This window comes from Nicotiana sylvestris, chromosome 9 (assembly GCF_000393655.2).
Source record: "Nicotiana sylvestris chromosome 9, ASM39365v2, whole genome shotgun sequence".
Taxonomy (NCBI): Eukaryota; Viridiplantae; Streptophyta; class Magnoliopsida; order Solanales; family Solanaceae; genus Nicotiana; species Nicotiana sylvestris.
The window spans coordinates 163,812,297-163,884,385 of NC_091065.1; the positions used below are offsets into that span (position 1 = coordinate 163,812,297).

Consider the following 72,089-nt stretch of genomic DNA (forward strand, 5'->3'; position numbering starts at 1 on the left):
AAAGTAAAAACACATAACTTAAATTAAAACGTACATTGCCATATGAGGAATAAAAACTATAGTTTTGTCTTCCTTCCCTTGCAAGTGCATGTTACGTCTAGCAACAGTCTGTATGGGGTCAGAGGGTCCTATGCACTTTTATGCAGAACAGTAACCACTTAACTACCATTAGCTGCACGTCCCGGGCCTGGCTAATATTTTTATGCAACAACTATTGCATCTGCGGGTTGAATGCGCCACTATGAATGCGGAGACGCAATATAATCCCATTCAGTACTAACTTAACTAGAAATCAAAGACATGGCTAGGAACATTCATACTCTTCATCTTTATAACAAACTTTCTTTATTTCCTCCTTCTATAACCTTTTTCGTAACAATTCTATTAGTGTTATCCATATTCTCTATGGTGGCCTTTTTATGTGGAGTTGGAGGTCACAAGAGGGAAAAGGAGAAGAAAAAGAGTGTGCAATTGGGTGGTAAAAAGCCAGCGGGAAGGTTAGAGAGCAACATAAGTAGTACTAAAGCTCTTTTGATGGCCAAAATGATATCTTGGAAAAAAGAGCAAGACGATGAAGATGATAATCAACCAAAGGAAAATTGGGAAGATGAGAATGTACTGTGGAAAAGAACAATTATTAAAGGAGAAAAATGCCGGCCATTGGATTTTTCAGGCAAGATTTCATATGATGCTAAAGGAAATATGGTGCTGGATTAATTCATGGCTTCTGCTTTGTTTTTCTCTTTCATATTCTTTTTTTTTTGGGTGTGGGAGAAAGTGATATAAGAGTGTTGATTGTTCTCTATTTCTCTTACTTTTTTCTTTATTTTCGATTTTTTAGGATTTTGACTTTAATGGTTGTAATTGGTAAGTATGGTTGATCTCGTGACTTTGTAATATTGTTAACATCCGGGGATAACAAGCTTTGGTACTTGCCAGTTGCCACCTAAAGGATCGCTTGATGTCTGTATCTATGAAATCGAGAATTTAGAGGGACATTTCGTTAACAAATATAATATTATCAATAACATAATATTTTGTTTTTGGATCAAATTTCCAATAAGTATCAAAAACTGTTAAGTGCCCATATGGATTGCTAAAGAACTTGGTTCTTTACCGTGTTCCTTAAGCATAAAATAAATAAGTAATAAAATAAATACAACGATTTTTACGTGGAAAATTACCTGGCTCAAAAGGTGCAAAAATCACGACCTACCATATAGGATATTTAGCTCCAACTCCACTAGAACATTGAGCCAAAATGTATCAATTACAAGGCTGTAATTAAATACTCTCAAGCACTCCAACTACTCCTATTTGATTCACGAGTTACTCTAACTTGTAAAGCGAAACACCCACTCCAACTCACTAATTGTTTTTGACACTTGATTACAACTCAATTTCCTAAAACACATTCATTAAACTTACTCAGGCATGTGTAAAAGGATAGTTTAGAAGTCCAAAGTCGATCATATTTAAATACTTCAACTTGAGATCTTCTAGGAGTCCTATGCATAGTCAGCTTCCTCTTTGATAAGACTCCTACTGTTCCAAGGATTCCACAGGCTTTGGGACTTTTGTCTCTGACTGAATTATTTGTATCTTCTTGAGCAACGACCCTTATCACTTATAGCAGCCTTCTTCCACCAAACCCGGATATGGGTAACTTTGAGATAAAGTTACTGTCTTGTACAGGCATACAAGTATCAATATGAGGGACTGATCCTTTCTCCTGAGCAACTGGTTCTTCAGAACAATTAAGCAGTTACATTGAGGACCCGATTCTTTGAACACTTAGTCATACTTTTTTAATCATCAAAACTTCAATACTCAACAAAAACCAAACACGATTTTACTATATGTGAATATAATCTATGCACTATTTTATGTGGACAGAACGAAAGATAATAATACATAGAGGCGAATCCAGGGTTAGACTCTATGGGTTCAATATTTAAATTTTTTAGTATTGAACCCATTATATTTTAAAATTATGGGTTCACAACTACTATTTGTTGCTATATTAATAAATTTTTACACATAGATTATGCTCCGCATCAAAAGTACGGGGTTCAAATGAACCCGGTACCATAAGGCTAGATACAACCCTGATAATACGTGTATCATTAATACATTTATAAGATTATCTAAAGACAAAATAGCTCTTAAATTAGGCTATTCATATATATAATAATCATGTATTATTATTCACCATTAATCCATATAATATTATTATTCACTGCATAACAATCTCTGCATTATAAAAATCCATACATTATAATCCGTGACGAGATCGTGAACCAAACAATCCTAAAACCTAGAGTTGAGCTCGTTATTGTAAGTGAATATTAGGTTACTAAAAGTAAATAACTAAGCCATACAGGAGAATTTATCTATCATATTATATGTTGCTCTGATGGGGATAGACCAACAGAACAGAGTTGGCCACTTTTTGCATATTCAAGCTAACAACTCCTGGTAGTTGGACCAATGTAATCTACAAGTTGAAGGATGAGCTCCTCTTTAGTTGATTGTGATTTTTGAGTCTGGAGCCCATTTAGTCATTTTCTAAAAATATTTGGCTGCTATATAGACTTATAAAGCTTCTGCAGATAGAAGCGGACTCAAGATTTGAAAGTTGAGGGAATGTAACACATGCGCGAACTGCTCAACTAGTGCCCGTCGGGCTTTTGATCTTAATGGTTCCAAGCAAAATATATGTCTGTTTCTAATATATATACACTTATATATTTAAAAAATTTGCTGAAGGTAACAGGATCTGGTTAACCCTTCTTCTCCAAACATAGGTCAGTCTCTATCTACAGGTTAAGATGAAACAGAGCTTATAGTTTGAAGAACCTAAAATTAAGATCTTTTACAATCAAAACATTGACAGATTGGGCCTCATAAATCTTTCTGGCCCAGAGTTATAGTATTGGTTAGACCCTGTCAAATTTATTATTTATTTTTCTAATCGATAGACATATATTATACGTATATATATATACATATATATATACATATACATATACATATATATATATATATATATATATGTTAATATATATATATATATATATATATATATATATATATATATATATTATATATCTGCTGGCTATTTTTAGTTTAAGTGTTGGATGAGCGGCTATTTAAATTAGTTTTTCATTTGCTTTTTGATAAAAGATATAAAGCAATTTTTTCTGAATCAATTACCAGAAAAAGTATGCAAGACAATGCACATGCATTTCATATTTATGTATGTATACTATATCTTTTAGGTTTCTCCTAAGGTAGATCGCTGATGAAATCATTTTGAATTTGCATTTCCAAAGAGTAAAGCAATGACATCATGTCACGACTCAGCCTAGGACCGCGGCGGATAATCGATACTAAGTGTTGATCATCACTAAACTTGCTGATAATCTATTAATCATGAATATAACTGATAACTGAACAAACATAAGCATAGCTGATAAGAACTGTACAATCTGGAAGGCCGACAAGGCTAACACAAGCGGACATATAAAAATATACTAACTGCACAGGTGCATATTTACAGGCCTCTAGGAGTGCTGAACTGAAAAAATACTGGACGGAACCGGGCTCCGTCATACCCAAACTAATTGACTGTACACATATCAAAAGATAAGTAACTCCGGGATCAAGCAGAGTGACTCCAACAGCTGGTGGATGGCCTACTGATGTGGCTCAAACGCTAATCTATATGTACCTACATGACATGAAATGTTGTGCCCTGGAAGGGACGTGAGTACGATATGTACAAAGTATGTATGGTGGAAAACATATGTAAAGCATACTAAAGTATGCCCGTAAGATGAAAATCTAAATATAAGTTGAAAGCTAAACATGAGTCTGAACTAGCAACTTGATATGGAACTAAATCGAAGTTTAAGCTGAAACTGAACACCTATCTGAACTGATACCTGTCTGGTGTTATGGGCTATATCCCCCAATCAAGTAACTGTAAAATTGAACTAGCCTCATGTATAGTCATGCAATGCAAACTATAGTTATATATGCGTATATTAACATGCCTGAATGGCGTTATGGGCTATATCCCTCCAGCAGGTAAATATATAATCAATAGGTCCGAATGGTATTATGAGCTATCTCCTCCCAGCATATAATCAATAGGCCTCGCTGGTGTTATGGGCTATCTCCCCCCAACATATAATCAGTAGGCATCACTGGTGTTATGGGCTATATCCCCCAACATAATCAATGTAAGAATGTATGAGGCATAAGACATGTGGCAACATCATATGAACTCAAGAGATCAAGAAGGAAACCATAAACAGAATCATAAACGTAATTTGACACTCGTCTTCCATAAGTTGGACGAAGGATCCTATCCCTTTTAGGGAGAAACTGAGTATGTACATGAGATACTATGATTAATTAACTCTTTTGGACCCCTCAATAATCAATTTAGAACCAAGGAACTCAAGATTTGTCCAACTTTTTGAATTTTCAAAAATTTCAGCAGAGTTTCCCTTAAAACTGGATGATCATCAAAAATAATAGCAAACACCATAATATATACGGGAATGTACACCCGGACAAGATTATAACATCAAACTAAAGGGATTCATTTATCCACAATTGTGTCAAACGATCGACAAAATGGATATTTGAATGTAGTGTCGACTTATAGTGGCTAACTTGTGACATGAAAATCTAAATATACTTTAAGAATAATCTAAGCATCACATGAAAATTAAGTTTATATAATTTTAAATGAAGCTATTAAGATTATATGGAGGTTAGGTATACATTAAAACATCAAAGGAACGGAACAAATGGAAGTCCGGATGGTATATGCCAAATTGGCGATTTTTCCTTTCGTTTTTGTTGTGTTTTGAAGTTCCAACCTAAAATATTAAATCACTTATGGAATTGAATAATAAATAATGATATAATATATGCTTATATTTCCCTTGAACAACCCATAAAAATATCAAGAAGAAAGGCTAGAACATAGCTAAACCAAATCATGCCAAAAACGAAATGAAAACCCTACAAACCTCTTGTTTTCTTGCTTCCAAAACCTTGTTGCCTTTTATCCACACCCTTACTTATTCTTGAATAGCTAAAATACAGAGGTTACAAGCGTCCTTAGCCACAAATCTCTTTCCCAAAACTCGAGTTATAGGAGAAAGGAGGACGACAAAGTCTTACCTATGTCATAAGGATGACGTTGATGTGTTTGTTTCTTAATTTTGAGTTGCGGATGATGGAATTGCTTCAAAACCCTAAGGATGTGTTTAGGAGGACTAGAGAGAGTTTTTATGTCTGATTTTTTTTTGAAATGAGGTTTAGATACGAAATTTAAAACTTTATATATCAAGATAATCCTCAACCGACTTTGTGGGTCCCAAAGGGAGCTGTTAGCGCAGTCTCGCGAAAATAAGAATATCTATCCACTTCGATGTCGTATGGATAAAAGGTTTAATTATTTGAAAACTAGACTCATAGATCTTCAATATTGTGAGTGGATCACCTGTAATTCCAATTACATTGAGAGAAAAGTTCAGTATTATTAGACCTAAATTTTAAGTAAAATTATGAGCGTAACTTGCGACAACTTTTGTTTCCTAACTCGTTTGACTTCAAAACTTAACACACGACTATAATACAACTAAAATACCTCAAAATATTACCTTCTTATCATGTTAATCACCCTAGTATCACCCTAAAAGTATGGGTTATAACATTCCCAACTTGTCATTTTGACGAAACTTATTTTCTTCGATTTGTTTAACTTCTAAGCCTTCCAACCCTCACGGTGCTTGCTGTTCATGATCTTAAATATTATTAACCTCCAAGGTAACATGAGTAACTTACTTTATATACTTTCAAAGATGATCTAATTTTCGAGCATACATCCACTGACTTACGACATACTTTTATGTATGAAAACATGGGGTGTAACACATCATTTACATTACCGTGTGTAAAGAATAATAAAAGTCCAAAGAATCCAATGGCACCATTTACAATCATATTTGGGAACATTTGCTCACAAGACTGTTCATGAATTGAAGAGATAGAAATCTAAGCTAAATTATAATATACAAATGTGCAGCTTCCAGACATCTTCACAAGTCACGTCCATCTTGCATGAAGCAGTAACTGTTGGCCCAAGTAAAAGTTTGTTTTGAAGATTGACAAAGGAAGCTTAGTCATGAACCAGGTACATCTCTCGTGTGCATAGACACGGGCAAATTTGAGAATATGGGATGCATGTGGAGGAGATAAGCTTAACTTGGTATAATTGATTTCTCCTGATTGAAAAGGTTGCATGATTGATAAGGAGGAGGACTCCTTACTCAAAGAGAACATTATCCAAGATGAGGGAGGAGTTAAAGGTTGAGATCAATTAGAACTCTTCCCCCAAGAAAGAGTAGCATTAGAACTCTAGTTATTTTCTACTCTACTAACTCTATAAATCGCAGGATGTTCTTATTTTACAGGTATGTACAAAAGCATAAGTTAAACGTGAATTGAGAGCAAAATATCAAGGAATTTTGCAATCAGTTTGTGTGTGATTCAAGTGTGCAAACCTGAAGCTACATGAACCAGATAGAAAAACCAATTCCAAGTGTCTGTCTTTTATCCTAATTCAATTGTAGTAGGTATTTTCATATTGTACCTTTCAGCTTTATCTAGAGGCAATTGTAATAGGTACTTAGAGTATTCAAGTTAGAGTTAACTTGAAGTTGTCGCAACAGTTAAAGGTTGTTTGCGACAACGAGATTAGAATTAATCCTAGGTTTACAAAAGTGTTTTGTAAATGCAGTTTTTGGCTCAGTGATTTAGTGGAGAGTTTGGGAAAATCCTATTGAGAAGTAGGTCATGGTTTTTCATCTTTTGAGCCGATATTTTTCACGTAAAATACTTGTGTTCTTTTCTTTCCGTATTTACTATTTCAGCAATTGTAGGTTAAGAAACACTTAGAAGAACCAGATCCTTCCATATTCAGATTAAGTGAAAAATTGGGCACCACACAAATCACCCCCCCTTCTTGTATGGTATTGAAGTTAAAATATCAATTAGTATCAGAGCAGGTTATCCTTGAAGAGGCTAACACCTTAGGAGAAGATCAAGATGAGTGCACCACCTGGAAATTGGGAAGTATAATCCTCTACAAGGCCACCACTCTTCAATGGCCAGTACTACTTCTGGTGGAAAAATAGAATGAGAGACCACATCATAGGAGAGGACTATGAGCTATGGGACATTGTCACTGATGGTCCCCTAGCTACCATGAAGAAAAATACTGAAGGAGTAGATGTGTCAAAAACAAGAGTTGACTGCACTACTAAGGACTTGAGAAAATGGGAGAAGAATGATAATGCCAAGAAATGGCTTGTGTGTGGACTTGGTACAGATGAGTACAGCAGAATTCAAAGTTGTCTCACTGCTAAGGAAATTTGGGACACTTTGCAAGTGGCTCATGAAGGAGCACCTCAAGTGAAGAGGTCCAGAGGAACACTACTATATTCTCAATATGAGAATTTCACCATGAAGTAAGGGAAAACCATCCAAGAGATGTATACAAGGTTCACCATACTACAAATGAACTTAAGTCTCTTGGAAGGATTATTCCTGAAGAAAACAGAGTTGAAAAGATTTTGACGAGGGTTCTGCCAGTCCCTTAGGAAAGCAAAATCACTGCCATTCAAGAATCAAAGAACATTACCACTCTTAAGTTGGATGAGCTAATTGAAATTCTCACTGGTTATGAACTTATAAGGCAAACAATGAAGATAGATGTACCCAAAAAAGGAAAAGAGTCTGGCACTCAGAATCACTGAAGGTTCTGAACTAAAAGATGATGAAATAGCTATGATCACAAAGGACTTCAAGAAGTACCTAATGAGAGGAAAGGGTCTTTCAAGAAGTGGAAGCTACAACAAACCAAGGGTTCCTGAAAAGCAAACCAATGAGGGGTGCTACAAGTGTAGGAACACTGATCACCACATCAAAAACTGCCCTCAATGAGAAATTGAATGGAAGAAGGAAAGAGCTGAACGAAGAAACAAGAGGATGGAACAGGTTCACCCCAAGAAGAACAAATGATCAACAAATGCTATGGTTGCTGCTTGGGAAGAAAGCTCAGATAATGAAGATGGAGATGAACAAGAACTTATGGCCATTGGAAAATCTGATGAGGAATCTGAGGTAAGTGTAATTCATCTCAAAGACAAGATAAAATTTTTGTCTAAAGAAAGGCTATCTGAGTTACTTCTAGATTTCATTGATGAATCTGAGGATGTGAACAATGAAAAGGAGCAACTGTCTAATGATTATGTGATTTTGAAAGATAATCTGGAACTTAGGGCTAGTGAAAGTAAAAGTAAAAATGCTGTGTTGAAGAACCAAGTTCATGAACTTGGCACCACTGTCCTAGAACTTAGATCTGAAAATATAAAATTGAAATTAGGAACAGGTAAAAAGAAAGCTGATCACACACAACTCACTTTAGAAAAAAATGTAGGAAAAATAAAAGATGAGTCGTATAAAAGAGATGAGCAGATAAGAGTCCTAAAGGAGGATCTAAGCAAGGTCAAGCACAAGCTAGACCGAACCTGTAAATGGAACAGGTCCTCCGATGCACTTTCATGGCTACATGAACACCATAGTAGCAACAAGAGAGGACTTGGCTATGAGACCGCTGCACCTAAGTGGGATCCTAAAAGTAAGTACCTCACACTTCCTGAGAACAAAATTTGCACACAGTTTGGTAAAACTGGTCACTATAAAAGTGAATGCACCGTAAAAGAAAAGGCTAGTCAAAAGAATAAAAATTTTGTTCAAGGGAAAAATAGGCTGCTAGGTTGGACTAACCCCTGATGTCCTTTTGCAGGTCCAAGTGAAGGGGGACAACCAAATATGGTACATGGATAGTGGCTGCTTAAAGCACATGACAAGAAGCAAGAACCAGTTCCTTTCACTTGAGGACCTCAAATGAGGTAATGTCTCCTTTGGAAATGGGAAGAAAGGTGATATCATTGGGGTTGGAAAGGAAGGTAAGACTGATTCTCACTCTATTGAGAATGTCTACTTGATAGATGGACTAAAATACAGTCTAATCAGTGTATCATAATTGTGTGATAGAGGTAACTTGGTAGCATTCACCTCTACCAAATATTTTGTGATTTATCTTACCACTGACAAGATTGTTTTGCAGGGAAAAAGAGTAAACAATATATATATTGTAGATCTGTCCGTACTTTCAGAAAATAAACTTACTTGCTTAAGTGTGTTGGACAATGATCCCCTCCTTTGGTACAAGAAACTTGGACATGTAAGTCTGAGTTAACTCAACAAATTAGTCTCTAAGGACCTGGTGATAAGGCTGCCTAACATCAAGTTCAAGGAAGACAAAGTTTGTGACGGTTGTGAAGGGGGAAGCCGGTAAGATCCTCTTTTAAATTCAAGAAAGTGGTAAGCGCCACCAGGAGAATGGAACTGGTCCATATAGATCTCTGTGGTCCAATGAGAACATTAAACAGATGTGGTAAAAGATATGTGATAGTGCTTGTTGATGATTACTCTAGGTTTACTTGGAAAAATTTTTAACTTCTAAAGATGAAGCATTTGACATGTTCACTTCTTTTGTTAGAAAAACTTAGAAACAACTAGGTAATCAACTTGCATCAATTAGGTCTGATTATGGCACTGAATTTGAAAATGCTAAATTTTCTGAATTTTGTGATGAGCATGGCATAGATCATAAATTTTATGCTCCTAGGTCTCTGTAGCAAAATAGAGTAGTTGAAAGAAAGAATAGGTCACTTGAAGATATGACTAGGACTATGCTTCTTTCTAGTAAATTGCCTCATAGCTTCTGGGCAGGCGCTGTAAATATTGCATGTTATATCATTAATAGGTGCATGACTAGACCTCTTGTAGAGAAGACTCCCTATGAGTTACTTAAAGGGAGAAAACCAAACATATCTCATTTTAGGGCATTTGGAAGCAAGTGCTTTGTGTACAACAATGGTAAAGACTCCCTAGGTAAGTTTGATCCCAGAAATGACGAGAGAGTATTCTTGGGATATTCTTCACATAGCAAAGCTTATAAGGTATAAAAGAACTATGTGTATAGAAGAAAGTGTTCATGTGATTTTTGATGGAAACTAACATTCTTTCTGAGAGGCATAAACATGATGATGAAGCAGTTGGGCTAGTAAGAAATTCAAATGAAACCACAGCCCATACTGAAGCTGCACTAGAGGAAAGAACAGGTGATGGAACAAGTTCTTCCACCCATGGCAACATGATAGGGGGAATAGAACAAAGAGGAAATGACTCTCAAACCTCAAGGGAACCTGTCCATGAACCTGTTCCACAACAACAAAGCATTGAAGGAACATCAAAAGGAAAGCAGTTGGTTGTGAAATCTTACAATTATCAAAGTTCTCATCCCATTGAAAAGATAATCACTGATCTAGAATCACTGACCCAACCTCTGGATCAAAACTAGATTTTCATTAAAGAATCTTTGTGCTTTTAATGCTTTTTTATATCTTATTGAACCTAAAAATATGTCTAAGGCTTTGCAGGATGTAGACTGGGTAAATGCAATGCAGATGAACTCAACCAATTTGAAAGGAGTCAAGTTTGACATCTGGTACCAAGACCCAAAGACAGATCAGTAACTGGTACAAAATGGGTCTTCAGAAACAAACTTGAGGAAGATGGAACAGTTACAAGGAACAAGACAAGATTGGTGGTTCAAGGATATAGCCAAGAGGAGGGCATAAACTATGATAAAAACATTGCTCCAGTTGCAAGGTTGGAAGCAATAAGACTCCTTATAGCCTTTGTTACTTTCATGAAATTCACCCTTCACTAGATGGACGTCAAAAGTGCTTTACTCAATGGCTATTTAAAGGAAGAAGTGTTTGTCAAGCAACCTCCATGGTTTGAAAGCAAGGAGTACCCTGATCATGTGTACAAACTTGACAACGCACTCTATGGGCTCAAGCAGGCTCCTAGAGCATGGTATAAAAGATTATCAAAATTCCTGCTTGAGTATGGATACAAGAGAGATAAAATTGATAACACTTTATTGTTGAAGAAAAAAGGTAAATACCTCTTAGTAGTGCAGATATACGTTGATGATAAAATCATTGGACCAACTACTGATAAGCTAAGTAAAGAATTTGCTAAATTAATGGGGAGTGAATTTGAAATGAGTATGATGAGTGAGCTTAATTTCTTTTTAGGCGTACAAATTAAACAAAACTCAAATGAAACTATGATCCATCAGCAGAAATATGTGAAAGAGTTGCTTAAAAGATTTAAAATGGAAGAATCAAAAGAAATCGACACTCTTATAGCAACAACCACAAAATTGGATATAGATGAACCTGGTTCATCTGTTGATCAGAAGTTGTTTAAGGGAATGGTTGGTTCTCTTTTGTATCTCATTGCTAGCAGACCTGACATTATTTTCAGTGTAGGCCTTTATGCTTGATTTCAGGCAAATCCAAAGGAGTCCCACTTGATTGTTGTCAAGAAAATCTTGAGATACTCAAAAGGCACCACTGACCTTTGTCTTTGGTATCCAAAAGGTAGTAATTTTAACCTAGTAGGATATGCTGACACTGATTATGCAGGTTTTCTTATGGATAGGAAGAGCACTTCAGGTATGACACACTTTCTTGGTTCATATCTTGTGTCTTGAGCTACCAAAAAGCAAAATTCAGTGGCCTTATCTATTGAGGAAGCTGAGTATGTTGTTGCTGCTTCATGTTATGCTCAATTGTTGTGGATCAAACAACAATTAATGGACTTTGGTATTGATGTTGGTTGTATACCTATATTTTGTGATAACACTAGTACCATTAGGATGACAAAGAACCTGGTTCATCATAAGAGAATTAAGTAGATAGATGTTAGGCACCATTTTTTTAGGGACAACTTTGAAAAGGGTTTGATCACTGTGGAGTTTTCTGCTACTAACAAGCAAAAAGCTGACATCTTCACAAAAGCTTTAAGTAGAGATTACTTTGAGAGGAACATGTTGGAATTAGGGATGATTAAGATCACCTAAAAGGACCAGTTCAAAGTTAAATGAAAAAATAATTATTTGGTTAGAAAGTCTGTAAATTGTGTATATAATTAGATTAAATCTTTCTCAGTCTCATACTTTCAATAGTATACTCTTGTGCTATGTGCTAAAATGACTCATTAATCTCTAATGATATTTTTTCTATTTTGAAAAATTTAGACTTACACAAAAGAATTTTTGGTGAAGAACCTGGTTCATCATCAAGTTACTCGGTATATTTTCTACACTCTGCATAATTTGAAATAATAATATTTGGGTCATGAGCAGAGTCCTACCTAATTCCAAACTCCTTTTGGACTTATCTGCTACAAGTGAACCAGTTCCGTTCAAAAGATTCCCAATTGAATTGAAGTACCTAGATTTTAGGGATACACTCCAACGTCTCTTCAAAACTGAATTTCAGTTTGATTAGACTTCTAAGAGTCTAAAAAGTTGTTGTTACCCATAGTGTATTCCTTACTTCATTTCTCTCAAGCCATAAAAAAACTCTCAATCTTCTTTCATCTTCTAAACACAATCTAATTCTCTTTTCTTCCATACCGAAGCACAGAAATGGCTAACACTCCTGAAAACCCTTCATCACCACCATAGGAAACCACTTCCACACCTTTTACCACTCCTTCAACCACACCACTCTCTAAGAAAAGTAGAGTAAAGATGATGGCTTGTAAGATTGTCGCTGGAGGAGAGCAGATCAAGAAAATAAACAAATAATTGAAAATAGGTAGGGAAGAAGAATCCCAAAAATTTGATTAGTCTTTCAAGTCTACTACTGAGGGGGAAGAAACCGTTTCTTCTGAAACTGAACAGGTATCGTCTGGCCCTAAAGTCACTGCTGAAACTATTTCTAAGGTTGCTACAAATTTGGAGAATAGGTTTGTGCTGGTAGGATCTATATCACGTGATGAATCTATAGAGTCACGAAAGGTTGGTGGTAAACATGAAAAAGGAAAAGAAAAAAGAGAGTGAAGGTGCTCGGAGTACTGTGAGGGTAAAGGATAAAAGAGTGGTTGATTCTTCACCCACTCCTATTAGTCTAACCAAAGAAACATGTGCAATGGTTGTTTAGGAAGAAGGATCTGGTGGAGTAGAGGAGAGTGTAAAGAAAACAAGGGTAAATAGGTCTGGCGAAGCTGCTGAAGGGTTGGTTCAACTTGGAAAAAATATAGATGAACTTGTTCCAACTGAACAAGAACCCTAGAAGACCTACTAAAAATGGTAATTGAGAGTTATAACCTAAAGAAGAAGGGGAATTCAAAGGCTAAAACCCCTGGCACTTCTAGGACAAACAAGAAAAGGAAGGCTGCCCCATCTATTACTGTTGAAATTCCTCCCACAAGAGGTAGAGCCACAAAAAGCCAGAAAAGGAAGAATGAGGCAGATCTGGGGAAAGCCTTGGAAGAAAGTAGAAGAAAAACAATTGCTAAGGGAAAGAAGAAGATGAGTGAGAGTGTTGAGGCTGTTGATATTGATGAGATGGACCTGGTCCTTCGAGATGAAGATGGTATGAGATCAAGAAGGTACCAGTGAATAGCAATGTGCGAAATTTAGTGGAAGAAACTGGGGCTAAGGATGCTGAGATTGACAGGCTGAAGAAGAGGTTGGCAGAGGTGGAGACTGAGAGAGATGCTCTCAGAACTGAGCTGGCAAGAGAAAATAAAAAGAATGATGACATTCTTCAGGATATGCTGAAACTCCTCCAAACCAAAAACCAAGCATCTGGTCCTTTCTAGCCTTAAGCCTCCTAGCTTAGTATATATCAACCAATGACCCAGTTTGGGATTTTTTGTTGTTTTTTGCTCATGTTTCCAATGTTTTTATTTTTTCTTATGCTTTGTGGTAGAATCTTATCAATAATCAATGAAATTCACTAACTTTTTCTCTAACTGTTCGTTTATATTTCTTTGATGGTTAAAATTTTTAGCTTGATCTATGATGATTAATCTATGATTGCATTTGAAGTAGCCTCAGTGGCCATGAGTAAGTTTTAAAATCTTGTTACCTTACATATTTATCCAACTTTTCGATGACGTCAAAAGGGGGGAAAAGGTTGTGTCTTACACTTAGAACAGTGATGTTTATAACCTAATATACCTGTTGATGATAAGTGATAAAAAGGAAAAATATTTCTAACATTGTGTTGATGTTGAGTGTGAGCACGTGATTTTTTCCATATATGAATTATTCCCATAAATTCAAGAAAATAAATTTTTTCCATTATTTGCAATTTAGTAGATTTTTTGTAGGATTTTTGTTAATTGTTTGCATTTTTTTATGCATATTTTGTTTTATTTAAATCATGAAAAATACAAAAAATACCCTACATTGCATTTGGGACTTATTTTTACATTTTATGTCAATTAGTAAATTATTTGTTTTATTAAAAAATGAAAATCACAAAAAATGGCTCAATTTGCTTTTTTTTTAAACTTTTTAATTTTAAAATTTTTGTAGTTCTTCTTTTAATTTAGGAGTTAATTAATTTTGTAAATGCTATGATGAGTAATTAGTTAATTTGGTAAATTAATTTAGTTTAAGAGTTAATTTAGGTTTTAAATTAATTTGAAAAGGAAAAAAATTGGAAATTAAAAAGAAAGAAGGGGAAAAGAGATTTAAAAGGGCTTTTAAAGCAAATTCAACCAGGCCCAAATGAATTTCCCTAGAACCCATTTCAGTCCGGTCCAAACCCACGCACTTTACCCGGCCCAAACCATCTATTTTTTAGACAATTCAAACGACGTAGTATAGGGCCAATACTACGCCGTTTGGAGTTTGTTTATTTTAAATCAATCCTGGCCTTCCGTTCCATCTTATCTAACGGCTGAGAACACTTCCCCTATTTTGTTTAAGACTGTCCAAACACCCTCCCAAACAACTTAAGACCAAACTCACTTCTCAGTCCTCGGCTCTGACCCTAAACCCTAGCGCCGCCCTCAAAAACTTCCACCATTAAAACCACCGGCAATTGACCTCCAAACCCTATCAAATTCCGACCACACCACCATCACTCACCCCCAAGTCCCAAACCACTGATGTATCTCCCCAAAACCTCACCAAATCTAACCAGTTCCATATCTAAAAAAGAAGGAAAAAGAAAATCTTCCAAAATCTCCGAGTTTTCCTGGAACGATTAGGGTTAAAATTGGTGTTATTCGTCTGTTCTCAACGAGAACATGCGATTAATGCCAATTTCGGCTCAAAATCGAAAGTGTTGAAGATCTATCCAAGTCCACTGTCAATCCGCTTATTCTAGGTATTTTTCGGCCATTTCTCTTTCTTTCATCTTTCGTTTTATTCTCATTCTCATCTTCTTCTGATTCGTTCTTTTTCTTTATTGTTTTTTTTTTCTGTTTTTGAAATCGTTTCTATATGCATGCTAATTTTAAGTTATTTCTAGTTAGCATTTTATTTAGTTAGCTTGTTTGATTTTGTTGTTTGATTTTGCTCCAATTTCCTCCTATTTTATTTTCTTTGGATTCATGGCTTCAGGAGTTCCCTATAACTCTGTTGGCCCAATTTGTTGATTGGTTTGGGAATTAAATGTTGGGCTTCATAGGTTAAAAGCCCAAAGAAGAGAGGGTCAGTCCGGGGTTTGCAAGCCCAGGGTATGTGGTTGATTGTTGGGTCAACTTAACCCATGTTAGTCTGATGGTAAATAACATGGGTCACCATTTTTTTGGCAATTGGCTACTTAATGATTGTAGTTATTTTGGGATTTATTTTTATTTTGAGGTCTTTTGAATTTGAACTGATGTAGTTGTACTGTTAAGCATGATGATAGGACTGAAGATTAGTCCTCGAGTAAAACTTTAGAAATGGACTTCTTATGCTGATTAATAGTGTGCCTAGTGGAATTTTTGTTTAAGATTAACAAGAAGTTTTATAATTTAGATCCTATGGTTAGCATGAATGGTACCATTGTTTTAAAAATCTTTAACATGGTTATTCTTATGACATGATTCTCGAAATTTATTTGGTGTTCTGTTGGGTGTAATGTAGTCAATTGGGCCTTGTCAAGGCCTGACTATTTGATTCACCATCGCCCTTCCCCAATGTGTATTTTAAGCAATCTCGTTCAGGTTGTGCAATTAGGTTGTTGTCGTTGGCCCAATTGTACCTAAAGTACCCCCTTGTCGATTACACTCTCAGTTTGGGCCTCATGTTGAGCCCAATTTACTCTTGTGTTTGGTCGCAGAATCGGCACGCTACAATTGGTCCTGCTGCCAGCCTAGGCCCTTCAGATAATCAAATACTCGACTCATTTCAACGCAAGTCTTTCATTTATATAGGCTTAGATTAAAAATCAACTTTGAATAAATCCGAGTTCCTTTAGTCTTCTTTAATTAATTAGACTCCTTTTACTTAGGTTGAGGTGTGCCATATTAAATAACACCAATAGCTTATAGCTCTCATAATTCTAAACTAAGAAATCATTCGGACAATTAGACTTGAGGCGTGACATATTAAGCAAGCTATAATCTACGCCCCCCAAAAGATTAGTTCAAACATCCTTTGAAAAAATATACTTGATGTGTGCCATTTCAGTAAATAACCCATGGCTCTCGTATAATTGTTACTAACTTCTTAAAATCGGGGTGTGCCATCAATTAAACTTTCCATGGCCCTCGCAAACTTAGTTATTAATTTGAACTTTCGTAGTTGCTTTAGGCGCGTTCTATAAATGTATTTTCTTTTATTTATTAACTTCGGATACACTGTTAAATAGAACGTGTCGCGCACTGCGGGTGCCTTTTATGTGGCATGATTCAAGGCATGTTTTAAATAACGTTGAATCTTCCTAAAATAATTAAAAGCGGTTATAGAACTAAAAATGTATCATAGGCTAAAACATGTTTTAAAATAAAATAAATAGGCCAATAATAACAGTTGAGCGACCGTGCTAAAACCATGGAATCTGGGAATGCCTAACACCTTCTCCCGGGTTAACAGAATTCCTTACCTGGATTTCTGTGTTCGCAGACTGTAAAATAGAGTCAATCTTTCCTTGATTCAGATTTTTTTAAACCGCTGACTTGGGACATCATAAATTATCCCAAGTGGTGACTCTGGAAATAAATAAATAATCATGTTTCGATTGTCACTTAAATTGAAATAAACTTCCTTATACTCCTTCCGGGGGTAGAAAAAGGAGGTATGACAGATCTTGCGACTCTACTGGGGATAAGAACCTAGAATCTCTGGTTTAGGGTTCGAGAATTTGAGCTTAGAATAATTGTTATAATTGGATTTATTTATTATCTGGTTTTATTTACATGCTTGGGCCTAATATGCTAAATATTTCTTTTTACCGCTTTGATATTGTTGAATTGTATATAAATTGATACGAAACCCTCCTCTCTTTGAATCTTCTAAATCATCTGGGAAGTGTGCACTTCGTGTGACTTCTCTTCTGTTAGAGTCATATCCCAATTTTAAAACGAGGTTCGGACAAGTTGCAAAGCCGGTGAAGCTTCTGTATTCCCGGTACGCTCCCCCTCCCCCCGGCTCGAGCTGTCCGCTCGGGTAAGACAGGTCTAGAACAAATAAACCCACGTTTTTAAACCTAGAATAACATAGCCTCATGGTGGATCCCTAGTAGAAACGCTTGTTTGCATCACATGCATCTGACTTTGGAGACTCAACATAGGGGTTGGGTCCATCTAGGACAGGCGCACCTGAAATCAAAAAACCATCCTGATGCATTTTTGCTTGCTACTTGCGCATTTATTTGACCCGGATTGCATGTTGACCGGCTTCTATAATAAGTGAGAAAGGGAGAAAAATCAAATTGAGGTGAGAGAGAGGAAATTACCCAAAAAACCTGGTATCCAAAATACCCCGAAACTGTGCCAAAATTTTCGAAAAAAAGAAGAAGAAAAAAGCTACTTCAAAAGTTTGTGTTTTCAGTTGCGTCAAAATTGACCGAACTACGTAAGTTTGATTCTCACTGGATGCAGGATACGTAGGCAACCCTCATCGGGTCCAACTACTTTTGCAAAAATAAACCCAAAATATGAAGTGTCGTTGTTTTGTCATAAATAAATTAGGTGCGTCATTCTTGTCCAAAATAGCCAAAAATGCCCCAAAAGGCGCCGGAAGGCTGTTTTTGCAAGAATAGCCACCTAGGATCCTTTTCAAAAATTTTGGTTGATTAACAAAAACAGCCCTGAATTTTTTTATCTTGAGGTGTTGAAGGGCTGTATTCGCAAGAATGTTTTGTTCTAAATTTTGTGAAAATGGGTGTTCTTCTCTTGAGTCAAAGTAAATCACAGTCTTTTAATCAATCACCTTAAACAAATGTGTAGGATGAGCACAATTGAAAATGAACCTTTCACAGTTCGTGAGGAAATCCCGTTAGAACTACATATGTGGTGACATGATTTGGGGGAAGTCAGCAGAAAAACTGTGATAAAAGCTTTGGGTGGTCTTGTTGGGCTTCTGAATATTAAGTCAAGGAAGGACATAATTGAGGCTTTGATACCCTTCTGGGACCCAACACATAATGTATTCCATTTTGCTGATTTTGAGCTAAATCCTACGCTTGAGGAAATAGCGAGCTACGCCGGTTTTAGTGGGAATCTCAGAAATAAATACCCAGTGGAACCTAGAACAGTGACTCCTCATAAGTTTTTGGACCTTCTAAGCATCAGTCGGGAAGTTCAAGATGGAAATTTGGCCAGGGTATTCTGCACATTCTACTTCTTGTACCGACATTACGGAAATGCCCGTGGTTTTTTAGATGCCAGATATCGGCCTTACTCATTCGGGAAACAAAGACAAGTGGGAAGCTCGGTAGGGATTGGCTTTTACAGTGGCATTCTTGGGTGTTTTTATTTTCCCAAGAAAAGATGGAAACATAGAATTGGGGCTTGTAGGGATAGTCGACTTCATGACTAAAAAAGCAAATGGCACCATTGTACCAATGATCTTGGCCGAGATTTAGCGAGCTCTAACTGTTTGGCGAGAAGGAGGAAAGTTTTTTGGAGGATGCAATATGCTTCTACAACTCTGGATGGTGGAGCACCTTTGCCACCGTCCGGGGTACATGAACTGCGGTATGACCGGTCTTCAATGCATTGAAAAACATGAACGACTGGTGGAGGGCTATGAGTTTCTGGACGGTATGGAAGCATGGTTTGCACACTTAAGCTCCCTGACTTCAAACAAGATTGAATGGGCATTCAGGTGGCTGTCGGTTAGTGAAGTCATTTATATGTCGACTGAGGTGTGTTTTCTTCTATTGATGGGTCTTCGGAGCATTCAGCCTTATGCCCCTCACAGAGTTCTACGCCAGTTAGGCTGGTACCAGACCATCCCACATGATGAGTATTTGAGTCGGCAAGTCATCGAATTGGAACCAAAAGCTGCTTTCCCAGAAGAAAAGGTGCGTCGAATTTGGCATCAATGTAGGTTCTTAGAACCAAAGACTCAGGTACGAGATTTATCCAGAGGTGAGTTGGAGCCTAGTTACACAGCTTGGTACGGTAAGAGGTCCTAAATCCATTTAGAGCCCGAACGGCCCGCAAAAAGGGCCCATGTCCAACAATTCACTGATGGAGCGCATGAGCAATGGGATTGGTTGGCAAAAAAGGCAAACTACAGAGCCACCATAAGCAAATTGGAGGGACAGATCCGAGATCTTAAATTTGACAAAAGTGTATAGGCCACAACCGATGAAGGGGAGAAGAAGAAATTGGTTCAAGAAAACAAGGCCCTTCGAGCACAGATCCAAAAAATGAGAATAGCTGCTGAAAATCAGGAAAGGAGCCGGAAGGATGAAAGACTCATAAGTAGTCTCAAGAGGAAAATAGCAGAGTGTAAGGATAATCTGGAAATATCTGAGGGTAATCTGGCGAAAGCCCGGGCACAGTTAGTGAAGAGCGCAGAGGGGCGAGCCGAGTTTGTCCGATAGTTGAAAAGGAAATACGAGGGAACATCCACCAATTTGAAGAAAAGGCTAATCATCCTCGAAAATGAGATGGCCAAGCAAGCTAAGAACTTTAAAGCAGAAAGGGAACATTGCTATGCATTAATGTCCCAGCTGGAGGAAGATATGCAACAGTTGCAAGGTCAAAACCATCGTGATGCCAAGTACTAGAAGCTAGGACTCAACAAATAGTGCGTTTGCTCCAAGAAAAGGGTATCATCAGGGAGAGGGTTAGAGCCATTGCTGACTACATCGTCATGAAATTCCAATGTGAAGACATGACTGGAACCACCTTCTTTGTTGCGGTAATGACCTTTGTTCGCCAAATAATGAGTGACCTAGAGAACCTTCAAGGGGATCTTAAGCATAGGCCTGTGGCGAGACCGACTGATGTCCCGCGGGCCCCTGGAGCAATTGAGGCATTGATATATTCATGATTTTCATTCGAATCTATATTTACATTTTCTTTGTTGGAGTCTGTTTGTCGGTTTTCGAGTCTGTACTTTCATCTTTCTGTTGGAGCCTGTTAGTCCCCCTTTTTTGAGTCTGTTAGTTTTTATGATTAAATTATGTAGGATGAGTCGTTGTAATAAAGATGTTGTTATTTTATGAAAAATTTGAAAGCCCCAAAATGTTCTTTTTTATTTATTTTTACACTTATCCCCAGAACTACGCTTGGTCTAATTCATGCGGCGTCATGATACGTTGACAATCCCCATAGGATTCGATCATAACCATGAAAAAAGAGATGAAAGAGACAAAAGAGAGAGAGAGAGAAACAAAAGAAAAGAGAGAAAACAAGAAAAGAGAGGGAAAGAAATAATGGCAAAACGAGAGAGGAAGATGAGAGAATAAAGAAAAGCAAGAATAAAGCAAAGAAAAATAGGAATGAAGAAAAAAAATGTTTAAATGAAATTCTGCATTCCGAGACCTTAAAAAGCTCTTTTAGCATCACCTCAATTTGCGTGCACAATCCGAGCGCGTAGCCGGAAAGCTTATATGTGAAAATCTGTGAAAAATAATAAATTTTGACTATAAAAATGAATTAATTTGACTTCGGTCAATGTTTTGGGTAAACGGACCCGGACCCATAATTTGACGGTCCCATAGGGTCCGTAGGAAAACATGGGACTTGGGCGTATGCCCGGAATCGAATTTCGAGGTCCCAAGCCCGAGAAATGAATTTTTGAATAAAATTATTTTCTGAAATTGTTTAAAGGAATTGGAAATGAATTTTGATTAGAACATGTTGGTATCGGGCCCGTATTTTGGTTCCGATGCCTGGTACAAGTCTTATATGTGATTTAAGATAATTCTGTGAAGTTTGGTAAGAAATGGAATCCGTTTGACGGGATTCGGACCTTAAAAGCAAAATTTGATGTTTTAAGAAGTTTTGAAATAATTCATTGATTTTGAGGTTTAATTCGATGTTAATGATGTTATTTTGGCTATTTGATCGCACAGATAAGTTCATGTGATGTTCTTGAGTTAGTACGTATGTTTGGTTTGGAGCCCCGAATTCTCGGGTGAGTTTCAGAAAGTTTTAAACTCTTAAAAAGTTGCAGGTTTTCAGTTGCTAGTATTCTAGTATTTTCTTCTTCGCGTTCGCGGGAGGACCCTCTCGAACGCGATGAGTTAATAGTGCTGAAGGAAAATTTCCTTCTACGCGAACGCAAGACCCAAGCCGCGAACGCGAAGTTTTAGGAGGTCTACCCTTCGCGAAAGTGGGCCTGGTATCGCGAACGCGAAGGCTTGTGTCCTGGTCAGGGGGAAGGGGTATTATACCTATGCGAACGCGACCACTGGGCGCGAACGGGAAGGCTCGAGGAGTTACTTCTGTGCGAACACGAGTCGATTATCGCGAACGCGAAGGTCTGTCAGGCCTAACGCATTGCGAACTCTTTGAGCTTATCGTGAACGCGAAGACCAATTTTGCCCAGTTATTTTAAAAGTCCAGAAACAGAATGCATTACGGGATTTAACCCATTTTTCACAAACTTCTTCTTCTCCACACCTCTTAGGAGATTTTTGAAGAACTTCTTCACCATAACCTCTTGGGTAAGTAATCTTTGACTTGTTTTCTTCCATTTTTATCAACACCCACTAGATTTCTAGGCCTAAAACATGAGACTAAGGGTAGAAAATTAGGGATTTGGGTAGAGTTAGGGCTTTTTGATTATTTGGGAATTTGACCTCGTTTTGGGGTCGGATTTCAAAACAAATTATATATTCGGGCTCATGGGTGAACGCGTGATCAAGTTTTGGTCCGAACCTCGTGTTTTGACCAAGCGGGCCCGGAGTCGATTTTTGACTTTTTGGGAAGAATGATGGGAAAGCTGTAATTAAGCATTGGAATTGGATTGTTTAGCGTTTATTGATGTTATTAAGTCGATTATATCTAGATACAATTGAGTTGGAGCCGAATTCAAAAGGAAAGGCGGTGTTTGAGGCTTGAGTTGGCCGTGGAAGTCCGAGGTAAGTGTTTGGTCTAACCTTAGCTTGAGGGATTAGGAGTTGTGTCTTATTTGCTACATGTTAATTGTGGAGTACGATGTATAGGCATGGGCATGAGTATCTACACGTTGGTGTCAAGCATGCCCGTGAGTCTTGTATTATAAGTGTTATGACTCCGTTGTGGTTTATTGCGCTCCATATGTTATTATCACCATTGTTCCCTTGCTGGGATGTTTGTTTGATATTAATGATCCGTTGCCGGGATGTTTGTTTTGATAGTATTGTTCCTTTGCCGGGATGTTTGTTGATATTATTGTTCCCTTGCCGGGATATTGTTGAAATATCATTGTTCCCTTGCCAGGACGTTGTTATATTGTTCTTGTTCCCTTGCCGGGATTCCTTGTGATTTTTGTTGGCTTGTAATTGGGAGCGGGTGGTACGCCTACCACAAGATATAATGAAATGGGAGCGGGTGGTACGCCTACCACGAGATAAATGAAATGGGAGTGGGTGGTAAGCCTACCACGAGGTAAATGAAATGGGAGCTGGTGGCACGCCTGCCATGAAATACATGAAATGGGAGCAGGTGACACAACTGCCACGAGACACAGGAAATGGGATTGGGTTGCACGCCTGCAATAAGATGTGAAAAGAAAGTGAAATCTGCCTTTGTTTTCCTTACTCTTGTTAGTGGTTGATTTTGACTCCTTTATAATTCTCTTGATATTCTGTTTTACCTGTTATTCCCCGAAGCATGTTTTCCCCTCCTATCTTTATTTGTTTATTTCTGTACTTCTTTTGTGTTGTATATATATTTGAACTGCACAGGTTTATTTGGTAGTCTGGTCCTAGCCTCGTCACTACTTCGCTGGGGTTAGGCTGGACACATACCAGCACATGGGGTCGGTTGTGCTGATACTACACTCTGCACTATGTGCAGATCCCAGAGTAGCTTTTGGACAGTAGCTTGGAGGCTTCCTTCAGTCCATTCGGAGACCCAAGGTAGACCTGCAGGCGTCTGCAGGCCCTGACGTCTCCCTCTGTCCCTATTTCATGTTTCATTTTCTTTTTATTCTGAAATAGTGTATTGTTATTTCTTCAGACTTTGTATGTAGCAATCTTAGATAGTTTGTGACACTGTGACACTAGGTTTTGGGTGGTTAAGGCTTAAGTATTTGTAATAGATGCAGTTTTCATAAATCTTATTGTTGTCTTCCGCTTAAATTTGAATTTCTGTTGTTACCACGTTATTGTCTTATATTTGTTAAAAAGAAATAATTGGTTAATGAAGTAATTAGATTAAAGGTTTGGCTTTCCTAGCTCACATTAGTAGGCGCCATCACGACTCTCGAGGGTGGGAAATTCGGGTCATGAAAAAAAAGAGAAGTTGCAAAATGAAAATTAGGGAAAGTTGGGATGACACAAACAACCGGTCAAATGCATAATAGGAATGGTTAAATGCTTAGGTGCATTGCATCACCAACGTGCGGTTGCCTATCTGTTAAGCCCTAATCGCTAATAAGTTTGTTGTTGTCATCAAGTTCAGGCAGGTGGTTAGTTTGTTTGGCATTCTGGCAACTCACCCGTACAACATTAGGTCCAAAGACAAGTTGATCATGGCTAACCAAGAACTGGATGCAAGTGTTATTGATCCGTCAAGGGGGGGGGGAAGAATCTGATGTTAATCTAAAAGAGGAGTTGTATAAGCTGAAACACCAGATGGCAGGGATGTACTAGGCATGCCTAAAAGGGCATCCACCACCATCCTACCCCGCCAACCCTGCTTTCGTCCCACCCCTAGCTCAATCCCAAGAACTTGCCACTGTTGATTCATCTCCAGGCTTCCCCATTTACCACAACTACCAGGGCACCACTTCCCAAATACCATAAGCACCACCACCCAAACAAGTTCCATACCCTCTTCCACCAGCCACCCCCATTTTTGTGGCACCCCCGCCCGCTACACTCTACCGATCCTCCAGTGAGACTTTATTCTAGACCCAAGATAACCAATATTATCCCCCGGAGCCTACTTTCAAGGCCCCCAAACCTTACTCCTACACTCCTCGTTTCGACCTCCTTGTTGTGACTGAGAAACCACCTAAAACCCAGAATAAGAGGAGATGTTCAGGAAGGTTAGAAGCCTGGAACAGTCGTTCAGAAGCATGCAGGGATTGGGAGTCCAGGTGAGCGTGGCCTACAAAGATTTATGTCTATTTCCTGATGTTCAGTTGCCGGTGGGATTTAAGATGCCGAAGTTTGATTTGTATGATGGGCATGGAGACTCGGTGGCCCACTTGAGGGGATTCTGCAGTAAAATGAGAGGAGCCGGTGGGAAAGATGAGTTGTTGATGACATACTTTAGCCAGAGCCTAGGTGGCTCGGCATTGGAGTGGTACACTCGTCAGGATCACAGCAGATGGTATACCTGGGATGATTTGGCCCAAGCATTTGCCCGTCATTTCCAGTACAATATTGAGATTGTTCCAGATCGTTTGTCTTTAACTAAGATTGAGAAGAAGCCTAGTGAAAGTTTCAGAGAATATGGCTTTCGCTGGAGAGAACAAGCGGCAAGAGTTAACCCCTCCGATGGAAGAGAGCGAAATGGTGGAGTACTTTCTGCAGGACCTGGAGCCCACTTACTTTGGCCATTTGATATCGGCCATAGGCAAATCGTTCATGAGGTAGTGAAGATGGGTGGTATGGTGGAAGAAGGGCTTAAATCAAGCAAAATCATGAGTTACTCGGCCATCAAGGCAACCACCCAAGCCATTCAGAACGATACTGGGGGAGTGATTGAAAAGAAGAAGAAGGAAGATGTGGCGACAATTGATTTAGGATCATGGTTTGGACCCAGGGACCCGTCACACCAATATACCCAGCCTCGACCCTATCACCAAACATACACCCAAACACCATATAATCCACCCTAGTATTTCTTCCCATCACCAGACCCTCAGATTTCTGTCCCCCATGCCCAAACATATACTCAACCTCCTGCATATGCACAATGGCATGCCCCAGCCCTACAAAACACCTAACCAACTCCACAAAATGCTTACCCACCCCCACGAGCCTACCGAAACCCTGCTGGTCCAGGATTTCGACCCAATCCAGCATTCAAAAATGAGAGGTTGCAACGAAAGAAAACCTTCACCCCATCGGGAGAATCTTATACCAGTTTATTCCATAGATTGAGGCAGTTGGATATGCTGAGGCCAATTGAGTCGAAATTGCCAAACCCTTATCTAAAGAATCTTGATTACTCCGTGAGCTGTGAATATTGTTCTGGTACTCCGGGACATGATACGGAGAAGTGTTGGCACCTGAAAAATGGCATACAGGAGCTCATTGACACAAACCGAATTGAAGTCCAAACTCCAGAGGCACCCAACATCAACCAGAACCCGTTACCAACCCATCAGGAAACAAACATGATTGAGATAGTACATAAGGGAGGGGAGCCCGAGAAGCTGTCACATACGTCATGATGATCCGATCCAGTGAGGTCAAGCCAGTTAAAACACCAACAGTTGAAAGATCAGTGAACAAGTTGAGCATGATAAATGGTGAGCCATCTGTGGTAGTCAAGAAAGGATCCCCAAGTGATATTGCAGCAAAGCAAGAAAAGTCCGAAGTGGTTGTGCTAGGAGTAGCAAACAAGCCGATCATAATTGTAGAGGGTGCCTGTACGGATCCTGTCATCATCAAGCCTGTAACCTAGTTGCCGGGAATCAGCACCAAGGCCATCCCATGGAACTATGAATGGGTGATAGTGACGTATAATGGAAAGGAAGTGAAAGAAGAAGTCAATGAGGCCCAGGGACTAACTCGTTCGGGGAGATGCTTTGCCCCGGAGGAGTTAAAGAAAGCTAAAACATCTAGAGATAACCCAGTACTAGTGAAGAAAGCAGTGACTGAAGAAGAGGCGGAAGAGTTTCTGAGAAAGATGAAGGTACAAGATTATTCCATCATGGAGCAGTTGAGAAAGACGCCTGCTCAGATCTCATTGTTGTCATTGCTAATCCATTTAGATGAGCATCGTCGGGCCTTGTTGAAAATTCTGAATGAGGCTCATGTTCCCGACAAAATTTCAGTAAACTATCTGGACAAGATCGCCAACAAAATATTTGAGGTGAACAAGGTCACCTTCTTTGATGATGAGTTGCCTGTAGAAGGTACTGAACATAATAGAGCTCTCTACCTTACGGTAAAATGTGAAGATTTTGTGGTTACCAAGGTATTAGTTGACAACGGGTCCAGTGCAAACATCTGCCCTCTCTTTACTCTGAACAAGTTGAAAGTGGATGATGAGAGGAACCACAAGAACAACATCTACGTTCGGGGATTTGACGGTGGAAGGAAATATTCAGTTGGTTATATAGTGCTTGAGTTGACAATAGGACCGGTGGAATTCACCATGGAGTTTCAGGTGCTGGAGGTAGCCGTCTCTTACAATTTGCTGTTAGGTCGACCTTGGATTCATGCCGCCAAAGCAGTCCCATCCACTCTGCACCAGGTGGTCAAGTTCGAATGGGATAGACAATAGATCATCGTGCATGGTGAAGATAACTTGTGTGCTCACAGCGATGCCTCTGTCCCATTCATTGAGGTCGAAGATGATAAAGGGCCATGGGTCTATCAAGTTTTTGAAACAGTGTCGGTAGAGACGGTTCCAGAAGGAAAATGTGTTCCAACCCCAAAGATAACCTCCGCATCAGTCATAGTGGCCTTTGAAATGCTAAAAAATGGCTTTGTGCCTGGTAAAGGTCTGGGTGCATCTCTGCAGGGTATCATACAGCCGGTATCCCTCCCTAAGAATTATGGTACGTTCGGTCTTGGATTCAAACCTACAGCGGCAGATGTGAAAAGGGCTAAAAGGTTGAAACAGAAGGCGTGGGTACTTCCAAAGCCTATTCCGCGTCTCTCCAGGTTTTTTGTTAAGCCCAGTGCTAGGAAACACCCAGTGACGACAGGTCCAAGTTATGTGGTTGACATTTATGAGGAGTTAATTAGAAGGTTCCAGAGGTTGTTTGATGATGTGAACATGGTGGAAGTTGGAGAAGGTTATAGCAAAGCGGACGTGCAGTTCGTCGGGCCGAATGCAAAGCTTAACAATTGGAAGGCTATTCCTCTCCCTACCAGGAGGGAGTCTTGGTAGTTTGTTTGTTTTCCTTTCTATCTGGGTCATTCCAGGGTTGTGACTTAGATTTTTATTTTTTTCGCTTGTTGATGTACAAACCCTATTATCCTTTATTTTCAATGAAATGCAATTTCCCATTTCCATCATTCCTGATAGTTTTATTTTTTGTTTTCTTTTCTTCTTTGTACAGTTCTTTTTATGCTGGATTCAATAACATGACATGCATGAGGAATCTTCGGCCCAGTCTTAAAATTCAATCTTATTCTGAAATAATAATCCAAGAAATAGAGTGTGTCGATGAATTAGAATATGATGAGGATAAGGCCTTTGAAGAGATTAATAAGGAATTAAGTCATTTTGAAGAAAAACCTAACCCGAACCTGAATGATACAGAAGCAATCAATCTAAGTGATCCAGATAATGTCAGAGAAATTAAGATAAGCATCTATCTTGAACCGCAAATCAGGGAAGGGATAATTAAAGCATTGTTTGAGTATAAGGATATTTTTGCATGGTCGTATGATGATATGCCCGGGTTGAGTACCGATTGGGTGGTCCATAAATTGCCAATTGATCCAACATTTCCTCCCATTAAGCAGAAGTTGAGAAAGTTCAAAATCGACATAAGTGTGAAAACCAAAGAAGAGGTCACAAAACAGCTTGATGCAAAGGTCATTCGGGTCACGCGGTATCCCACGTGGTTAGCCAATGTTGTGCCGGTGCCAAAGAAGGATGGTAAGACCAGAGTGTGTGTTGATTATCGTGATCTCAACAAGGCAAGTCCAAAGGACAATTTTCCACTACCAAATATCCACATTTTAATTGATAATTGTGCCAAGCATGAGATTGGGTCTTTTGTGGATTGCTATGCGGGGTATCATCAGATTTTAATGGACGAGGAATATTCGGAAAAGATGGCATTTATCACGTCGTGGGGAACATACTGCTACCGAGTCATGCCTTTTGGTTTGAAAAATGCTGGGGCAACTTACATGAGGGCAATGACGACCATATTCCATGACATGATACACAAGGAGATCAAGTTTTATGTGGATGATGTGATCATAAAGTCCAGGAAGCAGTCTGACCATGTTAGGGATTTGAGAAAGTTTTTCCAGAGGCTCTGTAGGTACAATCTTAAGCTCAATCCTGCAAAATGCGCATTTGGTGCTCCATCGGGGAAATTGTTGGGATTCATAGTTAGTCGGCGGGGCATTGAATTGGATCTGTCAAAGATCAAGGCTATCCAAGAATTACCACCGCCAAAGAACAAGACCGAGGCGATGCGTCTATTAGGGAGGTTGAACTACATTAGTAGGTTTATTGCTCAGCTCACGACAACTTGTGAGCCCATCTTTAAGCTGCTAAAGAAGGATGTTGCGGTCAAGTGGACTGATGAGTGTCAGGAAGCATTCGATAAGATAAAGGGGTATTTGTCAAACCCACTTGTGTTGGTCCCACCGGAACCAGGGAGACCTTTGATTCTTTACCTGACAGTCCTGGATAACTCATTTGGTTGTGTGTTGGGTCAGCATGACATTACTGGTAGGAAAGAGCAAGCCATCTACTATCTCAGCAAGAAGTTTACATCTTATGAGGGTATACTCCCGTTGAAAGAACATGTTCCGCCCTGACTTGGGTAGCACATAAGTTGAAGCATTACTTTTCATCCTACACTACTTACCTCATCTCTCGTTTGGATCCTATGAAGTATATCTTTCAGAAGCCCATGCCCACAGGAAGGCTCGCAAAGTGGCAGATCTTGCTCACAGAGTTTGACATCGTATATGTGAATCGAACGGCGATGAAAACCCAAGCTTTGACTGATCACTTGGCCGAGAACCTGGCGGACGAAGAATATGAACCTTTGAAGACTTATTTTCCAGATGAAGAGGTAATGCACATTGACGAGGTCGAGAAGGAGGAAAAGCCCAATTGGAAACTCTTCTTTGATGGGGCTGCTAACATGAAGGACATTGGGATAAGAGCTGTACTTATTTCTAAAACGGGGCATCACTACCCTGTTACAGCTCAACTTCGCTTCTATTATACCAACAACATGGCTAAGTACGAGGCATGTATTCTGGGTTTAAGGCTAGCTATAGATATGGGAATCCAGGAACTCTTGGTCTTGGGAGACTCGGACCTTCTGGTGCACCAGATTCAAGGAGAATGGGAGACGTCGTATTTCAAGCTCATACCGTATCGACAATGTCTGCATTATCTCTGTCAACGGTTTCGATCGATAGAATGCACATTCCAAGGATCCATAATGAGGTTGCCGATGCCTTGGCTACTTTGGCATCGATGTTACATCATCTAGATAAGGCTTATGTTGACCCTTTGCATATTCAGGTCCGTGATCAACACGCTTATGTAACATGGTGGAAGAAGAATTTGACGGTGAGCCTTGGTTCCACGATATCAGGGAATATATCAGGTCGGGAGTATATCCAATACAAGCCACAAGGGATCAAAAGAGAACAATTCGTCGATTGGCAAGTGGATTTTTCTTCAGTGGGGGAGTTTTGCACAAAAGAACGCCAGATCTTGGATTGTTAAGATGCATAGATGCTGGACAAGCCACGACCATTATGACCGAAGTACATTCCGGGGTTTGTGGGCCGCATGTGAGTGGGTATATTCTGGCAAAGAAGATTTTTCGAGCGGGTTATTTTTGGCTCAACATGGAGCGATATTGCATCGGTTTTGTGCGCAAGTGTCATCAATGCCAAGTACACATATATTTGATTCATTCTCCGCCGTTTGAATTGCACATAGTGTCCGCGCCATGGTCCTTTGTTGCTTGGGGTATGGATGTCATTGGACCAATTGAGCCAGCAGCATCCAATGGGCACAGGTTTATTCTAGTGGCCATTGAATATTTCACCAAGTGGGTTGAAGCTAAAACTTTCAAGTCTGTGACCAAGAAGGCAGTGGTCGATTTTGTTCATTCAAATATCATTTGTCGGTTCGGAATCCCAAAGGTGATCATCATAGATAATAGGGCTAATCTTAATAGTCATCTGATGAAAGAAGTGTGTCAACAGTTTAAGATTACACATTGAAATTCCACCCTATACCGCCCCAAGGCGAATGGAGCAGTCGAGGCAGCCAACAAAAACATAAAGAAGATACCTCGAAAAATGGTACAAGGGTCCAGGCAGTGGCATGAGAAGTTACCTTTTGCTTTCCTAGGTTATCTCGGTACTGCTCGCACTTCAGTAGGTGCAACTCCTTATCAGTATGGCACTGAGGCAGTGATACCCGCGGAAGTTGAAATTCCATCCCTTCGGATTGTTGCTGAAGCCGAGATTGATGATGATGAGTGGGTCAAAACCCGTCTGGAGCAATTAAGCTTGATTGATGAGAAAAGATTGGCGGCAGTGTGTCATGGCCAGTTGTATCAAAAGAGAATGGCGAGAGCATACAAAAAGAAGGTGCGTCCCCGTAAATTTGAAATGGGTCAGCAAGTATTGAAACGTATCCTTCCACATCAAGCTGAAGCAAAAGGCAAGTTCGCCCCAAATTGGCAGGGGTCGTTCATCGTAACGAGAGTGTTGTCCAATGGCGCTTTGTATTTAACAGATATAGAAGGCAAATGTGTAGACATGACTACCAATTCTGATGCAGTCAAAAGATATTATGTATGATTTCTATGGTTTAAATTGTGTTTGTTTGTACTTGGCATGTGTTTGAAGATTGGAATGACGAAGGCATTTTGTTCTGCTATCTAAACACTTTATCCTTTATTACCCCTTTTGAGCCTTATTTATTTCCTTTCATACCCCTATTTGGAATCAGTAGCGAAATTCAGAAAACACGAACGCAAAATGGGAAAAAATGAAAAGAAAGAAAGGAAGAGAATAGAAAAGAAAAGAAGAGAAGAAAAAGAAAAAAGAAAGAAAGAAAGGAAAGAAAAATAAAAAGGAGAGAAAGAAAGGAAAAGAAATGAGAGGAGTAACAACTACAAAGCAATTCCTATGATACGAACTACGTTCGACCTGATTCCTTTTAAGGATACGTAGGCAACCTCACAGTTCGGTCCCACCAAAATAAAAATCTAAAAGTCCCCAAATAGAGAAACTGGGGCAGAAAGTTGTGGTTGTTATAAGAAATCTGATTCCATGAGTTATAATTTTGAACCCATTCAAGCTGTTTTGAGCTTTTGTGATACCTTTTCCTTCTAACCAAAAGCCCACATTACGGTCCAAAGAAAGACCTTCCGATCAGTCTTCGAGAGATGCCAAATCGAGCAAGTAGAGGTAATTCATATCAGGGGCAACACTCCGTTCTGAGCAAGAAAATGACAAATGAGAGAGTCTTATTGGTGAAAACCCTCACGGGCACCGTAAGGCGATGGAAAGCTGAGAGAAAATGAAAATGAGATAGTCTTATTGGTGAAAACCCTCATGGGCACCGTAAGGCAATGGAAAACTGAGAGAAATTAAATGAGAAAGTCTTATTGGTGAAAACCTTCACGGGCACCGTAAGGCGATGGGAAGCTGAGAGAAATTAAAATGAGAGAATCTAATTGGTAAAAACCCTCGTGGGCACCGTAAGGCGATGAGAGTTGAGAGTTAAACAAATGAGATAGGTTTGTTGGTGGAAACCTTTTAGGGCACCGCAGGCTGAACAAGGTCAGTGATTTGGCGAAAAAATTGGGTTATGGAGATCTCGGGGCATAAAGTATGACCACTGAAAGGTGATTGGTTGAATAGGCTGGGCTGATTAATCCAAAAGGCATGTCATGATCATTGGTGCCAGCTATTCTGCTCGGATGAATCTCTTTTATTTTTTCCCTCTCAAACAGTCATCCAGTTTTGGTTCTTCTTCTTTATTCCTAACTCTCAAAGTCATTGCATTTTATTTCTTTTGGGTTTATTTATCTAAGATATTTCCAATGTCAGTGTTGTTTAAGCAAGTGAGAAGAGATTTCAAAGCTTACTACCAACTGCCAAATTGCACAAAGCAAAGTGCGGCCAAAGCACACCAGCGATAGCATGATGTAAAGTGGGAAATAAGGTGTCGGTGAAAGTTCCATTGGTAAAATGGTTTAGTAATCTTGCGGGAAACACAAAGGTTCAGGTAAAAGGGTCAGAAATGTAAAACAACGGTTTGGGTGTAAAGCACTCTGGTCATCCAAGGTCCTGCAGTTGAGGGTCATAGAAAGTCAAAAAGGTTCTTGGCCATTTCAAGGCAACCAGGCAAAGCAAAGCTCTGCAGCGGAGAGGCCACCTTCAGTAAGAATGCTACATGCTAACCACCATGTTTTAAACTGACAAGATTTTTCTTTGATTTGAAACAGGGGCAGAAAATTCCGTTTGTTTTGAGAAACCTTTCGTAAAGAAAGCAAGTACCAGACAGGTTCGACCGTAAATCCTCAGGACCCTCCTGGGCAACGGGACCTAGTTAAAATGCAAAACATTCATGCGTAACAGGATCTAGCATAAGTTTTACCTTGAGGAAATATAAGTTGGCTTTGAAGTTTCATTCTTAGGATAAGATTCAATTCGAAATTTTCAGGACCCTCCTGAATAATGGGACTTAGATTTAAGACCTCCATTAGATAACAAGATTTAGCGTAAGTTCTGTCGTTGGGAAATATAATTTAGCCTTAAAATTGTCACTCTTAAGATGAGATTTGATTTTAATTTTCAGGACCCTCCTGGATAATGGGATTTAGTTCAAGATCATCACAGATAACAAGATTTAGCGGAAGTCATACCTTTAGGAAATATCATGTAGCTTAAAAACTGTCAGTTAACTAGGAATTTTCAGGACCCTCCTGGATAATGGGATCTAGCTTTCAAATTCTTAGAGATATTTGGTAACATGATGTGCCCAGCTACCAAATTGGGGCAAGCGATTTTCTTTGTTTTGTCTATTCTGTTGTAATCAGGCACCTACTTGGAGAGCAAGGGAGAACAATACAAGTTTCAAGAATGGAAAGCAGTTCAGGTTCAAGCAATCAAGTACCCACCTGGAGAAACAAGGGAAGATAGTTTAAAGGAAAAACAGTCACAAGAGGAAGTAGTTCAAGTTCAGCAATCAGGGGCCACACCTGGAGAACAAAGGGAAAACAAATCAAGTTCCTAGGAAAAACAATTAAAGTTTTGGCAATCAAGCGCCCACCTGGAGAACAAAGGGAAAACAATTCAAGTTTCAAAGGAAAGGAATACAATTCAGGTTCAGCAGTCAGGAGTCCACCTGGAGAACAAAGGGAAGAGCAGTTAAAGTTTTGGTAATCAGGAGCCCGCCTGGAGAACAAAGGGAAAAGCAGTTGAAGTGTTGGTAATCAGGAGCCCACCTGAAGAACAAAGGGAGAAGCGGTTCAAGTGTTGGTAATCAGGAGCCCATCTGGAGAATAAAGGGAGAAGAAATTCAAGTGTTAGTAATCAGGAGTCCAACTGGAGAACAAAGGGAAGATCAATTCAAGTGTCGGTAATCAGGAGCCCACCTGGAGAACAAAGGGAAAAGCAATTCAAGTGTTGGTAATCAGGAGCCCACCTGGAGAGCAAAGGGAAAATCAATTCAAGTGTTGGTAATCAAGAGCCCACCTGAAAAACAAAGGGAAAAGCAATTCAAGTGTTGGTAATCAGGAGCCCACCTGGAGAATAAAGGGAAACAGTTCAAGTTTTAAGGAAAAACAATGCAAAAGTTGGTAATCAGGAGCCCACCTGGAGAACAAAGGGAAAACAATTCGAGTATTGGTAATCAGGAGCCCACCTGAAGAACAAATGGAAAACAAGTCAAGTTTCGGAGGAAAGGAAGATAATTCAAATGTTGGTAATTAGGCGCCCACCTAGAAAACAAAGGGAAAGCAGCAATGTTCAAAGGAAGACGGTTCAAGTTCAGCAATCACGCACCCTCCTGGAGAACAAAGGGAAAGCACCTCAGAATACAATTCAAGACAGCAACAAAGGAAGCTCACCCAGAGAGTACAAGTCAGCAGGGCAGCAGAAACTGCAAGTTCAAATTTGAAGATATAGATAGGATTCTTGTAATTCATAGATCATAGTTTAGTCTAGCTTCTTTTGTCTTGGTGTAATAAGGAGTTCAGCAAGAAATAACAGCAGCAGTAACAATGAAATCACAGCTTCCTGGTAGTCCCGGCTACCGAAACTTCCGAACTATATTGACCTGATTCCTTTATAGCCAAGGATATGTAAGCGACCTTGGAAGCAGGGTGCGGTCAAATCTTTTCAAAATGCTTCCCACGGAGTATTCCAACGGGCAAAAATCGCTCGTATCCGCTCACTTTATCTTTGCACGAAAACTTTTCGTGTTTTCGAGCAAAGAGGGACAGCTGTGAGCACGTGATTTTTGCCCTATATGAATTACTCCCATAAATTCAAGAAAACAAATTTTTTCCATTATTTGCAATTTTGTGGATTTTTTGTAGGATTTTTGTTAATTGTTTGCATTTTTCTATGCATGTTTTGTTTTATTTAAATTATGAAAAATACAAAAAATACCCTGCATTGCATTTGAGACTTATTTTTACATTTTAAGTCAATTATTAAATTATTTATTTTATTAAAAATAAAAATCACAAAACATGGCTCACTTTGCTTTTTTTAATTTTTTAATTTTAAATTTTTTGTAGTTCTTCTTTTAATTTAGGAGTTAATTAATTTTTTAAATACTATGATGAGTAATTAGTTAATTTGGTAAATTAATCTATTTTAAGAGTTAATTTAGGTTTTAAATTAATTTGAAAAGGAAAAGAAAATTGGAAATTAAAAAAAGAAGGGAAAAAGAGATTAAAGGGCTTTTAAAGCCAATTCAGCCAGGCGCAAATGAATTTCCCTAGAACCCGTTTAAGTCCGGCCCAAACCCATGCCCTTTACCCGGTCCAAACCATCTTGTTTTTAGACAATTCAAACAACGTAGTATAGGGCCAATACTACGCCATTTGGAGTTTATTTGTTTTAAATCAATCCTGGCCTTCCGTTCCATCTTATCTAACGGCCGAGAACACCTCCCCCATTTTGTTTAAGACTGTCCAGACACCCTCCCAAACAACCTAAGACCAAACTCACTTCTCAGTCTCTCTCGGCTCTGACCCTAAACCCTAGCGCCGCCCTAAAAAACTTCCACCATTTCCACCGGCGATTGACCTCCAAACCCTCTCAAATTTCGACCACACCACCATCACTCACCCTCAAGTCCCAAACCACTGATGTATCTCCCCAAAACCTCACCAAATCTAACCAGTTCTAGATCTAAAAAAGAAGGAAAAAGAAAATCTTCCAAAATCTCCGAGTTTTCCTTGAACGATTAGGGTTAAAATTGGTGTTACTCGTCTGTTCTTAACAAGAACACGAGATTAATGCCAATTTCGGCTCAAAATCGAAAGTGTTGAATCTGTCCAAGTCCATTGTCCATCCTCTTATTCTAGGTATTTTCCGGCCATTTCTCTTTCTTTCATCTTTCGTTTTATTCTCATTCTCATCTTCTTCTGATTCTTTCTTGTTTTTTTTTTCTCTTTTTCAAATCGTTTCTGTATGCATGCTAATTTTAAATTACTTTTAGTCAGCATTTTGTTTAGTTAGCTTGTTTGATTTTGTTGTTTGATTTTGCTTCAATTTCCTCCTATTTTGTTTTCTTTGGATTCATGGCTTCAGGAGTTCCCTATAACTCCGTTGGCCCAGTTTCTTGATTGGTTTTCTGATTGGTTTTGGAATTAAACGTTGGGTTTCATAGGTTAAAAGCCCAAAGTGGGAAGAGTCAGTCCGGGGTTTGCAAGCCCAGGGTCTATGGTTGATTGTTGGGTCAACTTGACCCATGTTTAGTCTGATGGTAAATAACATGGGATTAAAGGGTATTTGGGGGATTTTAATTGAGAGAATCTTTAAAAACTGAATGGGAAGCTTCCAGGAAAGAGGGGTTTGGTCAGTTTCAGTATTTGGTTTAAAAATTCCGGGTTTAAAAGTATAAAAATGAAAATTGGGGAAAGGTTGATTGTTAAAATGGTAAAACTATTTCGGCTGCCCTAAGTTTATCTATATAAGGTTGTTTTCAGCAGATTTTAGGGGGGAAAATACTGAAAATTAAGAAATGGCTGAGTTTTTAAAACCCTAAAAGAATAATGAAATTTCCTGCATTTCTTTGTTTGGAATTGGTTTTGGTTTTGCCCTTATCCTTCATAGTTAGTCAGATTTGTTTAAACCTTCAAAGTATTGCTGGTGTCTGGGCTACAAATGGTTTGAGGAAGTTTGAACTTTGCTATGTTTGATCTACTGATTCACTCAGTCTGTTGCTACTGCTGAAATCTCCATTTTCATTTGGTTTTCTTTGATATTCAGGTACCCCTCTTGGACCCTATTGAATATTGAAGCTCAAAATTGGAGCATGTAATCGATTTTGGAATTTAAGACTAGTATCAGTTAATTTTGTCAGAATCTAGCTTGTTTTCTGCATTACCTTAGGCTATACTGCATGAGTTACTGGATTTACCCTGTTGTTAACAGTATTTTAAGGCTATGTTAAACTTTAACTTAGCATGTAAGTCCAGTGCTTTTTTTAGTTAGTTTCTTCTTGTCATGTATTTGATTTTGGGACTGTTATGACCAAGATTCGATTTAGGACTTTATCTCATTCAAAGTATTGGCAATTGGCTACTTAATGATTGTAGTTATTTGGGATTTTTCTTTCTTTCGAAGGCTTTTGAATTTGAACTTATGTAGTTGTACTGTTAAGCATGATGATAGGACTGAAGATTAGTCCTTGAGTAAAACTTCATAAATGAACTTCTTATGTTGATTAATAGCGTGCCTAGTGGAATTTTTGTTTAAGATTAACAAGTAGTTTTATAATTTAGATCCTATGATTAGCATGAATGGTAACATTGTTTTAAAAATCTTTAACATGATTATTCTTATTACATGATTCTCGAAATTCATTTGGTATTCTGTTGGGTGTAATGTAGTCAATTGGGCCTTGTCAAGGCCTGACTATTTGATACACTATCGTCTGTCCCCAATGTGTATTTTAAGCAATCTCGTTAAGGTTGTGCAATTGGGTTGTTGTCGTTGGCCCAGTTATACCTAAAGTACCCCCTTGTCGATTACACTCTCAGTCTGGGCCTCATGTTGAGCCCAGTTTGCTCTTGTGTTTGGTCGCAGAATCGGCACACTACAATTGGGCCTGCTGCCAGCCTAGGCCCTTCAGATAATCAAATACTCGACTCATTTCAACGCAAGTCTTTCATTTATTTAGGCTTAGATTAAAAATCAACTTTGAATAAATCCGAGTTCCTTTAGTCTTCTTTAATTAATTAGACTCCTTTTACTTAGGTTGAGGTGTACCATATTAAATAACACCAATAGCTTATGGCCCTCATAATTCTAAACTAAGAAATCATTCGGACAATTAGACTTGAGGCGTGCCATATTGAGCAAGCTATAATCTACGCCCCCAAAAGATTAGTTCAAACATCCTTTGAAAAAATAGACTTGAGGTATGCCATTTCAGTAAATAAGTCATGGCCCTCTTATAATTGTTACTAACTTCTTAAAATCGGGGTGTGTCATGAATTAAACTTTCCATGGCCCTCACAAACTTAGTTATTAATTTGAATTTTCGTAGTTGGTTTAGGCTCATTCTATAAATGGATTTTCTTTTATTTATTAACTTCGGGTGCACATTTCATGTGACCCAAATTCATTTCTTAACAATGTTAAATAGAACGTGTCGTGAACCGCGGGTGCATTTCATGTGGCGTGATTCAAGGCATGTTTTAAATAACGTTGAATCTTCATAAAATAATTAAAAACGGTTATAGAACTAAAAATGTATCATAGGCTAAAACATGTTTTAAAATCAAATAAATAGGCCAATAATAACAGTTGAGCGACTGTGCTAAAACCACGGAATCTGGGAATGCCTAACACCTTCTCCCGGGTTAACATAATTTCTTACCCGGATTTCTATGTTCGCGGACTGTAAAACAGAGTCAATCTTTCCTCGATTCGGATTTTTTAAACCGGTGACTTGGGACACCATAAATTATCCCAAGTGGAGACTCTGGAAAATAAATAAATAATCTCGTTTCGATTGTCACTTAAATTAGAAAAAACCCCCTTATACTCCTTCCGGGGGTAGAAAAAGGAGGTATGACATTGAGCTAAGTTGAAGCAGGGTCTAAGTTGATCAAAAGCACAGAGTTTGTTATCATCAAAAAGGGGGAATTTGTTAGCCCAAGTGAAGGTTTGTTTTGAATATTGTCAAAGGAAGCTCAGGCATGAACCAGGTTCATCCCTTGTGTGCATAGACACGGGTAGTCACGACCTAGTTTTCCCTCCGTTGGGGTATCGTGATGGCACCTAGTCTTGGGGATTAGGCAAGCCTAACTTTTTCTGAATAACAAAAATAATAGAAGAACATCTAACAATTTGAAATAAAAATCTCTACAAAATTTACAATTCCCAAAACCGATGGTATAAGTCATAAGCTCTACAGAGTTTGCTACAATTCTACAACAGTTTGGAAATAAGTAAAATAATGTGAATATAAAATAGGAAGGTGACTCCGAAGCCTGCGAACGCAACAACAAGTTTACAAAAAAGATGTACAGAAGTGTAGTATGAGCACACCACAGCAGTGCCCAGTAAGTATCAAGACTAACCTCGGTGGAGTAGTGACGAGGAACAGTCGAGACACCCACTGGTCTAATAAACTGAACAATTGTAAGTATAGAAACAACATAATATGATATCGACATAAAGACTACACAATATGGATAACAATACAGTAATTGCAATAAGAAAGGAAACAACAAGTATCAGTGGAATACCATAAAAATGACACAGAAGAGTGAATGGAAACATAACCTAAATCTGAAATCATAAAAACAACAAGGACAAGTAATAATTCAGCAACTATGACCGCTTTCATATCATGTTTTAGTCAATAAATTCCACGAGGTACCGAACCTCGGTCAAATCACCACTCACGGGTCTCAATACCTGAACCCTAACACTTGGAATCTTGTGCCCTCATTTCACCTCATAACTGTACTGACGACTCACGTGCCGAATAGAGTTATTCTCACATAGAACGCAAGTAACAAGGGTGTGCATCTACACTCAATAATATCAAGAAAACCTCTGAGTGCTTAACTAACTGTATGCTTGTACAAGTGTCCTAACATAGTTCATACCAGCAAATGAGCATAAGGAAAAGAACAGACAACACGTAGAATATTTCTCACAATTTACACCAGATAAATCTAATACAGGTAAGTGTACCACTACATAGATATCAACAAGAATGCCCCCAAGCTATCACAAATCATCACAAATCAATCCCTGACATAGCCCAGCTTGTCTAGCCACGTGTGCAATAGTAAAGTAAATGCCCCCCTTATCTCACCACACGTGCATAATAATGTTCCCACCTAGTCTCGCCACATGAGCAACCTATATATATATATATATATATCCCGCCTTATCACACCGCATGTGCAAATATCAATAGTAATAACAGCACGGCAGAAGCCTTGGGCAATCCCATGACAACAACCGCACGGAAGAAACCTCGTGCATCACAATGTCAATAAACGCAAAGCAGAAACCTCGTGCATCACCACAACAAGTACAATAGTGACAATGACAATAATACAAAATACGGCAAGTAAATCAATGCAAGAACTTTAAATCACAAAGAAACGGTAGAACCGGTTCATAAGGAATAACCACAGTAAAGAATACTAAGCGTAAAGATAACAGCTCAACAAGGAAAAACTAAAATGTAGCAACGACCCCACAATATACAATTCAGCAACAAGGAAGCTAACACGATTCAAATAATTCCAAATAAAGACAAGTCAACTACGATATAGGATATCAAAAGTTCTTTTAAGGTTGAACAATTACGAATGATATTCAATAACTCAATTAAGGATAAGCAACGAAAAGATAATCATAACCTCAATTAAGACTAAACAATTATAGGATGAGATAATAATAATTTCAAATAAAGATAAGTAGATATGAAAAGATAGCATGACAATAGAAAAGGAAAAATCTTCACTTAAGTCAAATAAGAATAGAATAGGAAATAAGAGTGCATCCTAAAGCAACTAATTCTAATTAAAATATGTAGAGGTGAAACTAGTAAATAGGAACTCAATCATATCAAGAACACTTCATACTTAGTGAATATAAGGACCTAAGAACCCTAAAACACCAACTATCCACAAAAAAGTCCGAGCACGCACTCGTCACCTTGCGTACACGGACTACAATCAACATAGAAGACACAAATCCTCAGGGAAAGTCCCCTACACAAGGTTAGGCAAGATAATTACCTCAAAAAAGACAAACTGATACTCAAAAATGAACTTCTCGGGTGAAATGGCCTCCAGACGGCTTAAATCTAATTAAAATAACTTCAAAGTACAAATAAAACTCATAAGAAACTACTCCGGATCATAAAGACTAAATCTTTGCAAAAATCCAAAAATCGGTCCAAAAGCCCACCCCCAGGCCCGCACCTCGGAACCCGACAAATTTTACAAAACCCGAACACCCTTCCAATATGAGTTCAACTATACAAAAACTATCAAATTCCGATACTATTTCATCCTTCAAATCATGAATTTTCATTTTGAAAATTTTCTTTAAAAACCTCCATTTTCCTCAACTCAAAACACAAATTAAATGATAAAAATAAAGACAAATCATGGAATATAATAAATTTTAGGTGAAGAACACTTTCCCAATCTATTTGCTTGAAAAACCCAGAAAGAATCACTCAAAACCGAGCTCTACAAGTCAAAATATGATGAAAATAGCCTAACCCTCGATTTGAAAAACTTATAATCTGCCCAGGTCTGAAAGCATCGCGAACGCGGAGAAAGGCTCGCATTCGCAAAGAAGAAAGATGAGGTTGTCCAGAAAAACCCTTCGCGAGCGCGAGGGAAGGAGTGTGAATGCGAAGAACAAGGAACGGAACCTACGCGAACACGGGTGGCTAATCGCGAACGCGATGAAGGGGAAAGCAAACATTCGTGAACGTGAGTGGTTGAACGTGAACGCGAAGAATGATCTCAAGGTGGTCAGCAGAGACACTTCGCGAACGCGGAAGGAGCTTCGCGATCGCGAAGAAGAACACCAGAAAAACAGAACAGCAGATAAAAAATAGGATGAATTGACCTGTAGCCCACCCACAACACATCCGAGGCCCCCGGGACCCCGTCTAAACACACAAACAAGTTCCTTAACCTAACACAGACTCGCTCGGGGTTTCAAATCACATCAAACAACGTCGAATATGCAAATCGCGCCAAGAATCGAGCTTATGAACTTCCAAATCTTCCAACTTCTAAAACTCGTGCCGAAACCTATCAATTCAATCCGGAATGACGCCAAATTTTGCAGACAAGTCCCAAATGACATAACGGAGTGTTCCAACTCTCAAAATCGCATTCCAACCCCGATATCACAAAATTCAATTGTTGGTTAATCTTCTCCATCTTCCAAACTTCAACTTTTCCAATCTTCGCCGAAATGCTTCAAATTTAACCTACCACTTCCAAATCCAAATCCGGACACACGCCTAAGTCAAAAATCATCATGCGAAGCTGCTGGCATCATCCAAAACTCATTCCAGAGCCATTTACTCAAAAGTCAAATTCCGATCAAATTCTCACCGCTTAAGCTTCCAAAACTAGATTCCTTCTTCTAATTCGACTCCGAATCATCCGGTAACTGAATATTAATCATGCACGCAAGTCGATACAAATAATATGAAGTTGTTCAAGACCTTAAGCCGCCGAACAGAGCTTAAATTCTCGAAACGACCGGTCGGTCGTTACAGGCAGATTCGAGCATGTGAGATGCATGTGAAGGACATAAGCTTAACTCGGTACAACTGATATCTCTTGATCGAAAAGGTTAGATAGTTGATAAGGAGAAGGACTCTTTACTCAAAGAGAACACTATCCAAGATGAGGGAGGAGTTAGAAGTTGAGATCAACTAGAACTCTTCCACCAAGGAAGAGTAGCATTAGAACTCTAGTTATTTTCTACTCTACTAACTCTATAAATCGAAGGATGTTCTCATTTTATAGGTATACACAAAAGCATAAGTTAAACGTGAATTGAGAGCAAAATAAAAAGACATTTTGCAAGCAGTTCGTGTGTGATTCAAGTGTGCAAACCTGAAGCTATATGAACCAGATAGAAGAACTGGTTCCAAGTGTATGTCTTTTATCCTAGTTCAATTGTAGTAGGTATTTTCTTATTGTACCTTTTAGCTTTATCTAGAGGCAATTGTAATAGGTACTCAGAGTATTCAAGTTAGAGTTAACTTGAAGTTGTCACAACAGTTAGAGGCTATTTGCCACAACGAGATTAGAGTTAATCATAGGTTTACAAAGGCGTTTTGTAAATGCAGTTTTTGGCTCAGTTATTTAGTGGAGAGTTTGGGAAAATCCTACTGAGAAGTAGGTCGTGGTTTTTTCACCTTTTAAGCCAGGTATTTTCCACGTAAAATACTTGTGTTCTTTACTTTCCGCATTTACTATTTCAGCAATAGTAAGTTAAGGAACACTTTGAAGAACCGGATCTTTCCATAATCGATTTAAGCGAAAAATTGAACACCACACAAATTACCCCTCTTGTGTGGATTGAAGTTAAAACATCAGTAACCTTTCTCAAAGTTATTTGAATTACATATTTTTGCATTGGATAACATTTTCACTTCGTCTCAACCATTCTAAATTTCTCTTCAAGAGCTTTTTCTTATTGCAATTAGAGGTTCATCAATCCTGAAATTAGCAAGAGGCATTTTGAGACTTTATTTGTAATCATTGTGCATTATCATTCAGGTGAAAGAACATTGAAAAGATGAAAATTCCTTTTAAACAAGTACTCCCTTCGCCCACGTTTACTTGTTCACTATATTAAAATTGGATTTTACTAACTTACTATATAATTATAATAGGTTAGCATTGTATATATATTTGACTCCTCCAAAGTACCCCTAAAAATACATACCACCACATTTAATATAGTGACTTTTTGGTCTTTAATCCCTAATCCCTAAATTCCATCTCCCCCTTTCCATTTCTCTCCCATTTTGCTCCCCGATTGAACTCCAACAAGCCCAATCCTATATTTCTGCTCCTTTCTCCTCCTCAATCTTCTTGTAGCCTGTAGATGCAATTCGACATGACCTTCCAATGATATAAAAATTATAGACACCAAAGAGAGGTTAAAAGCTGTGAGTAAAACATCAAACCTAATTTTGATTAAATAAAATTTTGGCAAAACTTTCCGATGAATAACGGCGTCCTAAATAGTGCATCGTAAGAAGTGCTCTCCAACTTTCAATGGTGGGAGAGAAGTATTCTGTAAACGGAAAAGAAAAAAGTGTTGAATTCTTTCCTGACAGAATCAAATACTTCTAAGTATTGGGTATTATAATTAAAATCAAAAAGCAAAAAAATTTATGTACCCCATAATATGATTAAAAAAAAGAGAGGCACTAAAAACATAGTAGAATCTTGCAAACGTGTCCTCCCAGTTGCTCGTCCGAAGAGTAGTAGGAAAACGCAAGAGAAAAATTTAGTGGTTAAGGACCAAAAAGTCATTATATTTAACGTGTTGGCATTTATTGTTAGGGGTATTTTAGAGAAGTCAAATGTATATACAATGCTAACATATTACAAATGTGTAGTAGGTTAGCAAAACCATTAAAAATAGATATTTACTTTTACTTGTCCAATTAAGATATCAATAAATAATTTACCATTTTATACTTTTTATTAAGTACTCCCTCTGTTTAATTTTAAATGACACATTTTTCTTATTAGTCTCTTTCAAAAAGAATGACACATTACTATATTTGGGATACTTTTCGTTTTACCTACTATACCCTTCATTGGAAGCTTTTATAGCCACAAAATTATCATGATCCCATAAACTTTTCTCCCTTTAAACTTTTAAGACCATATATTTCAAAAGTTTTCTTTCTTTTCTTAAACTTTTGCAAAGTCAAAGCACATCATCTAAAGTGACGGAGGGACTACTGCTTATTTCCAATTTATTTTGCAACATATAATAAATAAGGGTAATATAATAAAATTATCATGTTATTTATTGTTTCTTAAGGGATTTGTCATGTTAATAGTGGACAAATAAACTTAGACCGGTGGACGGATGGAGTATTAGCAATCTTCAAATTAAGTACTTGACCTGATATTTCAAAACTTTAGGTGCCAAAGTTTCCTCCTTTGTTTCCAATTTGCATAATGCATTCTTTTAGTATTCAAATTTAAGCCAAATACCAAATAATGATAAAGCTACCTAAGGGGTTCTTCGTAAATTAGATAGTTTGGATGGATATCAAGTTTGCTTAATTACAATTTCAACATATTCTTCAGCTAGTGTGTGTCTCTTTCTTTTTCTTTTTTTGGGTACGAATTTGAAATTCTTTACAGATATCTTTATTGACCATTCTAACATATTTTTTTGCTGAACTTTTATTCTTCAAATATTTCTTCAAGAAGTATGAGCAAATCAAACACTCTATTTTAAGGTAATAATCAAATAAAAGAGAAAAAGTTTATTGTCTTTTTACTTTACGCGGCAAACTGTTGCAGCAAACTATTTATGCTCTTATTCCATAAATTCCATAAACATGTTTGCTATAACAAATGTTATACTCACTCCGGTCCACAATAAGTGACCAGTTTGCTTTGGGCACACCCATTAAGGAAATGCTAAATTCTAAACGAAACTAGTTAGTATGAATAAACTACCCTTCATTAAATGTTGCACCATAGTTGTAGTAGCACTTACTTCTCTTCTCAAATGTGAGGAGTAAATGACTTTTTAGGGATACGTACATAAGGGTAATTTTGAAAAAACAAATTGAATTTTTTCTTGATTATATAAATGGATATTTATTTTGGACCAAAATAAAAAAGCAAATTGATCACTTATTGCGGACCGGAGGAAGTACTTTTTTTTTTTTTACACATTATCATTGTTATCAAATTTATGTCTAACAATAAATTAGATCAGGCCTTCCTTATATTAGCCATTTTTTAATTAATGCACTTCCACAACAAAAGAAGAATTAACTTAGGATATCTAATTCTACTCGATTCAGATGTTTAGTCTTGGACCTAACTTCAAAATATCATACTCTCTCTCTCCCACTTTATACGAGGGTTTGCTAATTTTGGGAGTCAAACAAATTAATTTAGACTGTACGGACATAAAATCTTTCGAAATTCGAACATCGCCACATAAATTGGGAATAAGATATATCTCAAGGCAAATCTAACAAAATTCGTGCTAATATTTTCGTTCTCCCAGCTATGACAGGTGAAGAACAATATTATTATTGTTGTTTTTATGTTGAATTAGATGTACCGATATCAGAGGCGGAGCCAGGATTTAAAACTTATGGGTTCGATGTTCTAATCCTTTTAAGTTACTGGCTTCTAAACGAATAACTTTTATATATTCAATAAATTTTTTAAGATAAATACATGGTTTAAACCAAAGCTATTGTGTTCGACCAAACCCGTATGCGATATGCTGGCTCCGCCCCTGACCGATATTGACTTTGTTTTCCCTAAATATTTCGTTAATACAACTAAATTAAAGTATACTAACAGTGTTTAGTACTTTGTATAAAAATGTTATGATATGACGACCTTCATCTTACAAGACTCAAGAGTTTATGAATATTGTGATAAATACAAATTAACTATAGGTTATTATCCCTATAATCTATGAATCAAGAAGTTCTTTTAACTCTACTTTTCTAATAAAAAGAAGTTACTATTCTACTTTTTAATATCTTTGGTCCTTATTTAAGGAATGGATTTTCACTTTTGAGCAAAAATCGAAATCGTTACTTTCGGAAAGAGAAGAGAATTTGCATCTCTCGAGTGTGTGGAATCAAGTTTGATAGAGAATTTTAGATTAGACAGGACCAAGTCTGAGAATGAAATGTTAATAATCGAGCTACCTAAGTAAAAGTAATTTTATTTTTTTCACATAAAAGTAAAAATAAGTTTCGGGAGTACATGGCTATTTGATAAAATTACTATTTCATGCTTGTCCTTGAGAGAAAAGGAACGATATAGTCTAATTAACAAGAAACATATTGGACTAGGCGAGATGCTAATAAACCGAGGACTCACTTCTTTTTTTGCTCGGGCCACTTTTATTGTAACTTGTGTAATTTCTATTTTTTGTTCTGATGGGATATTTTCCTGATGTAACTCTATTTTTTAGAATTGATCTAATATATCTTCCGGCACCCATGCTCCAAGAGGCTAAATAATGCACATGATTGGATGCTGAGTTATTTACCTACAGGAGCAGGGATTAGTTCTCACTTAATACTTTCTTTTTTTTCTCCTTTATTTAGCGGTGCATCCATATTATAAAAATTCTAGATCCGCCTATAACTACCTTCACACCATATTTATGTCATTTTGGCAAATTGATAAGTTGTTTCAAAATATTTGACGTATCTTTAAGAAATACAACAAGCATATACACGTGCATTTATTACTTTATTTTTTCAATTTACTCTCACTACTCCAAGTATTAGAGTGATAATTAAATAATTCATTTAGGAAAAAAATATAATCAATATTTTAGATAAATAATTTTATAATTAAGCTTATTATCTTAATTAAAGGCAAATAATATGGACCAAAGATATAGTAAAGGTAAGCAAAGATTGTTGATAATGAGTGCATAATTAGCTGTATGAAAGGCAGTATAAAAGTGACAACTAAGCTGGTAATATAAGCTACTTTTTTGTAATCTTAAAGCTTTAAATTCGATATCTATATATTTTGTTTGAAGAATAAGATTCTAGCTATCACCACAATGGCAAAGTCCTACTAAGTTTTTGTCTTCAATTTGAATCCATCTTCCTCCTCTTTCTCCCTTAGCCTTTTCTTTTATATTATTCTATTTTTTCATTTCTTTTTTTGCGTGATTTGACATTCCTCTACCATTGGCCTCTCCTTTTGAACAAAGAAAAGAATCATTTTACACTTTTTAGGACCACAATGAAGGTAACAAGTTGTGAATTGTGATCCACTAATACTTAGGGTCGTTCGTTTTGACAAATATTTATGAAGTTGAAGTAACAAAAATTATTTGAAATTTAAATTGGGAAATAGAGTTTGTCAAAATATCGTTGTATTTGGAAAGTTATAGTTAGATGAAAGAAATTTTTGTGAAAATTGAAATTTTGTGAAATTAAATTGAAGCTTTGAAAAAGTTCACATGAATTACCCCTTCAAACTATAAGTTCAACTTGAAACTCTTTTCAAAGTTTAAATTTAAATTTTGTTCTTAATTTCACAAGCATAATTTCATGAACTAATTATTTCTGTTTTTGAGGATCTGCGAATCAAATAACATATAAAAAGTATAATGTATGAATTATTCATGCAATAATAATAATAATAATAATTTGAGAACTGTTATGAGGTGAAAACAATATAGCCATTGTTATGCGAGGTTACCTACTAAAATGATAGGCTGATATGCAAAAATAGGATCATTTGATATTGCCGTTTAAATTTGGACCCCAGTAAAAAAAAAAAAGTCTAGGAAAAATAGCTTTTGACCAGAATTTTGGGAAGCGCTCTTGGCAAACACCAAAATTTTTCACATGATGATCGCTAGAATTTGCCACAAAATATGACAATTGCAAGAATTCCTTATATGGTAATCACCAAAATTTGCCACAAAATATGAAATCGCCAGAATTTTTCATATGGGGTGATCACCAAGATCTAGAAAAACATGAAAACTGCTAGGAATTTTCATTCTGTGATCACCAAAATTTGCTATAAATATGATAATCGCGAGAGTTTTTCATATGAGAAAATACTAACGACTGCCGGGAGCACATTTAAAAATTTAATCGAGGACCTTTTCCAAGACATGTCTTACCAGGGGTCAAAATTTAAACTATGGTCTTAAAAAGGTCCACAATTTTAACTAAACAAATTTTAAATACACGTATTGATATTTTATATTCTACCGCGCATAAAACGATATACAAATTCTAACATAGTTTATGCGTGTTTTAGCAATTTTTCAGGCTATACAGTAGAATATAAAATATTGCATTACTTATGCAAAATACTGGAATTACCTTTATTTGTGACGCCAAACCAAGCGATCGTTTACTACTTAAGCCTATCGAATGAATTTTTGTTTTTTGAAAGTAATATTTACACGACTTAGCCAAACCAACCGACCCAATCTGAGGTCACGCAGTCAAACCCCAACTTTGACCATTAGAGCCGAGCCCAATTGAGCTTTGATTGAACCAGAGCTAAGTCGAGCAGAATTAAAATAAAACTTGGCTTGGTTCAGTGCTGAAGTCTTAACACGTGTTTATACTATGTCCACATTATTGTCACATAGGAATATTAGGTACATAATTACTGTACTTTATTCATTTCACTGCAAATTCTAGACCGGCCTCTTATTCCTATGTCCATGTGTAAAGCAAGCCAACCCCTTCCGTATTCTTTTCTAACTAGTGCGGGGAATGTAGTTGGGTTTATCTGAATTTATTATTTTAATATAAAATATAAATTTATTTTAGTTGGTCTAAACTCATATAATTTAAATTTTTTAATAATTTTAATGCAAAAAATTTTAAAAGTTAAATTTATAAAATTTGAATTCTAGCTTCACTTGCAACTTCTTATTCAGGAACGAGGTGAATCTATGTTGTAAAGAGAAGGGTCACAAAGCACCCGGTAAGTTCAGCAAATATATATATATTAATAGTGACATCCTATACAAAACAAATTTTGATTAAATACAAAAGTTTATCCACAATCTTTAAATTCTCGGTCCATCTTTATTCAGAAATATAATTAAATGTTTACCTCGTAATGAGAAAATTTTTAGGGACAAAAGTTCACTTCCCCGGAAGCTAGCTCTTTCATTGGAATTGCTTAAACATAAAGCTTAAAATGATTTAACTTATAAATATTGATAATGTAAAAAAGAAAATTACTCTAATGATGTGTTTTGACCTGTTATAGCAGATAATTCACAAAGGCAACTTGACGACATTCATCTCGAAAGGAACAACAAATTTAAACATTGTGCCGATTTCATCAATTTACTCTTCCACTGATCCGTTACATTCTCTCTTTAACTCAATCTGATCATACGATAGCAACATTTATAAACTCTTCTTGCTATACCTATAGGAGGGGGGGGGTATTTTTGCTTTAAGGCACTCGCCCTTCTCAGGGATTTACCTATTGAAGATGCTCATACGATGTATTTATAGTAAGAAACTCACTGAATATCTATAAATATTTAACTCTAAACTTCAGTTATTGCAGTAGTATTAACTTGAAACTGTTGTAGGAATCCCAAAATTCAAATTCTGAATTCGCCCCCGTGCGTAACAGTATTACTTTTTCACATAATGGAACAAGCACTTGGATTGTCATCACTGAAGAGGTAAGCAAATTTTTCTTCTTCGGTAGCATTAGGGGGAAGTTGTGCTTGTGGTACATTTTTAACCATACCAGCAGGTGCTCTTTTATCATAGGCCTGAGGTGCATGAGGATAATATACCACATTATAAGGTACATATGGCCAAAATTCTGCTCTTTTTCCTGTACTCTTTATTCTGTTCAATACTCTGTTTGGATCAACATAACCATTAACTGTCACTTTGCTTTGCTTTCTGTTCACTTCCACTGTTTTTACACCTGAAAATCCAATTTCCAAGAGCTTATTAACACTTCACACGTGAAATTAACAATTTGATTGAAACATACAAATATAATCAATCAAGAAAATTTATCAGGTCACCTTAAGTGTAATTAAAGGTTAAAACTCATGACTAGTGAATAAAAATCTTAAAAATAAGAAAAAAGGACAGTGCGGTGCACTAAGCTCCCTCTATGCGCGGGGTCCGGGGAAAGGTCGGACCACAAGGGTCTATTTTACGCAGTTTTACCCTACATTTTTGCAAGAGGCTGTTTCTACAACTCGAATCCGTGACCCCATGACTGTAACTTTACTAGTTACATCAAGGCTCCCCTTCAAATCTTAAAAATAAGACAAGTAATTTTTTGCAACAGGTTAATTGCTCAAATTGACATAGATATAAGAAAAATCCTTTAGAATATGAGTTTACATTATATACACTATCGAAAAAGAAATTACACTATCAGTTCATCCAAAGGATATTACATGTAAACTTCCATAAAAATAAAATTTGTAATCTTGAAAATAAGGAGATTATCTGCTCCAACAAATAAAAATTGTCTCATAGTGTAAATTTTTTTATATGGACAGTATAGATACACGAGTATACATATTTGTATTAAGTTCACATCTATTGTCACATAAGAGTTTACATTACAATGTGTTGGAACTAAGAAAGTTAATGTATTTTTGCAGAGTTTTTATGAAGATGGTGAAAAGTGGTTTCTCTCAATTAAAAAGCGGCTAACTTTACATGTGTTTCGTCTTAAAAAGGCACATTCCACAATATAGAATAAGTAAAAGTTCATTAAAGATTATACAGTTGACTATTTCAAAGGAAAAAGTAACAATTCCATTAGCATACTTAATTATTTAGCTTTTAAAAGAAAATTTTGCATCCTCATTTTTTTTTGTTGACCATTATTCCATAGAGGGGCGGAGGTCGTGTATTGTTTCCTTTACTTAGACCCTTTCTTATATTAGAAAATTTATTAAATATCCATAAAGATTTTAATTATGAATCCAGTAACTAAAGTTTCAGGATCAGAACCATAAATAAGTTTCATAGAGACATAGAAGCTTGTATTATTGAGAAAACTGCATTTTGAATTAACAAAGACTTTTGATAACTTTAAATGTGGAACTTTTTCTTAACATTTAAAGGCCCTCTTTCCTATAATAATTAGAGAAAAAAGCTTAAATTATTTTTAGTGAAGAAGAAGAATAGTCATTGTACGAACCTTTCATATACTTAACAGAATTCTTGACTCTTCTTTCACATCCATCACAGTCCATTTTCACTTTTATTTCAACCGTCTGCCAAAAAAATCACAATTTTTCAATAATACAAATATAAATATATAAAATAAAAAAGGCAAAGAGAAAAAAGAGAAAAGAGCCTGTGGGAGTCTTCTTGATCATGCAAACTTGAAATTTAGCAGCTTTAAATGAGTACATAAAGTGAAAATTATAACCTGCATTGATTTCTTCTTGTGGGTTGTGTTGGTTGTGATTGTAAAAAAGTTTATTATATGGTCCAATACACCCATAATCTTCTATGAAAAAAGCAAAGCAAGAACAAAAAAAAAAACGAATATGAGAGCAAGACGGATGTGGAGAGGAGGGACGAAGTTGGGTGAGTGATACTATGACACAATGATTGTTAGGGCGTGGTATTTATAGTAGGATTTAATGTATATACATAGTGTAAAGTATTTTTGCACTATCTATAATTAGAGTTTTGACGTAATTAGTAAAGTTGATGTCATGTGACTAGAAAGTCATGTGTTCGGGTCGTGGAAACAACCTCTTACAGAAAAGTAGGGTAAAGTTACGCACAGTTCCTTGTGGTCCGGCCCTTTCTCGGATCCAGCGCATAGCGGGAGCTTTGTGCACTGAGCTATCCTTAATAATAACAATTTACTTACCTTATTTTAGGTTACTAATTTTAAGTTATTGTGGTTTATTATATATGAGTTGAACAGATTACCGATTAATACTTATCAAGAAATTTATAACTCGTAATTACTTAATAAGTGGCCTAATAACATAAATATTTTTGACACTGTCAATACATAAAACGTAAACTCTAATTATATATAGTTACTACTTTTTAGGTGACGTAACAGTAATTATCTTAACTATAATCGTATATATTAAAATTAGACACTTTATAGTATAAACACGGGAAAGATTGTACACTTCCTGATCATTTCTTTATTCCCATCGATATATTGACTGAAAAAACTATTGTAAAGTGCTTTTGTGTTGCTTTCGTATTATGATGCTTTAAATACTTCCTGATCATTTCATTATTTGTATCGATATGTGTTTAACCAAAAATCTGAGTCTTTGGTCAAAGCTATAAAGAAATTCGGGTTACTGATAATCAGGAGACGAAAATAAAATATTTTTGAGAATGATGATAAAATAGTAAATAGTTTTGTATTTCAGTAAGATCTCAATAGTATTTCGTGTCCTTACAAATGTTGAGTCTTTCCCCCTTTATAGTTGATTCTAGGAGAAGATATAATGCATTTGTCTTAAGGAGACAATTATGAGCAATAAATGATATTTAAAAGAAACGTTACACAATCATTTCTATTTAATTCAGATTCTCTAACGTATTTAACATTTAATGTTGCATTTAGACTCTTTTACGTCATAAGATTCGTGTCTTCAACTTCTTCTGATCTTTGATCTTTAAACGACTCGAATAGGTACGAGACTCGTACCTATTTTAGTAACGGTCCACACCTATGTTGCTTTCTTTTCCCCTATCTGTTGTCGCCCGTGCCTCTTGGCTATTTATTGCGTTTTGACCTTTTGACCAGTCCACGTGTCATGACACGTCATCTTCAATATTCAGACTCAGTTTTTTCCCAATACAGATAGTCCCCCCACTTTCCATTTATTTATCCATTAAATATTTGGGAAGTGGACCTTCACAAAAAGGGAATTTTTTGTTGTAATCAATGCTATGACAGTACTAACGCCCCAGTTGTCTTTTCTATTTAATGCTCTGCACACGTGTCACCTTCCGATTGGTTTTGTAATTCTGCAGCCTTTTTCCAAGGTTTATTCATCCCTTATATTCTCGAAGCGATAGTTGCCTTTATTATAGGCTTTCCATCATTACACTTCTTTGCTTGACGGTTGCTATTATATACATATATATCCTTTTTCCCTTTGTCCTATTCTTCATAAACCCTTAACAGATCCTTTACTACTCCTTTCTCCTTATTCATCCTTTTCTCTGCAATGGCATCTCCGAATCCTAACCCTAAAAGAATCCCAATTCTTGATAGCTTCCCCAATGCCCCTGTAAGACATAGAAGAGGAAGAGGAAGCAGGCTTCGTAGCCTAGGATCCATTCGTGGTGGTGCCTCTGGTTCTGTCATGCCTTCTTCTAGCTCCGGTACTATTTCCAGAGGTTCTATCACGAAGAAATCTTCCTCTAAAAGTAAGGAACTTCCTGAGCCTCTTCAAGAGCCTTTGTTGAGGAAATAGTACCCAACGACCTATCTTTTGAGAATGATAGGAAATCTCTTCGTGAGCAAGTTGTCAATTTAGAGAAAGCTGACACTTTTCCTTCTTTAATCACTGAACCTTTGGTTTCTATTTTTCGAAAAGATTGCAACTGGAGAAGTGATTTTCGTATAGTAATCCCTAATCTAAATCAAAGAATATCTTCTTTTAGGATTGGATTTTCTTTTGTTTATACTTACCCCTTCACTTTGGGATTTATTCCTTCTATTGACCCAGTCAGACTTGATTTCTGTCGTTTTTTCAAAATTTGTTTGGGACAAATTGGTCCCCTTGTATGGAGAACATTGGCTTGTTTGAGGTATTTATCTGTTAAAGCCGGTGTTGATTTTTCCTTTCCCCACCTTATTCATCTTTACCACCCCAAGTTATTTTGCAATGGAGTTTTTACTCTAACTGCAAGAAGTAAAAGGGTCTTAGTAAGCTCTGAAGATGACAAGGACCGCGGGTGGTACACTCGTTATGTTGCGGTACGCACAGTTGATTTGGTGGGTGAAACAAATTCCCCTTCCCTGAGAAGTGGAACTTTGCTCGTAAGTTTTTTTTTTACTTACCGTTCTTACCTCTTAAGAATTTAAACTTCTTTTCTAATTTCATCCTTTTTTGCTTTTCTATAGCAACCATGGGAGATGTGGAACCCGTTCCTAATTTTCGTGGTTGGGTAGATTTAATCATGAAAGTCGTGCCTATGGAGGCGAGAACGTGGAAATTCATTTCCAATTTACATGGTTGGAAAGTGAAGACTCACGATATGCATCTCTTTATCATTTTTTGTATGACATGTTCTTTATTTTTTCTAACTTTTTTTTAAATCCCTTCTTTTTGTCAGGATTCGCTATTCGAGGAATGACAACTGAAGTGGCTACTGCCCTTCGAGCCTCTTCTGGTACTTTTCTTTCTGTGGAGAGAACGCAAGCTAGGCTGTCAAAGAGGAAAGTTGTAGAAGAAGATTCTGAAGACGATGAAGACGAAGACACTTCTTTGATAGCTAGACCAAGAGCCAGGAGACGCATAGTTTCCGAGAATGAAGTTGAAGTTACCCCTGTTTATGCCTCTCTTACTGAACCTGTTCACATTCCATCTGAAGATGAAACCACTCCGAGGGACACCAACGAATCTATTCATCGTCTCTTCGTTGGTGGTTTTGAAAGTGGAGAACTAGGTCCAGTTTTAGATGAAGTTCCTCTTTCTTCCTCTGTTCCCATTCCTTCTTTTCCTGCTTCTTTACCTACTTCTGCTCCCTTACCTGCTTCGAGTCCTATGACTCCTGTTATTTTCACTTCTTCTACCACTCTTCCTTCTATAGGTCCCCCTTCCTTTGTTCAATATGCAGAGGAGGGTTCTAGTAGCAGAAGCTTGGCTATGAGGAGCGTTACGCTTGAAGTTCCTGCTAACAACAGCCTTTTAAGGAAGTCTGGTGGAGTAGATGACTGACTTAGGCCTTTGATTGGAGATATTGAGAAGAAGAAGATGGACAACCATAGCTGCTTAACTTTGATGAATGACATTGTTCATTCTACTTTGAAGGTATTCTTCCTTTATTTACTAACAAGTTTTTTTTAAAAAAAAATTCTTATTTCTATGAATTGTCACTGTAGGCTAACCTCATTGGTACAGAATTGATGGGAAGAATTTCCCTTCTGGAAAAGAAAGCTCGTGAGTCTGAAAAGTCTATCCACGAGGCTGAGGAAATAGTCAGGGGAGCACAGCTAGAAGCAGCCAATTGGAAAGAACAGTTTGAGAATGCTCAGGGAACTATAGAAGAATTGCTAGAGAGTAGAAATCTCCTGGAGCAACAAAAGCGAGGTCTGATTTCTGAGCTAGCAGTTGACAAGGCTTCTTCAAGCCAATTTGAGAAAGATAAGGAGCGCCTTGAGTGTTCATTTTCATAACAACTATAAAATTGTAGTGAAGAGATCAGAGAACTTAAGGTACTCTTGGCCAAGAAAGAAGAGTATGCAGGGGAGTTAGTGCAAAGCTTGACTCAAGCTCAAGCTGATTTAAAAATCTCTTCTGATAAGGTACGTACCTTAGAGAGTTCTCATGCCTCCCTTGAAGCATCCTTTGAATCCTCTTTAGCTGAAAATCAAGTGTTAAAGAATGATCTTGCTATGTGGGAAAGGGAGTATGAACTTCTTGAGGAGAATTTTAACATAGAGGTGAGTTGGGCTTTTCTAAACTCTCGTCGTGATGCTTTAATGGAGGCCAGTCAAGAAAACTTTGATTTGAACTTAGAGTTGGCCAAAGTTTTAGAGACCATTGAGAGAACCCAACAACCACTTGACTTTCCCTCTCCGTCAATTGAAGCTCCCGTGGGAAGAACCTTTAAATAAAGAAGCCGTTGCTATGGTAGTTGAAGTTGAAAATGCTGCAATTCCAGCTTCAGAGGGTGAAACTTCTATGACTCATCCTGTGGAAGTTGAAGCTTCCGTGACTCTTGCTTCCCTCGTTGATCCTAACATTTCAAGCTCAACTGAAACCGTTCCTGTTGCTGCTTCTTCAGAAGTTGCTGCCGTGCGTGTGGCTGAAAGTGAAATTAATATTGCAACTTCTGATGTGCTAACCCCTTCAATTGGATGATGGTTTTATCCCTTAGTTTTTAAGGAATTTTTTGGTGAAAGTCCCCAGTTATCATAATGGGGCACTTGTATAAACTTTTATTGACTAAGTTTCTACTTAGTCTTTTTAATTATATTAAGAAGTTTTGTTAGTACTTCAATGTGTTCTATTCTTGCCTTTTCCTTACTTATTTAGGACTTATAGAATAGTTTAGCATTTTTATCCTTTGAAAATGCTTTATGATTCTTCTCATGACTTATTAACATGAGGTTTATAAAAGAGGGCCCTTTTATTTTATCGACACTTAATGAAGAAGACGTCTCAACTTCACAATAGTGTTATAATACGATGAAAGAAATAGGAATACATATGTTTTGTATGAAATAACTTTGACAAGTTTTATTCATGAACTTTAACAAGTTTTTTTTGACTATTACATGTATTAAAATCCATCTATGACTTTCTCGTAACTGTTTTTCTTGTAACAGATTTTTATATAATATAAAATAAACAAGGTTTTTCTTCATAACCTGTTTTAGTACATAGCCAAGACCATATCTTTATATATTAAGAAGGATTTGAGAGGTGACTTCGTTTATGAGTTTGAAAGATGACTCTGTTGTTCTCATGGGAAAAACATTATGATGAATGTCTTGTGTTTGTTGAACAGGATGATGAATGCTGAAGACTTCGTAACTTTTTCTCAACACTTGTCTCTTTGTGGCCGACTTTTGTTCGATATTCGTATCTGTTTATCTACACATATCTATGTATAATATGTAGTCCCCCAAGTGTTTGAGCGTTGAAGTATGAAGCCTCGATCACTTGTTTATTTCTTTCTATTTGGTCCTTTTCCTGAAACAGAAAAAGATACGGGACTCGGAGGTGTGATTATAGATGAAGACTGCCTAACTCGTGTGTATTTCCATCAGATTAATTGTAACCCTGGGCTGGGAATTTTAGAACACTCCATTTTGCCTTGCAGGTCGTGACTCATCATTTGGCACGAGTTAGGGTTTTTGCCTAGCATCTAAAATCGTTAGTAAAACCTTAATAATTCAAAAGAAAAATTTTTAACATGGCGATACCTGACCGTGGGTACTTTCTCAGAAGTAATACCTTTTTAAATGGACGACATTCCAATGTGAGGATAAAACTTTGCCGTCCATTGTCTCCAACTCGTATGCTCCTTTTCCCGCAATGTCACGAACTTTGTATGGTCCTTCCCACGTTGGACTTAGCTTTCCTGAATTAGCAGCCTTTGCAGATTGGAACACCTTTTTAAGCACGAAGTCCCCAATTTTGAAAAATCTGAGGCGTGCTTTCCTATTGTAATATCGTTCAATTACTTGCTTTTGTGCTGCCATTCTTATCAATGCAACTTCTCTTCTTCCTTCAAGCAAATCAAGGTTGACCCGCATCTCTTCATCATTAGATTCCTCCATTGCCCGAACGTACCGTGTGCTTGGTTCACCTATTTCAACTGGAATTAAGGCTTCCGCACCATAAACCATTAAAAATGGCGTTTCTCCAGTGCTTGTTTTTGTCATTGTACGATAAGCCCATAATACTCCAGGTAATACCTCAGGCCAATTACCTTTTGAATCTTGTAACCTCTTCTTCAAGTTGTTGACAATGACTTTGTTAGTGGATTCCGCTTGTCCATTACCCACTGGATGGTATGGCATAGACGTTATCCTTTTAATCTTCCAACTTTGAAGAAATTCTGTAATTTGAGCTCCTATGAATTGTGGTCCATTGTCACACACGATCTCCCTTGGTGCTCCAAAATGGCATATTATATTTCGCCATATGAAGTCTTTAACTTCCTTCTCTCGTACCTGTTTAAATGCTCCTGCTTCTACCTATTTAGTGAAATAATCTGTGAGTACAAGTAGAAACTTTACCTGACCTTTTGCTTGTGGAAATGGACCTATGATATCCATTCCTCATTTCATAAAGGGCCACGGGGCTATAATAGGGTGTAGTAACTCAGCTGGTCTGTGCATATTATTGCCGTATCTTTGACATTTATCACATTTGGACACGAAACTGTTTGCCTCTTCTTCCATCTTAGGCCAATAATATCCTGCTCGAATCAATGTTCTTACCAGCGAGCTTCCCCCTGCGTGATTTCCACAATGTCCTTCGTGCACTTCCCTCATCACATATTCTGTTTGAGAGGGTCCGAGACACCGTGCTAGTGGTCCACCGAACATCTTTCGATAAAGATTTCCTTGATAAAAACAATATCGAGCGGCTTTTTTGCAAAGCGCGTGAGCCTTCCCTTTGTCAATAGGCACGGTTTCGTGCTGTAAAAAAGCAATAATTTCATTTCTCCAATCCCATGTTAGATGATTAAAATTTACCTCATTCTTATCAGGTTCGAGAACGGAATAAAATAAATGTATGACTGAAGCATTTGCGTCGTTTGCTATGTCAGCTGCAGATGCGAGATTAGCTAAAGCATCTGCTTCCACATTCTTATCTCTTGGGATCTGCATTACCTTCCAAGTTTGGAATTGCTTAATTAGTTACTGTACCTTTTCGAGATATTCTTGCATTCGAGTTTCCCTGGCTGTATAAGTCCCCAGCATTTGATTGACCACGAGTTGAGAATCACTCTTGATTATAATTTGTGTTATGCCGAGTTCTCTTGCCAATTCCAAACCTGCAATTACAGCTTCGTACTCTGCTTCATTGTTAGTTATAGAATGACATTTTATAGCTTGCCTAATAATTTCACCCGTAGGTGGTATGAGAACTATACCCAGACCTGCTCCTTTTATATTAGATGAACCATCAGTGAATAAAACCCAAGTCCCCGGGTTTGCACCATTAAAAACTTGTAATTCTTTTTCTGCTTCTAAATGCATCCCCTGACTAAAATCAGCCACGAAATCAGCTAGTACTTGAGATTTTATAGCGGTCCTGGGTTGATAAATGATTTCGTATTCACTTAGTTCTATAGCCCATTTTGCTAATCTTCCTGACAGTTCGTGTTTATGCAAAATATTTCGAAGCGGAAAAGCAGTAACTACAATAATGGGATGACATTGAAAATAAGGTCTTAATTTTCTAGATGCCATAATCAAAGCTAATGCTAACTTTTCTAGCTATGGGTATCGTGTCTCAGCATCTAATAAGGACTTACTTACATAATAAATAGGAGATTGTTTACCTTGGTCCTCACGGACTAAAACAACACTTACCGCAACTTCAGATACAACCAAATAGATGAGAAGCTTTTCCCCCACCTTTGGTTTTGCCAATAACGGTGGTTTTGACAAATAAGCTTTCAAATTTCTAAGGGCTTGTTGACAATCTTCATTCCATTCAAAATGATCTTGCTTTTTGAGTGCAGAGAAAAACTTAAAACACCTTTCTGAGGATTTGGAAATAAATCTCCCCAAAGCTGCAATTCTTCCCGTTAATCTTTGTACTTCCTTTTTATTAGTAAGGATATCAGGGATTTCTTCTATTGCTTTGATCTGAGAAGGATTCACTTCAATACCACGGTTAGAAACAAGAAAACCCAAAAACTTACCTGATGCAACTCCAAATGCACATTTTTCTGGGTTGAGTTTCATATTAAATTTTCGCAAAATTTCAAATGTAACAGATAGATGAGAAATATGATCATGAGACTGCTGGGTTTTGACGAGCATATCGTCTATATATACCTCCATTGTCTTTCCTAAATATTCTTGTAACATTTTGGTGACCAACCTTTGATAGGTTGCCCCATCATTTTTGAGACCAAATGCATTACTTTATAACAGTAAGTCCCCCTGTCTGTAATGAAAGAAGTTTTTTCTTCATCACTAGGGTCCATTTTAATTTGGTTGTACCCTGAATATGCATCTAAAAAACTTAGAAGTTCATGTCCTGCAGTTGCATCAATTAACTGATCTATATGTGGTAAAGGAAAAGAATCTTTTGGACAAGCTTTATTAAGATCTGTATAATCTACACAGACTCGCCACTTACCATTTTTCTTAGGTACAACAACTGTGTTGGCTAACCAATTGGGGTGCTTTACCTCGCGGATTGACCCAATTTTTAATAGCTTTTGGACCTCATCTTGAATCACCTGGTTTTTGAAAGCCCTTTGCTTTCTTTTCTTTTGATTTATTGGTGTAAAGGATGGATCTTCATTTAATTTGTGAGTCATCACATCCTATGGTATCCCTGTCATGTCAGCATGGGACCAAGAAAAATAGTCCACGTTAGCTTTTAAAAAATTAATCAACATACCTCGCATATCTGAGCTTAAATTGGCTCCAATGTAAACCTTCCGTTCAGGCCACTGTTCGAATAATATCACAACTTCGAGTTCTTCAATTGTTGTTTTGATATTTTCATTCTCTTCAGGTTCTTTAATTGTATTAGGTCTCGAGTCTAAATCCGTTTTTTCTTGTTCAACTGAGGTTTGATCCGTGAATCCTTCAACTGTTTCCTGTAATTGCTATTTTTCTTTATTTACAATGCTCGTACCTGTTACAACGTTGATAATCCTAGCTGTCTGCTGATCCCCACGAATTTGGCAAATTCCCCATGGTGATGGGAATTTAATAACTTGATGTAGAGTTGATGGGACAACATCCATATCATATATCCACGGTCTCCCCATGAACATATTGTAAGCCATTTACATATCTACCACATGAAATTTAGTTTCTTTAACAACACCTGCAGCAAAGGTTGTTAGAATTACCTCTCCTTTTGTTACCACACTTGAATTGTCGAAGCCTGACAAGGTATGCGCCTTGGGTATCATTTTGTCTTCATCTTGCATTTCACACAATACCCTTAGTAGTATAATATTTACGGAACTCCCTGGATCAATCAAAACTCGTTTTACATTAGTATCATGTACAAGTAAAGATATTACCAGTGCATCATTATGTGGAGTTATCACTCCTTCGGTATCTGCATCATCGAATGAAATACTTTCATTTTCTAAAACCTGCCGTACCCGTTTCCCGTGTGTAATTGTTACTTTAGAAACCTTGTTGGAGGCTGTGTAGGTTATGCCGTGAATATCTTCTCCCCCACTTATTACATTCACTGTTCTCTTGGGTGAAGGAGGCTTTGGTGGCTTTTGCCTATTTTTCATATAGGCTTGTTTACCTTTTTCACTAAATAACTCAGTGAGGTACCCTTGCTTCAATAGATGGTCCACTTCACTCTGCAAGAATCTACATTATGAAGTTTTGTGCTCGTGATCATTGTGGAATTCGCACCAATGATCTAGATTGCATCTATTTGGATTTGACCGCACCTCTTTTGGTCACCGCACCTTATCTCCCATACTTCTCAAAACAGCCACGAGCTCGGAGGTAGTGACATTAAAGTTATATCCACCGAACCGTGCCTTTAAACTTCTGTCATCATCTCGTGACTCTTGTCTTTTCCGATCATTTCTGAATTTCGATGAAGAACCAGAGTCCCTATTCCTCGATTTTTGATCATATTGCTGGCTATCTTGTTTTGACCGTGGGTCGTTTCCTACAGGTCCCATATATGGATCGTACCTGTTTTTACCTGATCTTTTTTCGGTTTCTGATCTTCTAGAACCACCCCTTTCTTCATGATGAAACTTAGGTACGGTATCTTCTTCAATTCGCAGCTTCGTACTATACCTGTTGTAAAAATCATTCCACGTGGTTGCAGGGAATTCTCGAAGGCTTTCTTTGAGTCTTCTCGTGGCTTCAGAACTTTTGTCATTTAAATTACTTGCAAAAGCTATTGCAGCCCAGTTGTCAGGCATACGGGGTAGAGTCATTCTTTCACGTTGGAATCTAGCAACAAAGTCTCTGAGCAACTCTGAATCTCCTTGTTTGATTTTGAAAATATCTTCCATTCTTTTCTCAACCTTTTGTGCTCCTGAATGTGCTTTAATAAAAGAATCTGCAAGCTCAGCAAAAGAATTTATAGAATTTTCAGATAAAAGAGAATACCAGGTTAATGCACCCTTGGTGAGTGTTTCTCCAAATTTCTTGACCAGTACTGATTCAATTTCTTGTTTGGTCAAGTCGTTGCCTTTTACTCCTGTTGTAAATGCAGTCACGTGGTCACGTGGGTCTGTAGTACCATCATATTTCGGGATGTCAGGCATTTTGAACTTTTTCGGAATTGGAAGGGGAGAAGCACTTGGCTTCCAAGGTTGTTGTGAGTATTTGTCCATGTCAACTCCTTTTATTACAGGCGAAACTCCAGGGATTTGCTCAATACGTTCATTTCGTTCCTTAATCTGTTTCTGCAAGGTTAGTACTAAATTTTGCAAATAGGAATTATTTGAATTACCTGGTTCCCCTTCCTGTGGTTCACTGGTGGTTCCTCTATTTCCAGAATTAACAAGACCAGAACGGGGATTCTCCAATGTATTATTATTAGGAGTTGGTGTGGATGGTGCAGCAGGCAATCGACTAACTAGAGCCTGAAGAGCTTTGCCGACCTGTGCATCAATTAGCTTTTGTAAAGCTTCATTTGTACCACCTTCAAAGTGTTCAGATTGTTTTTGTTGATCAGCACGAGATTCAAGAGTGCCTTCACGAGATTGACATGGTGAATTTTGAGGGGAGGGAACCACTTCAATGTTATGTAAATCTCTTTGATTTTGATGGATTTGATTTTCAGGGTATCCCAAAGTGTTTTCATTGTTATTGTTGGTGTTGTTGTTTGACATGGTGATAACAATGGACAAGATGCAGCTTAAAAGAAAAGATTATCAGATTTCCGATAACGGAACCAATTTGTTTAACCAAAAATCTGAGTCTTTGGTCAAAGCTAGAAAGAAATTTGGGTTACTGATAATCAGGAGACGAAAATAAAATATTTTTGAGAATGATGATAAAGCAGTAAATAGTTTTGTATTTCAGTAAGATCTCAATAGTATTTCGTGTCCTTACAGATGTTGAGTCTTTCCCCTTTTATAGTTGATTCTAGGAGAAAATATAATGCCTTTGTTTTAATGAGGCTATTATGAGCAATAAATGATATTTAAAAGAAACATTACACAATCATTTCTATTAAATTCAAATTCTCTAACGTATTTAACATTTAATGCTGTATTTAGACTCTTTTACGTCATCAGATTCGTGTCTTCAACTTCTTCTGATCTTTGATCTTTAAACGACTCGAATAGGTACGAGACTCGTACCTATTTTAGTAACGGTCCACACCTACGTTGCTTTCTTTTTCCCCTATTTGTTGTCGCCTGTGCCTCTTGGCTATTTATTGCATTTTGACCAGTCCACGTGTCATGACACGTCATCTTTAATATTCAGACTCAGTTTTTCCAATACAATATGTTGATTGGCAAATTATTGTAAAGCGCTTTTGTGTTGTTTTGCATTTTCGTTCGATAGGTGTAGCTTTGCTATTTAATTTCATTAATTAATTAATCAATTATTCGACAATCATCACAATTATTGGCATCTTGTATGGGTAGACCGTATCTTAGTGCGCCAAAAATAGACGGAGTAATTGAGTTTGTTCTTTGTTTTTCTTTTGATATGAATAATTACAGTTCCAGGACCACTTTTTATAAGAAAAAGATGTAATGAAGTATTAATCCTTTTTTTTTTGTTCCAGGACCACAATTTTATCCAATAATGAAGTTCTTAAAAATAATTATAATAACAGTTTTATTCAATATATAATGCACTTACGAAAAGTAAAAAATTCGATTAACATATTTTTGTGGCGTTTCTTACTTCTATAATAGTATAGATAGATGGATATAGATTATATTCATTGTACGTACGTACTTAAGTACATAATTATCCTCTTTCCTTTTCTTTCATGATTTTCGTTCCCTTGAGGAAAATGAAATACGAAGAGTATCTCCTTTACAGCTTGTGAAAAATAAAAATTAGTTACTATGTCTCGTTCTCAAATTAGTTGCCTCAGCTATCGAGAAAAATGAAATGAGCAGAATAAAATAAAGACGAAAGCTTTTCGCTTGTGACCATAAGAAGAATTCCCACTCTGAAAGCGTAAATCAAATGGAGTGTTTTTCAACTAAATCAAATGGAATTTTTTAAACTAATTATAAATCAAATGGAATGGACATCTAAAATTCGAAACCATTTGTTGACTTTAATAAGAACCGAAGAGGCAGCTTTTTGCAGTCTTCTCCATATTGGTATGTTTTCTTCACAGGCGGCAAAGGCACGATGGCTGATGCCTTCTTTGCCATGCATGGGACGTATAAAAAGAATATACATGGCAGCTGGTAATGCCAATTCCATAAATTGAAAAATATACACTTCCACATATACATACTTGGACAGGTATATTCTAATACTTCTGATCTTTAGGTCCAGTCAACTTGGTAACTAGAGATAGCAAACAGGCGAATCGGATCGGATTTGCACGGGTAAAAACGGATTTGCAAAAAGAGATAGAATGTTAGATTCAACCATATTTAATAATGATAAAATATTGATTAATCGACGGACGATTATTTTTTTTAACCACATTGCCATTTGCCAGCAATATAGATGGCTTATTTCATTTCATAGCGCGTCCCATTCATTCTGCTCGCAACAATCCATTTAAATACTAAATTAATTTGTACCACAGTTACAGTTAAAACATTTTCTGTACTTCTCAACGCCAACCAAATCAGGAACCTGCACTGATTAATTCAGTTGAGATTTCTTAAGTGATTATTGTTTGACCAAAAAATATAGATCTTGGTTCAACTAATTAAATTCATATAAAGGATGGTTAATCTTAGTTAACAATTGTTTGGAATGCACGAGCAACGCAAGCTTCATGGCTGGTGAGGAAAATATTGAAGGCTAAAGAAACTTATACAAATGCAGGTTATATGGAGGATGATGTACAATGCATGCAACAGTTCTCTATGAAGGTGATTTATAACAAATTGCGAGGGAAGTTTCAAAAGGTGAAATGGAGATGACTCATCTGCAACAATCAAGGATCACCTAGATGGATTTTTATACTGTATCTGGCTTTGAACAACAGACTAATCACGCAAGACAGTGTGGCACAATGAAAGCAGATTAGGGACCTAAGGTGTATGCTTTGTCAAGCAGCGCCGAAGACCATCGAACATTTATTTTTTGAATGCACGGTCTCAGCAAGGTTCTACAATGGCAAGGTTTGGCTAGGCAGCCTATGACATGGAAAATAGAGAAGGAACAGGCTATAAAACAGGGGAAAGGGAAAACTGCTGAAGCCTAAATTTATAGGATGGCACTCGCAACAACTATCTATGCTATATGGATAGAGAGGAATATGAGAATGTTCCAAGGAAAGAGCAAAGCAATGATGAGTATAATAAGGCACATTATCCAGGAGGTGTATTGTCGAAGCACCTCATGTGTTAGATTACGAAGGAAGATGACTGAGTTGAATATTTACCCTTAAATCTGTATATAACATAGCAAAACGATAGGGATAGAAGTATTAGAATGAGATGTAGATGCAGGTTTTTGGGCTATTTGTCCAAACTGCTATGATTTTATCCAAACTGCTATAATTTTGTTTTGATCTACTTGTACTTATTTACTTGGTAAGTAAAGAAAATTTAATTACCAAAAAAAAATTGTTTGACCTAAAGATGACGTTCTCAAAAATGCAACGTTAATGTATTTTAATGGTAGTAGCAACACACAACCAACATTTAAGAAGTCAGAGGCAATAATGTAGCATTAAATATTGATGAATAGCAGTAAATGACATTTAAGTAAATAGAATGAATGAGTCACCCAAGAAAGGATGGAATACGCGAATGTTCTTTGTGACAATGATGAGTGATGGACAATCCTTCGAATATCTGAGTTATTCTTGGATCTGGTAGAAAAAGTGTAGACAAGAATCTTAGTAAAAAGGTTGTGTTTGTATGCTTGCAATAGGATCCTATTCTCTTTCTAAAGTCAAAGTGTTTTTTATAAATGGATGTCACATGTTCCCTATCATCGTGACTTTTTCTATTTATAGGGAACATGTTCCAAAAAATCCTAATAGTATAATTACAAAGAATATCAACTAGAATATTCTCTTTAATATCCTATGTTAAAACTAGTTGTTATAATTCTGCCAAGGGTGCTCGACCTCGACCTCGGTCCTGGATGACTCTTCGGCTTCATCCCTCGTTGACTTTTTGAACACCACCTTCATAGTTGATTAGGTCGCCTCGACCTTTGGCGGCCTGTGGATGCTTTACCAACGTCATTTTTGACTTACATTCTAGAGCTAGATTTTGACCCATGCAGTTAGTCCCTCTGCTTATTGAGGACGGCTTCACGGGCGGGCTCGATGAGCGGATCGTGTTGTTGGTGGTCGATCTGATCAAGCGGGCTGCATAGGTCATGGTTGTTGTGGCGAGCAAGTAACATGACCCTCTATGGGCCGCATATTTCAAATGTTTCGAGTTTCCCGGACGATTTGGTGGAGTTATGTTGTCTGTGAGTTAGGATGACGCCATGATGTCATGCTTTATTATGACACATATTCCCAATGCGTCATTTTGTTTTGCGGGTGATCTTTGATTAGACAAGCCGCTTCGATTCCGGCGCCAATCATGATGAGCCATTTTCGATTTTGGTGCCATGACCTTTATAAATAGAGTCCTTTAAACACAATTTTGGAGTTTCAGATCTTTTAACACTTAAGAAATACCATACCTTTCTCTTGCTCTCTTCTTCTCCAAATTTTTCTCTATTTCAAGGACTTACATTGTTCTTCATTCCCCTTCATTGGTTATTCTCCTTCCTTTCGTTGAATCATGTCTAACATACCTTCTGAGGCTGGAGATGGGAGTCGTGTTGCTCCCTTGGCAGTGGTGTTCCCTTCTCATCGGAGAGTATTTCCACCACCGTTGAGAATAAAACTTTCCCGTCAGTGGAGGAAATAGTCCCATGCAACCCTGATTCCAGATCCGATTTTACCAAAGCCCCTAAGGCTGTACCTAGAGATTTTCGATCAATGATGATAGTAAAGGAATTAGAGGAGCTCAAGGCCAAATTTGGCCTTGCTGATCATATCGAGCTGATCTCACTGATGAGGATGCGTTACAGGTCCACCATCCTGGGTATTGTGCCCTCTATGCCTATCCTTTTCAAGTTGGCTATTCCTTTCCTCTCTTACCGCTGGTCGAGGAGTTATATCATTACTACGGCGTTCTCCTAGCTCAGCTTGTGCTGTACATTTATAAAATTATAAAGATGCTTACCAAGTTTGACGAGCTAGCCGGGGTCGAATTGACACTTCGGCACTTAATAAACCTATTCGCCCCTAGCTTTTATAAGGTGAAGATTTTGGATCTTCGTAATCGAGGGGGCAAATGCTTGATGGTGAAGATGGATGGCAAGGCCAAGTGCCAATTCTTGTTCAACTTCTTTTTTGTCAGAACCGAGGACGTGGTGGCCAATGTCAACAATTTTCCGAAGGCTTGGAACTATGATCGTAAGTACCTGATTTCTCTACTCGTAGGTACCTCATTTCTCCCCTGTGTTCGTCCATGGATTTTGACCTCTTGCCTTTTTTCCTTTGTAGCCAAAACCTCAACTCCTCATTTGGTCACTCATATTCCTGATTAGGTCGAGCGACTCCTCCCTCACATCATATGGATTCGTGAATGGCAAGTGTTTTCAAGAAATACGGGCTTGCTCTCCCTCAGACAAGTAATTTCCTTTTTACCATTGGAGTCTTGATTTCTTTGTTCGTTTTCCTTCATTGATTTTCCTTTTTTCTATTTTTCTTCAGCTTCGGCCAAGGGGTCTATGAGGAAGTCTAGAGCTCTCACGCCCTCGTTCTGGAAGAGGAAAACTACTACGCCTTCAGTTTATACCTCTATTTCTACCGCGGATGATCTTATCTTCATTTTGGTTTCCTCCATCGGTCGCGGAGAATTCGGCTTATCCCCTGTATTCTCTCATCGATGAGAATGATGAACCTCTGCCTATCAAGGGAGATCTCCTGCCTTGAAAGAGGAGGTTTGTGGACGTTGGTAAATGAGTCGTCCGGGCCGTTGATGCGGCAAAATGGGACTTTTCACTGCATGAGATGGTGATAATTTGTGTGAGGGATGATATTAAGCTGAGTCCCAAGGTTCCGATATCTGGGGATGTGATATGGATGTGTCTCTTCCTTCAGCGATGGTGAAAACTGAAGGAACGACTGCTGATGTTCTTGATACTTCACGGCGAGAGGAGGCATCAACTTCTTGAACGACTGTAGATACCTCTTCGGCTAATGAGAAGGGCAAAAGCATCACTGAAGAGGGTGTTGAATCAGGTTTCGACGTTGATGCGGACAACCTGAGGATGATGGAGGAGGGGCTTACCCAGCTTAAGGTAAGGTTGGAGGGGTCTATGAGGACTATCGCGATCCCCATGGATCGTGACCTGTTGAAGAACAACCGAGGAGGTAGTCCCTACCCTTGGCCCTTTGTGTTCCGAGATGGAGCGTAAGATCTTTAAAGATATAGACGATGGTGCTCTATTGAAGATCACTGCCGTCCTTGCTCTTTGAGTGAGTGTTTGTGTTTTAAACTCTTTTCTCTCTTTCTTTGTTTTTGGTGTTTTTCAGGGTGCCTTTGGTTTTGACTTTTTTTTCTTTTTCCTTTTTATGATTGTAGACGATGATTTTAGAGATTGAGAGCACGCGGAGGGAGAATAGCCGTAAAGAAATATTTGTGAAGTTGAAAGATAAATATTTTGAGTATCGTGGCAAGTATCGAGATCTCTGCAAGCAATTTCGCGAAGGCGGCAATATGCAGGTCCTTAAGGACGAGTTGAAAGAGAAAAATGATGAGCTGGTGAAGGCCATCGAGAAATGTAGTGTCCTTGAGGGGACATTTAGGAGTAGGGAAGAGGAACTTCAGGTCAGTAGGGGTGTGGAGGACCAATGCAGTGACCTTAAAGCTCAAGTGGTTGAGCTGGGGGTGGTTAGAAGAGCGTCAACTTCAGCTGGAGGCCCTTAATAGTGAGATTGCCGAGAAGTAAAAGGAGCTTGAGAAGGCGGAGTCTTCTCATTTGGATGATCGGAGGAAGGCAAATATGCTGGCATTGGCGAATAGGACCCTCCGAGCCGAGTGGGAGAATGATCAATCAATATCGAGAGCCAAGGAGGATCGACTCGAGGAGAGGATCAGAGAGTTGGAGAAAGATAATTCTGTTCTTCATGATCGAGTGTCTGCTTTGGAGGCTGAGAGGGCCTAGTTACTTGCACAACCATCCTCCTACCGTATTTCAAATTTTCCCAATGTACCTCGGGAGTTATATGAAGAATGGATTCACGCCGAGGCCCAGTTAGATATATTTCGAGATTTACATGCGGCGGGGTCCATCTCTAAGGATGCCCTTGAAGATGTTCGTATTATGGCTCGTGAAGCTCGAGTCGCTCGTGGATATAACCCCGCTACACCTTAGGCCGATGATGTAGATGGGGATGTAGGTGTAGAACGGCTTGAGGTGAATGTTTGGTATGATACCGCTTATCCTGAGGGCGAAGGTGGCGATGGCGAGGGGGATTGAGATGGTGAAGGTGTTGGCGGTCAGGGTGGTGACGCCATTGAAGACCAAGTTGGCGAAGGCATTGAAGGTCATGATGGCGGCGACTAGTAGTTCTCTTTTTGATTATGTATTTTTGTCAGCGTCTTCATGAGCCTTTGTAAACAGTTTAAGTATGAAATATCAAAGTTGTTCCTTGCATCCTTTTCCCTTCCTATGTTTTTTTTCCATACGTGTATGTTTTTTGCTTCTATTATTTGCTCGTTTGACTTTTGTCCCTCTTATCGTTGTTGTCCTTTTAGCTGGCTGCAGCCTTGGAGCCGAATATTCATATGTCATATGCGTTTCTTTGTTGAAATATGGACGAGGATCAATAGGTGTTTGTTTGAACGAGATCAAACATAACCTTTCGTTTAATCACGACCGATGGTCGGTAGGTATTATTCGAGCGAGGTCGAACATAACCTTTAGTTAAATCTTGACCGAGGGCCGGTAGGTGTTGTTTGAGCGAGGTCCAACATGACCTTTCATTAAATCATGGCTGACGGCCGATAGGTGCTTGTTCAAGAGAGGTAAAGCATAACCTTATGTTAGATCACGACCGAGGACCGGTAGGTGTTGTTCGAGCGAGGTCAAACATAACCTTTCGTTAGATCGTGGCCGAGGGCCAGTAGATGTTTGTTCGAGCGAGGTCGAACATAACCTTTTGTTAGATCGCGGCTGAGGGATGGTAGGTGCTTGTTCGAGCGAGGTCAAACATAACCTTTCGCTAGATCGCGGTCGAGGGCTAGTAAGTGTTGTTAGAGCAAGGTCGAACATAACATTTCGTTAAATCCTGACCGATGGTCGGTAGGTGTTGTTCGAGCGAGGTCGAACATAACCTTTCGTTAAATAGTGGCTGAGGGCCGGTAGGTGTTTGTTCAAGCAAGGTCAAACATAACCTTTCGTTAGATCATGGACAAGGCCGGTAGGTATTGTTCGAGCGAGGTCGAACATAACCTTTCATTCAATCCAGTCGAGGGCCAGTAGGTATTGTTGGAGCAAGGTCAAACATAACCTTTCGTTAAATTGCGATCGAGGGCCGGTAGGTGTTGTTCGAGCAAGGTCGAACATAACCTTTTGTTAAATCGCGATCAAGGGCCAGTAAGTGTTTGTTCGAGCGAGGTCGAGAGTGACCTTTTGTTAGATCGCAACCGAGGGCCGGTAGGCGTTGTTTGAACAAGGTCGAACATAACCTTAATACGAAAAAGGTGTCTTGATAAATGTAAGTTTCCATTACTTTGACATTGTTTCTTTGGTTACATACTTGGAGAAAGTTACAGATATTGGGTGTTGGCTACTGTTCCAGTCCCATTCCTAGTCTACCTAGTCCCTTTAGTGTTTGACTTGGAGAGTATTGAGAAGTCGAGGAATGAAATAGTAACAATGGTCATGTTCCGTGTACTTCAACTCAAAGTGTTCCCTTCGCCGCAACCCAAATTGGACAAAACTCAAGTGAGGGAAAAAGAGTCCGACTTGGGGGACACTTTTTCTCTCAGAAGTTGAAGTATTTTAGGTGGCTGATGTTCCAGTTGTTTAGTAGTTGCTTTCCTTCCATCGTCTCTAGTTGCAATAAACCCGTGTTCGCTTTGGCTGTGATTTTGTATAGACCATCCCAGTTTGTTCCCAGCTTACCTTCCCGGGGGTCTTTGCTCGCTTAAGTTTTGGCTTTCAATACGTAGTCCCGACCTTACGAGACTGAACTTTTACTTTTTTTTGTAATAGTGTTTTGCTTGTTATTTTTGGGTGACCATTCTTATGTACGCCATATCTCTTCGTTCGTCAATTTCGTCGAGTTCCTGCCTTTTGCTCTCATCGTTACTCGTACCACTTTCGCGGGAGTACCTTAGGCTGGGTTCTCTGACCTCGACTGATATTAGTGTTTCAGTCCCATAGACCAAAGAGTAGGGTGTCTCTCTTGTGCTCATCTTCGAAGTTTTTCGGTAGGCCCATAATACTTCTGGTAGTATTTTCGGCCACAGTCCTTTGGCGTCTTCGAGCTTTTTCTTCATGATGTTTAGTATGGACTTGTTGGAGGATTCTGCTTGCCCATTGCCCGCTGGGTGATATG

At 37.9% G+C, this 72,089-nt stretch overlaps 3 protein-coding genes across 3 annotated transcripts; 2 read left to right on the forward strand and 1 right to left on the reverse strand.

Moving 5' to 3' along the window:
- The first annotated feature begins 300 nt into the window (after window positions 1-300).
- LOC138878540 (uncharacterized) lies at window positions 301-717 on the forward strand. The gene has a single exon (XM_070158227.1). It carries the CDS (start codon window positions 301-303, stop codon window positions 715-717), a length of 417 nt encoding a protein of 138 aa, XP_070014328.1.
- Window positions 718-25,977: 25,260 nt separating this feature from the next.
- Window positions 25,978-29,267, forward strand: LOC138878541 (uncharacterized). The gene is made up of 5 exons (XM_070158228.1): window positions 25,978-26,179; window positions 26,525-26,954; window positions 27,078-27,647; window positions 27,824-28,304; window positions 29,166-29,267. The coding sequence occupies exons 1-5, from the start codon at window positions 25,978-25,980 to the stop codon at window positions 29,265-29,267; spliced, it is 1,785 nt and encodes a 594-aa protein (XP_070014329.1).
- A 20,695-nt stretch (window positions 29,268-49,962) lies between these two features.
- LOC104238160 (heavy metal-associated isoprenylated plant protein 21-like) lies at window positions 49,963-52,016 on the reverse strand. Its single transcript, XM_009792453.2, has 3 exons — window positions 51,857-52,016; window positions 51,623-51,698; window positions 49,963-50,380 (listed from the first exon to the last, which is right to left on the reverse strand). Exons 1-3 carry the CDS (start codon window positions 51,929-51,931, stop codon window positions 50,085-50,087), a joined length of 447 nt encoding a protein of 148 aa, XP_009790755.1. The 5' UTR covers window positions 51,932-52,016; the 3' UTR covers window positions 49,963-50,084.
- Between the last annotated feature and the right edge of the window lie 20,073 nt (window positions 52,017-72,089).

Coding starts and splice junctions, on each gene's coding strand:
- LOC138878540 (XM_070158227.1), top strand. CDS start 301: ATGGCTAGGAACATTCATACTCTTCATCTTTATAACAAACTTTCTTTA.
- LOC138878541 (XM_070158228.1), top strand. CDS start 25,978: ATGATGATCCGATCCAGTGAGGTCAAGCCAGTTAAAACACCAACAGTT. Junction 26,180..26,524: donor CATAATTGTAGAGGGTGCCT/GTACGGATCCTG, acceptor TAATCCATTTAG/ATGAGCATCGTCGGGCCTTG. Junction 27,648..27,823: donor CCTACCAGGAGGGAGTCTTG/GTAGTTTGTTTG, acceptor TTCTTTGTACAG/TTCTTTTTATGCTGGATTCA.
- LOC104238160 (XM_009792453.2), bottom strand. CDS start 51,931: ATGGGTGTATTGGACCATATAATAAACTTTTTTACAATCACAACCAAC. Junction 51,699..51,856: donor ACAAGAAGAAATCAATGCAG/GTTATAATTTTC, acceptor TTTTTTTGGCAG/ACGGTTGAAATAAAAGTGAA. Junction 50,381..51,622: donor TTCTGTTAAGTATATGAAAG/GTTCGTACAATG, acceptor TTGGATTTTCAG/GTGTAAAAACAGTGGAAGTG.